The sequence below is a fragment of the Globicephala melas genome, chromosome 14, assembly GCF_963455315.2.
Source record: "Globicephala melas chromosome 14, mGloMel1.2, whole genome shotgun sequence".
Taxonomy (NCBI): domain Eukaryota; kingdom Metazoa; phylum Chordata; class Mammalia; order Artiodactyla; family Delphinidae; genus Globicephala; species Globicephala melas.
This window is the reverse complement of record NC_083327.1, coordinates 29,385,113-29,457,201: the sequence shown is the minus strand read 5'-3', so window position 1 is coordinate 29,457,201 and position 72,089 is coordinate 29,385,113.

Below are 72,089 nucleotides of genomic sequence, written 5' to 3'. Positions count from 1 at the left end.
AGAATCATAAGTATACTCATACAGTATGAGGAGCAAATTTTTCACCTCATCCTTCAGTTTTTTTCTTACTTCATATATTGCAACTCAAAGTATAAAAGAGAGGCAATAATGAAATAATGGAGTTGTTCCCCAGAGTTGAGTTCTCATCTCTGATTAGTTGACTTGACCTCTTCATATTCTTCTCTGAACTGGATAATATCCGATAATATCCAATCTTCTTGCCTCACAGTATTCATTAGGATATCAAAATGAAGAAATGAAAATATTTTGAAAATTTGAAAATATGAGAATATTTAAAATATTATAATTTTTAATTGTATCACTTGGTGTGTTTAGCAGGGGTCACACTACCTAAAATATTAATAGGTAAAATATAGGTATTGCTCATATTTAGCTTTTCTAAAATTACTTAGGAGATAGCATCAATACTCTGCTTATTGTTGACATTATTTTTTAAATGTATACACCCTAAAATGTAACAATTTATCTCGTGTGAGTATTCTTTATATGGAAAAGAATATAACTCCTGTTTATCTCATCCACTAAAAATTGTATTAATTTTTAAAGAATCATACAAAAGAAGTGATTTTGAATAAAAATCCAGGTAGATTTGAATAAGGAGCCTGAATTATGAGAGTTGCCAATTGTGTTATTTAGCTGAGATTTCTGCCATTACAACATGAGCCAGTCCCATAAAGATCATGTCACTCTGGTGTCACTATCTTAGAGGACTGAGACAGACAGAATGATTTAAATCAATATAATTACTGAACTAGGGTTCAATGAAAGCACGTCTTGTGCCTCTCAGGACATTTTTACTCAGTGCATATTTGAGGAGGAGATGGAGTATGGTCAGCCTTGCTGACAGGCTTGCCTTAGGTTGGCCCTATAACCACTAGTTTTGTTTTGCATTTTCTTTAATTGGTTTAGGGAGGGAGAGAGGAAGGAAGGGGATAAAAACCTTTTTGTTCTTCTTGTCAACAACTGGATTAAGAAGAATTTAAGTAGGAATAATATTTTATGATTAACTTTATTCCATATGATTTTATGGATAAATATATATCTGTATACACTTATATATACAAATATATATCTGTATACACTTGAATAAAAGCCTCCCAGGAAAATCTGCATTCTACTTTCTTCTGCCTTCCACATTCTCTTCCTTTTTTCCCACCCAAATCAATGTTAATGGTAGCATCATGTGGTGGGGACAGCACTGCCCATTGACCTAGAAATGTTTGGATCTAAGTTCCAGTATTACCATTTAATAGATGTGTGATCTTGGGTAAGTCATTTATCCTGTCCAGGTGGTAGAAAAACCACGTTACGTGTGTCAATGTCAAAGATCACTTCTGGTTTTAAACAGAATTAGCTTATTGCTTTTTAATTCATCAACAAGTTGTTATGATTCTCTTCTGTGAATACTGACTTCCCTCTCTTTGTGTCAGTTAACACTCCTTATGTTAAAGTTTTTGTGTGTCTTAGGAAATACATTTAAAATACACCTGAGTGCCCAAGGAAGGCTTAACTAAAAAAAAATTTGAAAATTCAATATTCATAGGGAAAAACACTTACTACTGTCATTTAAATTGACACTAAAAATCAGTTTATTGAGATGGAAAATTTGTTGTCTTTTTCAAATATTAAATGTGAATGTATCTGATCAGTGATTTGTTATCAAAAAGCTAAGGCTCAATGGATATAATAATATCTCATAATAAATAAAACTTTAGAGACCATAATAAGTCAACAAACCCAACACATCATATATTCTAGAATCCCAACATTATCTCACAGATTAATAGTTTCTGGAATTTAGCTCAACAAGCAGATTTGTGAAGTATCAAGGAGACTTCTGATGTTCCAGGTCAAGGAATCCTCTTAAGGTAGAGATTTTCTGGGATGTGAAAGCTCTCTATGTGGCTCATTTATAGATTATAGGGCTTTTCTACAGGTTAAAGGTATGTAGTTACCCTGGTAGATGCAAAAGTAGAACATCACATATCACAGTAAAATACTCCAGGTGCCTTGTCATTGTCTCCTGGTTGCCTTTGCCCTGCTTTCCCTTTAGTTATCACTGGGATTCTAGAGCTTTTGAACTTGAAAAAAGGTTAGACAGCACACTGCTGGAGCAGTTTGTGAGCATCAGCAGATTCAGCTTGTAATTTCATTGATCTATATGGGCTCACTGTTTGCAAACCAGCTGCTGCACTGTTTCCCCACAGCTACTGATTTCAGTAGCATTGATTTTTTTCCCCCTTACATTAACATAGCATTACTTCTTTAATGGGCAATAAATGACTGGATGTAAACACAATCAGGGCAGCAACAACAAAAGGAAAATGTCAAACCCATTTTTATTTAAGGAATCCTTTCTATTAATTTTTGCCATAAAAATTATAACACAAATTATTGACAAAAGTAATGCAATTTTGATTTTAGTGCATTTTGTTTGTTTGTAGATATGTGGTGTCTGCCAAGTGGTCTTCTTTTCCTAATGCATTAGGCAAAGCAATACAATAACGGTGCTTTTATGGATATTGTAAATTTGCACCATTACCTTAGTACAACTAAATTCTATTCATGAAAGAAAGCAGAAGGCAGTACACCGGTTTCCGCTTAACTCCACAGAGATTGAAAATGAAGGTATTTTAGATTGTGTCAGATGACTAAAGGACTCCTTTAAAATATTGCTTAATTTCAATAAAAATAGAAAAAAGACTAATCTTCGATATTAAATAACTCAGTCAATATAAAGATATAACCCTTACACATCTTCCTGATGCACATTTAATGTGTGTATCTGTGTGTGTGTGTGTGCACATGCGTGTGCACAGGGTAAGCAGTATTTAGAAATTATTTCTCAGAGATCCTTTATAAGAGTTAAAATCTGTAAACGATAATTGTGGCAGAGGATATAAAAAGCATGCATTTTAAAGTTCATTATGCATAGATATGTTTTAGGTGGTGAAAGACATGAAAAGAACTTAAAAACAGGCTTTCACTTTTTGGTTGTCAATTTAGTTACTTTAAAGAAGCCAAAAAAATAAAAAAAAAAAATAAAGAAGCCAACTGCCATTAAGTCCAACCAATAATTTCAATTTGGAAAAAACAAAGTCAACAATGTGTTTTATTTCATAAATTTTAGAATTTCCACTGATTTCCGTTTCTACTGAATATATACAGCCAATCTCTCACATCAAACAGTATCTATTACCAAGCCTATTGTTTTCTTTTTTGTTTGTTTGTTTTGAGATGAGCAAAAATCTTCTGGCAGCAACTTCCTCAGATGCCTTATGCCAGAACTCTAACAAATATGGTTTTGAATTTTAAAGAAAATGGTACTGAATCTAAAGTCTAAAAAAATCGCCTATTTTTAGCTATGCCTTTAAAATATCTCTATTTGCTTTCTCGATAGTTTTCCAGCAGTTTCCAAACTTCACTGAGGTTCAGGGACCATTATATTTCAAATAAGTTGAAATAACTATGTTCAGCAATAATTTTTGTTGGTATTTTGTACATCAGTTTTCTTTTTTTTTAATTCTGTGTTGTAGACAGGTGACAAAAGTATCGAACTGAAGTAAGATTCACCAGAATCAATCATAGAGATGGCAAAAATATCTACAGCAACATCTATAGTACATTCTAGTGTAACCCTTCCATTTTAATGGTTTTATTATTGTTTTATTGTTGTCACTGTTACTTACAAAAACATTTACTCATTTCTTCCACTCTATTATCTTCTTTCAAAATTATGTCATTGTCTATAATTCTCATCGGTGGTCTGAGTCATCCCCAAGCCTGAGGCCTATAAATGAATTTAGCATGAAAAGTACTTTATCCTGACGGTATTGTCCAAAATCTCACTGTCAAACAGTGAACCGCTGCTGAGTCTGTCATTTTGTCTTGGATGATTCTTCTACCCGGTCACCAAGCTACCATATCCACTTCCTGCAATACTTATCTGTTCTGCTACACCTCTTGTGCTAATAAATTTTAAAATATTTATTTACTTTTTTTGTAAATGAACTAAATTCTTCTCATTTCTCTCTTGACCACCAGAAGAAAATTAGGAGAGTGGAGCTTCTTATCTTTCAGTTCTAAAATTCCAGATTTAGGAAGGAAAGGAATACTTAGAAAAATGAAATCATTTTCAGATATTTTTTGGAGGCAAGGAGTAGATAAATCTTTTTATACAGATACTCTTAGATTCCTTTTTTAGAATTTTATATAATCCATATTTATTTATATTATCTTTAAGCAAATTCCAGCCCAAGGAGTAAGGTCATAATTTATGTGGTCCAGTAAAATGTCTAAAACTTTTCTAATGTTTCAACTACAGTAAGCTATATTGATTCTATTATTCAACTAATGTGTAAAGGTATTCAAGATCACACTGAATTCTTTCTTTTACAACTTGCTTTGTCTTTAATACTAGACAGACTTATTTCCAAACTGAAATGCCATAAATATAAAATTATACAGAATCTACCAGGGTTTCTCGATTTATTTACTTAACAAAATTACTATTTAGGGCTTCCCTGGTGTCACAATGGTTGAGAGTCCGCCTGCCGATGCAGGGGACACGGGTTCGTGCCCCGGTCCAGGAGGATCCCACGTGTCGTGGAAAGGCTGGGCCCGTGAGCTATGGCCGCTGGGCCTGTGCGTCCGGAGCCTGTGCTCCGCAATGGGAGAGGCCACAGTGGCGAGAGGCCCGCGTACCACAAAAAACCAAACCAAAACAAAACAAAAAACCTACTATTTACCTTAAACTATTTACTGAGCACTAGCTGGAAGTAAGAAATGACCAAGTCATGTCCCCAGGCTCAGAGAGCTTACAATCCAGCAGAGATTACATAAGGATACATAATTCACCCTATTTTTGTATAAAACTTCCTAGAACTGGTAAGACACTTCTTTCACTGTCTACTGTAGCAGAGACAATGGTCTATGGTCCGCACACTGTGGATACACAGGAAGACTACATCTCCTAGGTGCACTGTAGCCGGGGATATGGCCAATAGAATGTAGATGAAAAAGATGAATTTCATTTCCAGGCATGACCCCTAAAATATCTCACATGATCCTTTTCTTTTATGTACTGATTGAACAAATGAAGTGAATCCATCAGAGAATTCCAAGGATATCCCAGAGTGTGATGGAGCCAAGAGAAAGGAGTCTGAGTGAAGAACTTCCCAGGTGAACTTTCTGACTTACAATGGCTTGTGACAGGAGTGGAAAACAAACTTTTATTGTGTTTAGCCTTAGAGATGTCAGGTTTGTGTGTTAACTTCTCTTAATAATTCTCTATGATCACTATCTCCCTTATTGCCCCATGTTGTAATGCAAAGGCATACAAAAGCATTAGCAAGGAATGTAGGGTTTGGGGTACTCATACTAAAAGAGACTCAATTCTTGCCTTTATAAAGTAGCTTATTTCTTCTTGTGGATTTTTCTGACCATGTTTTCCTACTAGGTGATCTCAAGGGTCTCATCCTTCATTGAAAATCATATAACTGTCTCCGACTTTAATTTTGAGTGGTCTCAAAAATGAGATAATCAAGCTTAAAACTTTTAGCTACCATTTATGAAACACTTACCAAGTACCAGACAAAATCTTAATCACTTGCAAACTTCATTAAAACCCTTTAAGGTAGATACTGTCATCCATTTTATATATGAGGAGATGGAAACTTACAGAACTGAAATAAATTACCAAGTTAGTAAATTCTAGCACAAGTATTTGACCCTAAGTCTATGAATGCTCAAACTATTAATTCTTTTAACCTAGTTAAATAGCATCTTTTATTAGAATGCCTCAAATAATAATATGTGTCAGTATACTATCTTATGATAGTCATATTGACTTCTGAGGGACCCCTTTTTCGTGAGTATGTTTTATTTTTTGACTATGTTCTTTTTTTCCATACATTCACTTTTATTTTATTTACTGTTTTCTTTATGAGGTAACACTGGTTTATAACATTATACAGGTTTCATGTGTATAGCATTATAATTCAACCTCTGTATATACTACATACAGTGTGTTCACCACCAAAAGTCTGGTTTCCATCCATCACCATACAGTTGACCCCCTTTACTTATTTTTGCCCTCTCCCTACTCTGCTTCCCCTCTGGTAACCACCAATCTGTTCTTTGTATTTGTGTGTTTGTTTTTGTTTTGTTCTGTTTGTTCATTTGTTTTAATTTTGTTTTATAATCCACATAGGAGTGAAATCATAAGGTATTTGTCTTTCTCTGTCTGACTTATTTCACTTAGCATAGTAACCTCAAGGTCCATTCATCTGTTGCAAATGACTAGGTTTTATCTTCTTTATGGTTGAGTAGTATTCCATTATACATATGCACCACATCTTTTATATCCATTCATCTGTCAACAGGCACTTAGGTTGTTTCCATATCTTGGCAATTGTAAATAATGCTACAATAAACATAGGGGTGCATATATCTTTTTGAATAAGTGTTTTTACATTTTTCACATAAATATCCAGAAGTGGAACAGCTGGATCATATGGCAGTTCTATTGTTAGTTTTTTGAGGAATTTCCACACTGTTTTCCATAGTGGCTACACCAACTTATACTGGTGAATAAGGGTTCACCAGTGAATACGCGTTCCCTTTTCTCCATATCCTCTCCAGCACTTGTTATTTCTTGTATTTTGATGATACTCATTCTAAGGAGCATGAAATGATATCTCATTGTAGTTTTCATGTGCATTTCCCTAATAATTAGTGATGTTGAACATCTTCTCCTATGTCTGTTGGCCATCTGTATGTCTTCCTTGGGAAAATGTCTAGTCAGATCTTTTCCCCATTTTTAAATTGAGTTGTTTGTTTTGTTGCTGTTGAGCTGTATGAGTTCTTTATATTTTTCGGATATTTACTCCTCCCTGGATAAATTATTTGTGAATATTTTCTCCCATTCCATAGGTTGTCTTTTCGTTTTGTTGATGGTTTCCTTTGCTGTGGACAAGCTTTTGAGTTGATGTAGTTCCACTTGTTTATTCTTGTTTTTGTTCCCCTTGCCTGAGGGGACAAGGGAATATCCAGAAAGATGCTGTTAAGACCAACATCAAAGAGTGTACTGCCTATGTTTTCTTCCAGGAGTTTTACGATTTCAAGTCTTACATTCAAGTCTACAATCCATTTTGAGTTAATTTTGTGGTATAAAACATTGGTCTAATTTCATTCTTTTGCATGTAGCTGTCCAGTTTTCACAACACCATTTATTGAAGAGACTATACTTTCTCCATTGTATGTTCTTTGTTCCTTTGTCATAAATTAATTATTCATGTACATGTGGGTTTATTTCTGGGCTCTCAGTTTTGTTCCATTGATCTGTGTGTCTCTTTTTCTGCCAACACCATGCTGTTTTGATAGCTATATTACTATAGTTTTGTTTTGTTTTTGTGGTACGCAGGCCTCTCACTGTTGTGGCCTCTCCTGCTGTGGAGCACAGGCTCTAGACGTGCAGGCTCAGCGGCCATGGCCCACGGGCCCAGCCACTCCGCAGCATGTGAGATCCTCCCGGACTGGGGCATGAACCCGCGTCCCCTGCGTCGGCAGGCGGACTCCCAACTACTGCGCCACCAGGGAAGCCCTCATTACTACAGTTTTGTAGTATAATTTAAAATCAGGGATTATGATAACTCCGGCTTTGTTCTTTTTTCTCAGGATTGCTTTGGCTATTCAGGACCTTTTGTGGTTCCATACAAATGTTAGGATTTTCTGTTCTATTTGTGTGAAAAATATCATTGGGATTTTGATAGGGATTGCATTGAATCTATAGATTGCTTTACGTAGTCTGGACATTTTTAATATGTTTATTCTTCCAATCCATGAGCATAGAATATCTTTTCATTTCTTTGTGTCCTCGATTTCTTTCAACATCTTATAGTTTTCTGCATACAGATCTTTCACCTCCTTGGTTAAATTTATTCCTAGGTATCTCATTCTTTCTACTGCAATTGTAAATGAGATTGTTTTCTTAATTTCTATTTCTACTAGTTTGTTGTTAGCTTACAGAAACCCAACAGATTTTTGTATATTGATTTTGTACCCTGTAACTGTACTGTATTTTATTCTAACCTTTTTTTGGTGGAGTATTTAGGGTTTTCTATACATAAAATTATGTCATCCACAAATAGTGACAATTTTACTTCTTTCTTTCCAATTTGAATAACTTTTATTTCTTTTTCTTGCCTAACTGCTATAGCTAGGAATTCCAATTCTATGTTGAATAAGAGTAACAAAAGTTGGCATCCTTGTCTTGTCCCTGATATTAGAGGAATAGCTTTCAGTTTTTCACCATTGAGTATTATGTTAGCTATGGGTCTGTCACACATGGCCTTTATTATGTTGCTGTACATTCATTGTATACCTATTTTATTGAGCATTTTTATCATAAATGGGTGTTGAATCTTGCCAAATGCTTTTTCTACATCTATTGTGATGATATGCCTTTATGTTTCATTTTATTAATGTGTTATATCACTTTGATTGATTTGCAGATGTTGAACTATCTTTGCATTCATGGAATAAATCCCAATGGATCATGGTGTATGATTCCTTTAAAGTACTGTTGTATACAGTTTGCTAATATATTGTTAAAAAGTTTTACATCTATGTTCATCAGAGATATTGGTCTGTAATTTTCTTTTTTGTGTTGTCTTTGTCTGGTTTTGGTATAAGGGTAATGTTGATGTAATCATAAGATGAGTCAGGAAGCATTCTCGCCTCTTCAATTTTTTGGAAGAGTTTGAGAAGGATAGGCACTAAATCTTCCTTGATTGTTTGTTATAATTCAGCTTGAAAGCCATCTCATTCCGGACTTTTGTTTTTTGGCAGGTTTTTGATTACTGTTTAAATCTCCTTACTAGTGATCAGTCTATTCAGATTTTCTATTTCTTCATGATTCAGTCTTGGAAGGTTGTATGATTCTAAGAATTTATCCATTTCTTCTAGGTTATCTAATTTGTTCATAGTATCTCTTATAATTCTTTGATTTTTGTGTTATCCATTGTAATTTTTCTTCTTTTGTTTCTAATTTTATTTATCTCAATCTTCATTTTATTTATCTCAATCTTCTCTTTTTTTCTTAGTAGTCTAGCTAAAAGTTGTCAATCTTGTTTTTCTTTTCAAAGAGCTAGCTGTTAGCTTCATTGATCTTCTCTATTGTCTTTTTAGTCTCTGTTTCACTTATTTCCACTCTGGTTTTTATTATATCCTTCCTTTCACTGATTTTGGGCTTCATTTGCTCTTCTTTTTCTAGTTTCTTTCAGTATAGTGTTAGATTGTTTAGTTGAGATTTTTCCTGTTTCTTGAGGAAGACCTCTATTGTTATAACCTTCCCTCTTAGTACTAATTTTGCTGCATCCCATAGATTTTGGCATGTCATATTTTAATTCTCATTTGTCTTCTCTATTTTTTATGTCTCTTTTGACTTCTCCTTGACCGAATAGTTGTTCAGTAGCATGATGTTTAGTCTTCTCATATTTGTGATTTTTCCCAGCTTTCTTCTTATAGTTGATTTCTAGTTTCATGCCATTGTAGTTGAAAAAGATGTTTGATATTATTTCAATCTTCTTAAATTTACTGAGACTGGTTTTGTGTCCCAACATATGGTCTATCATTGAGACTGTTCCTTTTGCATTGAGAAGAATGTGTAGTCTGCTGCATTTGGATGGAGTGTTCTTCATAAATTTATTATTTCAATCTGGTCTAATGTTTGATTTAAGACTGATGTTTCCTTATTGACTTTCTGTCTGGATGATCTATTCATTAATATAAGTGAGGTGTTAAAGTCCCTACTATTATTGTTTTGATGTTAATTTCTCTTTTAAGTCCGTTAATACTTACTTTATATATTTTGATGCTCCTATGTTAGGTGCACATATATTAATAAGTGTTATGTCTTTTTGATTGATTATTCCCTTTATCAATATATAATGTCCATCTTTGTCTCTTGTTACCTTTTTTGGCTTGAAGTCTATTTTGTTTAATATAAGTATGGCAACCCTTGTTTTCTTTTGTCTGCCATTTGCTGCGAGTATCATGTCCCGTCCCTTCTTTCTTCACTTTTAAAATGAAGATTCTATTTAAATAATTTCTAGATTTCTACCTTTAAGCTTGCTGATTCTCTCTGATTTTATATGGTCTGCACCATTTTCAATGCTTTCTATAGCATTCTTCATCTCATCTATTGATTTCTTCAGCTCTAGTATTTCTGTTTGATTCTTTCTTAGAGTTTCAACCGCTTTGGTAACATATCACTTTTGTTCATTAATTTTATTCCTGAGCTCATTGAACTGCCTTTCTGAGTTTCCTCATAGCTTGTCGAATTCCTTCATGACAGTTAATTTGAATTCTCTAAGTGTTAGATCACAGACTTGGCTTCTGGAGAATTGTATTTTTTTTTTCTTTTTGTGATACCATGTTACCATGGTTTTTCATGGTGCTTAATGATTTATTCCTCTGGTGGCTCATTTGAAATAGTGAACACATTTCTTATTTAGGTAAAACTTTTTTTTACTTTGATTCTAGTTCAACAGGTTGGTACTTAGAGGCTTTTCTTTTGTTTTTCAGTAGGTGGCACTATAGCACAGTTTTTGGTTTCTCTTACCTGAGCTGCCTCTGGCTACACTTGAGAAGTGTCACTTTCCAACCTCCACCACCTCTGCCAGAGGTGTCACTGGTGGTGCCCTTGTTGTCTCTGTTTGTGCCTCACAGTTATCTTGCTGCTACCAGGGTCACTGCTGACACGAGTATCACTGCTGGGGACAGTGAGATGGACTATGCTGCATCCAAGTTCTCCTTGGTTGTGGGCACTGCTACTACAGTGGGGTGATGGGGATAATGGGGGGGGGGTTCAGGATCAAAGGTGTCTCCACTGCTTCTAGAGTTGTCAGGTTTGTGGGCACCACCACCACTAGCAGGGGCCAGAGTCACAGGAGTGCCAAGGCTGGAGGGACCAGGGTCTTGGACCCTGTTGCTGCTGCTGCCCAGTTCTCTGTGGGCACAGGTGACAGAATCATAGGCTCTGCCTCCACTGTTCCTTCATTCTGCCTTCTCTGAAGTCCACCCACCTTCAGATGTATAGACATGCAAATCTCTCTGTTGTCCTGGTGTACTGGGCAGGGGAACCTTTGTTGAGTTATAGATGTCTTACTAGTTGTAGATTGAAAGAGTGAAGGAAAGGAAGCTTCTCACACCACCATGATGCTGACATCACTCTCCTTGACCATGTTCTAGATAGATGAGTTTCCCATACAGCTAAATTCCAGAAAGGTGAGATGTATTTTCTTATAATAGATTAAAAATAATCTCTTACCTAATATATGTGGATATAACTTTTTATACTTAAAACATTTTTATTATAGAAAATTTTAAATATAAACAAAAGTAAAGAATATACTTGACTTCCCATACACCTATCATACAGCTTTAGCAATATTTAAATCATGGTCAATCTTGATTCATATACCCCTCATACCCTCCAGATTTATGCTTAAGCAAATCAGAAACTTCAAATTATTTCATATGTAAATGGGAGAATAGATAATATCTTTTAGATATCTCTAAAAGACAATAAAGCTTAAATACATATATACATATATATATAAAATTGTGATACTATTATCATACTTTAAAAAGATTAAAATAATTTGGGTAAGAATTCTCAAAAGAGAATTCATGTATTTGCTAAATAACATATATTGAGTATATATCATGTTCCAGGCCTACCTGAACATCTTTAAGCCTCAACCAATAAATTTTTTGTGCATGTGTGAAGAAATTTCTCTGTAGTAATAATTGGCAGAAGTGGGATTTCATGATTTCAAAGTTATCCAGTTACAGACACAAGCAAAGGATGCCCTTTAGAAAAGATAAGTCTCCTAGCTGGAATTCACTTTGAGTCTCTGAAACCTCTGACATGGTTAGGGTCTATCCCATAAATTTAAACACCTATAATTCTACATCCAAATTACATAACTATTTCTTTTTTTTTTCTTTCTAGCAGCCTCTAAGCTGGCTGTTATTTTAAAGGTTTTTTTAAAATTTGTGTTAATTGTTGTGAACTTTATATCTGTGCCATTAAACATTTACACTTCAAATTATTATCAATAACATTCCTATTATTGCAGTTATTTACAACTTGCTTGTTTACAATCTCTGTATTATCCAGGATGCAACAGAATTAACCTACTCCAAGTTATTAAATTTTTCCTTCTTATCAATGTTAACGTTCTAGGACTGAAAACAAGGACTTAGAAGATAGCTACTACTTGCCAGGATTCAATCCTCAAGTATGTTAATAATTCCTAGAAAGTATGGTCTGGCTTATGAACTGGAAGTCAGGTTGTGATCTGCTTCTGGCACCCTGACTCTGTCTTGTATATCATTTACTGCATATGTGCCTCACTATCCTTGTTGTTAGAAGGGGGGTAACAAGATAATAATACACATCCTTGTGTTCCACACAAAAATACTGTAAGAATTAATACTCAGAAAGAACTTCTGAGCTTAGTGAGAAAAGGCACTTTAGAATATAAACACCATTCAATTATTCTTACCACTGTGAGCTAGAAAAATGCTAGGAAGAAATAGCATGATTATTGTGGCATGCATTAAGCCAAATAAGAGAGCAGACTAGTGGGGAATCCCATCAAAGATAAAAATTACTTTGACCAATCCTTCCTTCCCTCTAGCCACTGAAAGAAATTATTTTTATAGCCATGTTTAAATGATACCCTAACTTCCTTTCATTTTGCTTAAAATCTGTGATACAGGAATTGTGCTTAAATGAAATTTCCATCAGCTTTTACATATTAAAAAAAGCAAATACATTTTAATGCACATGTTGAACATTAAATCATTTTCTGCTGCAGTTATTGCAAGTAAATAGTAATTGTAAAAGAGATTCTTTTTGATGAAACAAAATGAAAGTAGACTGCTAATGTTCACCTCAGATTTTCTCATCATTTCATTAACTGTTCAACTAGGAAAGATATTTTTATAATGATGGGCAAGAAAATCATACTCATCAATATGTATCCATATTCATATGTTGGTACACTAACTCTGGAACCTTAAGATAAGAGCACAGAAATATGTGAAATGCATATGCCCCTTCAAATGATTTGTGAGAACTATTTTATTTGTTCAACAACTGTCTCTTCATTCACAGTATTCAGACACCAAATTCATTAAGAAATATAACAAAATTTAAATAAGAATTAGTTTGCTTTTCCACAGACTTCTCTTTTCAGAAAACAGGAATTTGACAGACAAAAATTAGTGGAGTAGATTAGACTCCTTGTGTACTAGCTACAAACTTCTGTTCTACTTTTGTATCAACTGTAAACTCAAACCCTGTCCCTCCCCATTTACTCTTTGTATCTTTATAAAATATTTTTCTTTATATTCAACTCTTTTACTTTTCTACATATGGCTTGCCCCAAACCTTAAAGTAATTATGCAGTTTAAGACATTGTGAAACTGTAAAGATTCAGCCTGTTTTAAGCAAGAATAATAAAGCAGCAAAGCTTTGAAAAGACAGGGAGCTGAGAATGCTACTGCTGAGCTTGCATTGCCCCCTATGGTTGCTCTCTGACAGCTACGGAGGAAGAGAAGCAACATGCTCTGTCCTCTCGGTGTACAGCAGCATCTGGGTACTACACTTTGAGCTTCAGCTCAGTTCTGAATAAACAACTTATAGCATGAGATCATCGATCCAGATGCTAATATTTTGGAAATGTATATGCTTTATTTCAACTCTTATTAATGCAGTAAATTAACAACATTTCACTGACTTAGTCACTTTAGTACACATTGTCAACATTACACAAATTTTCAAATTATGGTAGTGAAAATTCTTTCATATAACAAACATTTTGATAGTTACTTTCAAGTATGTAGCTCTCTAAGGAAGACACTTCTTTTTTTCTGAACTCCAATTTTACGTCTTGTCAGTTTGGTACCATCTAGCACTGAGTCTCAAGTTTAAGTTGTGCACACATCTATATTTTTACTTCCAAACTAGATGGTGAGTTCAGTGAAAGCAGGGGCTGTGCCCCATGTCATTGTATACCCACACAGTGATAGCAGAGTGCTGATATCAAGAAAAGCTGCTCCACTCCCTAAAACCATACACAAAAATAAGCTCAAAATGGATTGAAGACCTAAATGTAAGGCCAGAAACTATAAAACTCTTAGAGGAAAACATAGGCAGAACACTCTATGACATAAACCACAGCAAGATTCTTTTTGACCCACCTCCTAGAGAAATGGAAATAAAAACAAAAATAAACAAATGGGGCCTAATGAAACTTCAAAGCTTTTGCACAGCAAAGGCAACCATAAACAAGACCAAAAAGACAACCCTCAGAATGGGAGAAAATATTTGCAAATGAAGCAACTGACAAAGGATTAATCTCCAAAATTTTTAAGCAGCTCATGCAGCTCAATAACAAACAACCCAATCCAAAAATGGGCAGAAGACCTAAATAGACATTTCTCGAAAGAAGATATACAGACTGCCAACAAACACATGAAAGAATGCTCAACATCATTAATCATTAGAGAAATGCAAATCAAAACTACAATGAGATATCATCTCACACCAGTCAGAATGGCCATCATCAAAAAATCTAGAAACAATAAATTCTGGAGAGGGTGTGGAGAAAAGGAAACACTCTTGCACTGCTGGTGGGAATATGAATTGGTACAGCCACTATGGAGAACAGTATGGAGGTTCCTTAAAAAACTACAAATAGAACTACCATATGACCCAGCAATCCCACTACTGGGCATATACCCTGAGAAAACCATAATTCAAAAAGAGTCATGTACCAAAATGTTCATTGCGGCTCTATTTACAATAGCCTGGAGATGGAAACAACCTAAGTGTCCATCATCGGATGAATGGATAAAGAAGATGTGGCACATATATACAATGGAATATTACTCAGCCATAAAAAGAAACGAAATTGAGCTCTTTGTAATGAGGTGGATAGACCTAGAGTCTGTCATACAGAGTGAAGTAAGTCAGAAAGAGAAAGACAAATACCGTATGCTAACATATATATATTGAATTTAAGAAAAAAAAATGTCATGAAGAACCTAGGGGTAAGACAGGAATAAAGACACAGACCTACTAGAGAATGGACTTGAGGATATGGGGAGGGGGAAGGGTAAGCTGGGACGAAGTGAGAGAGAGGCATGGACATATTTACACTACCAAACGTAAAATAGGTAGCTAGTGGGAAGCAGCCACATAGCACAGGGAGATCAGCTCGGTACTTTGTGACCGCCTGGAGGGGTGGGATAGGGAGGGTGGGAGGGAGGGAGATGCAAGAGGGAAGAGATATGGGAACATATGTATAACTGATTCACTTTGTTATAAAGCAGAAACTAACACACCATTGTAAAGCAATTATACTCTAATAAAGATGTAAAAAAAAAAAAAAAAAAAAAGCAGATCACAACCTTCCATGGGAGTTTGCTCCCAGTTATTCAGCTGTAATTAGGAGAAAACGGTTTGATTTACCCACAATCATCTTCTCTCATTCTCCTTGTTCTAGTTCCTAGAGAATAGACAGGACAGAGTTTCCTCTAAATTACATCCTTTGGATTTGCATTCCTGCTTGTACCAAAATAAACACCATGCTATGGGAAAATTAATTTAAAAAAGCTGCTCTATCAAGTGAAGATTATTGATATGTTTGTTTGAATTTATTTTATTACTAATTTAATTGTCTTAGGTCTAGTTCCCTAGAAACAGAGCGTAAGAAAGTAAATTGGATGCACGAGTTGTACTAAGGGCATGATTTTTAGGCAAAGCTTGCAAAGGAGGGAGAAAAACAAGAGAAGAAAAAACTGAGCAAAGATGTGGTCTCAGGTAAAATCTAGCCTTGGCCTGATCCTCAACATGGGTGGAATGGGAGCCTGAAGCATAAATTGCACTGCAAAGATGCTCCTCCTTGAGACAAGAGAGCCAGCCTTTTGTTCCCCTTAATTTTGGGGCCATTAGCTGTGGCCACCCCTGGATAGTGGCAGGTGTGTAACCTGCTGGGTGAGGCAGTAACCTCAACTGAGGGCAACTCTCCAGAGAAAGGGGCAGCTGTGAGCTGTGAGTGGCTAATACTCCTTGCAAATGGGGGACAATACAAGGGCCAGTAAAGGGAATCTGGGCTGAGCATCTACAGCATCCATTTCATTGCTCTTCTTTCTTACATAAGATTTACTCCCATCCAGGCACAGATTCTCCAGGATTCTGTGGTCACAATTCTTGAGGAAACTTAGTAGCTGCTGCAGTTGGTCTTATAGCAAAAACTAGTACTCATCTCCCTCTTCTATCACCCTTTCTATATTCCTCTCTCTCTCTAGCATTTCCACTGGACTTGGTAGCTTACCTAGTGGAGTAACACAGAGCCTCATCCCTGAGGGTTGAACCCCTGTTACAAGGACATCATAAGGAAGGTCGTGGTTGCTGTACTTGCCCATTCACAGTTACAAATGAGCATGAGACGACCTAGATACCTCCCTACCCCACCCTAGGGAATCAAATAAGTGCCAAACACGTTCTTTCCTGCTCCTAGATATCCTGACTCCCAAAGAAGACAAGGGTCAATTACTCTTGCTCTGTGTTTACTGGTCTACTGCCACTAGGTGCCCAAAACAACCAGGTAGCAGTTGTACCTTTCCATTTACTAGGAATCTTACTGTGTCGACAGGTGAAGGACCCCATCTGAAAAGCCAGCTCCTCTAGACATACAGAGCTTAAGGTTTCAGGGTCAAGAAGCACAAATTCCCCAAGCAGGTCAATGGGAATGATAGTGAGTGGGACCACTCCTTCTTTCACCCCTTAGTTCCCAAAGCCATATGTATTAGTTTTCTAGGACAACAGTTTCTGGATGGTACAGTAGGTGATTAGATCAATCGTTCCCATGGTCATGTGCCCACTTCTCTACCTTCTTTGCAAAAAAAAAAAAAAAAAACTCTTAGTGTGAGATGTTATTACCCAGGACTTCATGCCAGTAAATCAAACACTCCATGAGCAACTGGAGTATGATATTGGTCAAAGTCCTATGGACAAGAAATGTGAACCCATACAAGTCAGTCCTGGTCAGGATAAAGTCTGCCTCTTTCAAGATAGAAAGAGTCCCATTAAAAAATGGCAGCCAGGGCTTCCCTGGTGGCGCAGTGGTTGAGAGTCCGCCTGCCGATGCAGGGGACATGGGTTCGTGCCCCGGTCCGGGAAGATCCCACATGCTGCAGAGCGGCTAGGCCTGTGAGCCATGGCCGCTGAGCCTGCGTGACCGGAGCCTGTGCTCCACAACAGGAGAGGCCACAACAGTGAGAGGCCTGCGTACCGCAAAAAAAAAAAAAAAAGGCAGCCAGTAGCTGACTGGTCTCCTTACAGGATGGTATCATATGACACATTCAGCACTAATCTCTGTTGTTGACAGCTCAGGCATTCAGGAGCAGCAATTGGCTAGACAGATCTTGGTGAGACAGAGAACATGTTCTTGGGCATATACATAGATTCCATCTCTGCCACCATGGGCCCTCTATTCACATGCTCATGATGCCATCATTGTCATGGTCAGGGAAAGAGGCTGACTGATGGCCAAGTCATCCTGTCCACTTGGTTATTTAGTGATTCTTCTATAAAGGTTCCACACTGGTGTACAATAAAAAGAGCTTCCTGTTTCCTTTCCGCTCCATCTACATATCTCCTTCCAGACATCTTTATTTAACCTTGATCTCACACTATTGCTCCTTCTAGATCCCTTGGCTAACCATCTAAATTATTTATCACTGTCTATGAATTGATGAATATTATTACTTCAAACCATATCTCTCTTTACACAATAACTAGGATCTCTGCCCAAAGCCCTTCCCCTGGTAGGTTTCCCTTCCTTCATCATTGTCTTTCAAAGCCACTCTTGAGTGGAAGTATAATGCATCAGCTATTCATTTTAGGGTTGCACCAACATATTGACTTATCTGTGAACCAAGCTCAGATTTTGTATTCCCCTCTGTCACCTACTCACCGGAAACTCCTATGAGGTCTGTCACAGGATGTCTTCCCATAGACGTAGACTCAGTTCTAGTATTTAGAATACTGGATGTTTTGTTAGAGTCCCCTTGAGATCAACACCTATGAAAGGGAGAAGAAGAAAGCAGGATTGGAAAGAAGTCAAGTTCTAAAGCAGCCTTTGCCAACTCCATGGAGATGTCTGGATAAATACCTCTCACAGATACCTAAAATGACCCTTCAGAATTAGCCTGAGTTAGGCCAAAGTGACCACACCTTTATATCTGCATTGATTGGTAAGAGACATGACCATGAGGGAGGCAGCTTTATGCAGCTGAAGCAATCCCTGGAAGATATGAGAGCTGAAGAGTATCTTTTCACAGCACCCCTGCAAGATGGGGCATTGAGCCCTCCATTGAAGAGGGTTCTGAGAAGTTCATCACAGTGTCCATCAAAAAGCCATTGGTAATGAGCTGAGGCAAGGTTGCTGACACAACAGTGATAGGTAACAGGGAGTTCTGGCTACCTTGTTTGTGTAGCTCTCAGGAGCCCTCTGGACCTGCTTGAGCTTACATATCCTGGATATGTCACTCCCATCTTATAATGGGTTGATGCTGGGTGTGCCAACCCTACCCAATCTTATGTCTTGGTAGTCTGACATAACCCAGCTCATGATGAAAAATTCTTGCTGCATGGTCACTTGAGATCCCACTGTTAGATGCTTCATCTCTAGGAGGGCCCACTAGCATGCCAGTATCTGTCTGTAGAATGGTATATAGTTCTTTGCTGCATATAGCATGTCCTTGCTCCAGAAATTCAGGAGTCGAAGTTGCAGCTCTTCTATTAGGGCTTGACAGAATCTCCATATAGCATGATTTTCTACCATAAAATGGTATTTACGGAGTAGGTATGAAGTATACATGAGGTCTTCCTGGCTATGTGGCTAGTAGCGGGCTACTTGAACAACGGCTGGACCACTTGCCAAGTCATTTTTTGCTCTAGGCCTTTTTAAAATCTAGCAGCTTCTAGGTCATATGAGGCATGGGTTATAGCAATATTCCCAATTGAAGAATATGCTGCCTGAAGAGGTCTGCCAAGAGATATGATTCTTAGTAGAAGGAGATGCCAGGTGCAATAACTTGTCCTTTATCTGGGAGGGGATGTCCTGCCATAACCTTGACCATAGGACCACTCCCCGACCAAAAAAACCAAAAACTGTACCACTAAGGCAGCTTCTGAATATTAGTAGAGTCTATCTTCCACCCTGTGTTACTTTGGAGATGTGCCTGCATGTCCTAGGCCACTGAACCCCCGCCCCTCTGAATCACACCATTGCTAAGTATTTGTGAGGTTTATCCTCCACCCTCTGGAGCACACGTTTTACCAAGGAACCAATAATTATCGCCACTTCTGGTTCAACAATATATTGAACCAACATGATATTCTGTGGGATATCCATTCTTGATCTCATATATGATATTCTGTGGGATATCCAGATGACCCACGCCCAAATGAAATATAAGACAAATTCAATATACGAAATATATTATGCGACATTTAACACAGCTCCAAGGACAGTAAGTGTATATTGTCTGTCCCAAGTCAGTGTTAACTGCTTCTGATCTTCTTTTATATGCATGGAAAAGAATGTATGCCAAATCTCAATAGCCACATATCCAAAACTGTGTTAATCTGCTCAACTAAAGATATCGTATCTGACATAGCTGTCACAATTGGGATTGCCACTGGTTAACTTTATGGTTAATTCACTGTCATCTTTTATGATACATCTGATTTTACATGGATCAGACAGATGAATTAAATTAACATATAATGGTACCACAATCCTTACAACTTTAAGGCTTTGAGAATAGATCTAATCTCTTCCATTTCCCTGTGGATACAATATTATTTTTGATTATTTATATTGGCTGAGATGGGGTTAGTGGGGCAGTTTCATGGACTTTCACTTTCACTGAAGTTGTTCCTACTAAACTACTCACAGAACTATAAGAGAGTTCTGCCAACTGCTAAGTATGTCCATTATGATTATATGATTATATACATCCTAGGCTGAGATTAAGCTTTACTCTTGAGTTCTGTGACTCATAATTAAGTCCTATGCTTGGTCTTCAATCTGTCTGCCCTCCAGCTGCAAGAGTTGAAGTTCTTTTAAAAGCTGCCAAAGAGGTTCTCTCACTCTCATACTTGGCTTTAAATTAGTGACTGATTGCCTTGGGCCTGTTATTTCATCTCTTCAAAGCACCACTGGTATTCAGAAATAGCCTCCCAATTCCACAGTCTTTATAATTTATATTTCTCTTGTACCTCTGAAATGCCAGAGATATTGCACAAGCCAGTTCATCTCCTTCTTCCCATATCCTATCCCAGTTGACCTCAGTGACAGCTGTAGCAATTGCACTGTGTTACATGCCAGAGCTATGCAAACTCCATCCACCTACCACCAGTGATGAGGTATTTGTTACAAGCCAGACTTCATGATTCTAATTCCAGAATCTCATTCTTAGAGTCTGCTTCCTTAGACCACCTTTGGCACCATCTTTGGTCAGTTTCCTTGATAATAGAGCCCAATCCAGAGTTTCAGATGGAAGAGGAAGATCTCTTCAAGAATAGTTATAAGATGCTGGGCATATACTCAGAGAAAACCATAATTCAAAAAGACACATGCACCCCAATGTTCATTGCAGCACTATTTACAATAGCCAGGTCATGGAAGCAACCCAAATGCCCATCAACAGAAGAATGGATAAAGAAGATATGGTACATATATAAAATGGACTATTACTCAGCCATAAAAAGGAACGAAACTGGGTCATTTGTAGAGACGTGGATGCATCTAGAGACTGTCATACAGAGTGAAGTAAGTCAGAAAGAGAAAAACAAATATCACATATTAACGCATATATGTGGAACCTAGAAAATGGTACAGATGAGCCAGTTTGCAGAGCAGAAATTGAGACACTGAAGTAGAGAAAAAAACTATGGACACCAAGGGGGGAAAGCGTCGGGGGGAGTGGTGGTGTGATTAATTGGGAGATTGTGATTGACATGTATACACTGATGTGTATAAAACGGATGACTAATAAGAACCTGTTGTATAAAAAAATAAATAATATTAAATGAAAAAACAAAATAGGAATAGGTATAAGGGTGGGAGTGAAGCAGTAAAAGGAAGGAGAAAGAGCTCATCAGGAATGTGGTCTCAGCATTGGCATCAGTAATATTTTTTGGATATGTCTATTCAGACAAGGAAAACAAAAGCAAAAGTAAACAAATGGGACTACATCAAACTTTTTTAAAAAGCTTTTGCACAGCAAAGGAACTTCTAAACAAAATGAAAAGGCCACCTACTGAATAGGAGAAGGTATTTTCAAACGATATATCCAATAAAGGGTTACTATCCAAAATATCACACTTATCAGAATAAATATCATCCAAAAGACAACAAATAACAAGTGTTGGTGAGGATGTGGAGAAAAGGTAACCCTTTATACACTAGATGAGAATATAAAGCAGTGCAGCCACTATGGAAAGCAGTATGGATATTCCTCAAAAAAATTAAAAATAGAACTACCATATGATCCAGCACTTTCACTTCTGGGTATTTATCCGAAGAAAACAAAAACACCAATTTGAAAAGATATGTGCACCGCTATGTTCATTGCAGCATTATTTATAATAGCCAAGATATGGTAACAGTCTAACTGTTCATCAATAGAAAAATGGATAAAGAAGATATGGTATATACATGTATATATAAAGTAATATTAGCCATAAAAAGATAATGAAATCTTGCCATTTCCAACAACATGGATGGACCTAGAAGTGAAATTAGCGATTATGTGAAATAAGCCAGACAGAGAAAGACAAATGCTGTATGATCTCACTTACTGTGGAATCCTAAAAAAAAACCAAAAAAACAAATGAATAAACATAGCAAAACAGAAACAGAGTTATAGATACAGAGAACAAACAGTTGTCAGAAGGGAGGGAAGTGGGGGAGGAAAGAAATAGGTGAGGGAGATTAAGAGGTACAAACTTCCAGTTGCAAAATAAATGAGTCAAGAATATGAAATGTACAGTGTGGGGAATATAGTCAATAAGTATGTAATACCTTTGTATGGTGACAGATCGTAACTAGGCTTATTGTGATGATCATTTTGAAATGTATAGAAATATTGAATCACTATGAGTTAGAGCAAAAGGAACTAACATAGTGCTGTAGATCAATTATACTTCAAAAACAGACAAACAAACTCAGAAGAAGAAACCAGACTTGTTACCAGAGAGGGCATGAGGGAGGGAGAATTGGACGAATGCAGTCAAAAGGTACAAACTTCCAGTTATAAGATAAATAAGTTCTAGGGATGTAATGTACAAATGATAAATATAATTAACACTGCTGTGAGTTATATATGAAAGTTTTCAAGAGAGCAACTCCTAAGAGTTCTCATCACCAGGAAATTGTTTTTCTATTTTTTTAAATTTTGTATCTATATGAGATGATAGATGTTCACTAAACTTATGACAATCATGTCATGATGTATGTAAGTAAAATCATTATGCTGTATACCTTAAATGTATACAGTGCTGCATGTCAATTATATCTCAATAAAACTGAAAGAAAAAAAAAAAAGAATGTGGTCTCAGGTAAAGTCTAGCCTTGGGCTGATACAGGCAGATTGCAAGGAGTCTGAAATATAAATCTCACCACAGTGTTGTCTCCCTTTGAGTCAATGAAGCTAGACTTCTGTACTCCTGTATCAGTCAGACATAGTCTAAATGCCATTCCTGAAGTGGGGTAAGGAGTGTCACAGCCCACTGGCTAGACTGCTTCCATCAGCCAAGGGCATTTTGTAATAGGGAAGAACAAATCTGACTCCATATTGGATCTGTTTCTTTTACTTTAACCTTTGTATTCTATTGCTTTTGCTATAAGTTAATCACTAAAGGGATGTTGCCTATAGCTTAAAGTATACATAATGGCCCATCTCCAGGAACCTTGCCTCCCAGGCCTGAGCTGTAAGTTAAAATAACTTTGTTTAGCTCACAGAAAACATCCTGACCAGGCCCATCTGTGAATGGCTGCAGGAAAGAAGAAATTAACACATCCCCTTTGGAGTCTGGCCAGAATCAGGAAATATTTGCAACAACTTACTGCCTTTTTTTCCCCTTTACCTCCTTATCTCTCCCTCTATTCTATGAAAGAAACTAGCACCCAAACCCAGGTGAGAAGGTTCTTTTAGACACTAGCCCACCATCTTCTCGGTCTTCAGGCTTTTTAAATAAATTTACTATTCCTTGCCCCAACAACTCATCTCTTGATTTATTGGTCTGTCGTGCAGCAGGCAGTATGAGCTAGGACTAGATAACAATTTCTCAGGGTACAGGAGGTAGGGGATGGGGGCTAATCAAAGATTCATGAAGAAGTTTCATAAGATCACACTGAGGAATCAGAATATTTGCTTGGAGTAACTTATAAGATAACATCAAACTGAGGGCTAGAAGTTGGCATCACATAGCACTCAGCTGGAGAGGACATTCAGAACAAATTCATTCGGCTGCCAGCACAGCTCCCTTCTTGTCTCCTTCAGGAGTTGCTGCCAGCCAGCAGCAGCTCAAACTCTATCCGAGTCTAGGTGAGGAACTTATAAGGTAACCAATTCAGAAAGTCAGTGCTTAAAAAATTAATTATAACATTACTGGCTTCATCCTGATGACAGATAAAGAAGAGCTTCTCTTGAATCTATCAATAAATTGTTAGTATCTAAAAAACCAAAATTCTATCTAAAATATATCCTAAAAAGCAAAAATCACAATTCTATCCACAGAGTAAAGAGCAATAATCACATTTCTACCCACACGGCAATTCAACTACTGAATCTGTTCTTCACAAAACTGAAGTCAAGAAAGCAAGTTTCCTGTATATATATAAAGTAGGATATAGAGTATCCTACTCTAGATGAACACAGCCGTTTAGCATTCCTTTGGCATGACCAAAAAAAAAAATCAATGGCTCCCATTAGCCAATCCATTCCTAACAAGGACATTAAATATTTTCATCTCCTCCCTCCCCATTAAAACTTAAAGAAAAAATGTCTCATATTATAATGATTTTAGTCTGTGCCTTCCCTATAAAATTCCACTGACATGATGAAAAATAGAAAAGCAAATTTTAAAAAAGAACTTAACATTGCTAAAATGCAGAAGCCATCAACGATCAAGAAACATTAATTTTTTTCCAGAAGTTGTGAAGAAGAATGACTAGACTAAAGGAAAGGTTGATCGACGTTGATTACCCTGTTATTCAACATTAGAAAGGAAAAGAACTCAGCCTATTAAGTGAGTGCTTAGCTTTCTCCAACAGGATGCAGGAAATACCCAAGTTTCACACAGCAGGGTATAAAGCAAAGACCTTTAGATTAAGTCTGTCTCCCAGAAGGACTGGCCACTGCTTTATTTTTTTTTTACTACAGCTGGTGGGCAGCCTGTACTAAGTGAAGTTTGTATTTTACTATGGTGTTCTTCAACAAAGACAGTGAGTAAAAGAGGGGATAGGGGTTTGCAACATCTCTAACTTTAAACCATCTCAACAAGTCCAAAATGAAAAAAAAAAGACTAAGTTGAACTGTGAACTCCTATAACACACTAACCATCATTATTGCCCTCTTTTCTTCTTTCCTACTGGCAACTGCAGCTTTGAACTTTGTTGCGCAGCCCTAAGTTCCTGCCAATAGGAATTGGAGAAGAGAGTGCCAGTAAGGAGCAAATCGAAGGATTTGGAAACTCAGCTAAAGGTCACAGGAAAGTGAGTCCCAGTTTTCTACCCCAGGCTTCACAGGGGTCAGAGAGTCTTAGAATATTTCAGAGTTAAAGCTGCTTCACTGGATCCTTGAGCTGCCTACTGATGGATCTCACCTACTGGACTGTCCTCTATGGTGAACTCCCCCGCCCATCAAAGTCCACTCACTATACCAGCACAGAGTCCACCACCAATATCGGAGCAATGTTTATAAAATAGTAACATAGACATTTCTTGAAGACTATCAATAAACAATCGTTCAAATAAGGAATACTGAGGAGTTGTTAAAAGAGATGAGTTAGAGCCAAATTAACTAAGATAAAAAAATTGCCAAGACATTAAGGAAAAAAATAGGTATGAAAGAGTCTTTACAGCATGGTTACATTTTTATTTGAAAATTTTAAGCATGTTTAAGTACATGCAATGTATTATATGGACATAGAACATAATGCAAGCATAGAATAATAGCTGAAATAAAATGTAACAAAATGTGCATTGTGATTGCATATGAGTATTAATATTATAGGCAATATTTTTACTTTTTATATTTTTATTGTTTAAATATTTACTTTTTAATCAGAAAAAAATCAGTACAGATTTTTCCATTTATGGTGGTAGCTTATCATATGGAACTGATAAAGTTTGATAGTCTATGGCTGTGCATGTGTATCCTCTCTTGAATATGTGTTCTTTTTCTTTTATCTTAACAATATCTTATGTAGAAGTTGAGAATCCAATAGAAAGAAATTCTGACCACTAGGCAAGACAGAAAATCTTGCTTCACTCTTGAAAGAAATGGCTCCCCATTCAGGCTATATATTGGTATAGCTCTGGCAAAAGTACAACATTAAAGGACAACTTTAGCGTTATGGTCCTACTTCTTTTATGTGACTGTGTTAACAGCAATTTACATCTGTGAAATTTGGTTATTTGGTTATTTCCATAGCATAACCTTCAGACATCTATTTCTGGTAATAGTGGATTAAGTAACTCCTCCTAACACTCCTGCTAAATACACTAGAAAACCTGAATAAACATCAGAAAAAGTAGATAAATATTATTTGAATGTATTAGAAAGCAAACAAGGGATTGAAGGCCAAGAATGGGGAGAAGCTGAAACCTAGACAGGTAAGCCTGGCAATTAGGGCCACTTTTCTCCTAGGGACATCTGCTGTTTCTGAAAATTTGGTTAGGAGTCAGAGTCAACTACAAGTAGCTCTCTCAGGGACTGATGCCCAACTTTAAATCATCTTGATCCTTGAGCTTGGGTTAAGATTATCCCAGATTGCTAGTTTTTCTGACTGCCTGACAGAAGCAAAAGTAAATCCTCCCTGTAGAAAGACAGTCTTATCCTGAGCTTCAGGAAACTTTTATAAATTTTCATCTGAGATTATTTTCATTTTGCCTGATGGGCATTTGGTATTTTTTGTAATATGAATCTACTGATGATGAAGGCCTGCTTGATTAAAAATAACTTCATTTCATTTTTATTATGGAAGGATATTTTTTCCTTGGAATAGAATTCTAGGCTGTTAGTAATTTTCTCTCAGTGTCTTAAAGATATAATCCCTGTCTCTTTGTTTCCATTGTTTCCATTGTTTATAATGCAGTATCACCAATGCTCAAAATTCAAGGTAGCTTGAACTCCAAAAGCCATCCCAGTATTCTCAGTAAGTCAATAATAAATGGACTAGGTAGACTTCTACAATAGGTCTCCATTCAATATCTCCACTTCCCTAACATCCACTCACTCATCAGTCCACTGCAGTGTGGTTTCTATCCCCAATACTATTCTGGAATTATTCTCATTAAAAACAATAGTATCTGTCTTACATGCCAAAGAACATTCAGTAATATTATTGTTCCTCAGAAGCATTGCCCACAGTCAGTAACATTTTCTTTTATGCTAGATTCTCGTACAAACACACTCTCTTGGTTCTCTTCATCTCTGGGCATTTCTTCTTCCTCAGCTTTTCAAACTCCTCTTCCCTTTACAGCCTATATTTTGGCCATATTGACAAGTCTTTTGCTTCCTCAATGCCACACAATCTTCTGGTTCCTTGTGCTAGTATCTCTCTGCCTAAAAAAGCCACTCCTCCTATCCTGGCAAATTTTTTGTCACGTTAAGTATTTTCATCTTGGTTCTCAATTTAAATTTCCTCTGGAAAAATTTTTTTTCTATATTCCCAACACTAGGTTAGGAGCTCCCATTTTTTGCTACCAAGCATTGGTTGTAGTACTTGTATTTACCATTGATTATTTGTTTAATTATATTATTTCTTGCTAGGATATCAGCTCTAAGAGGATAAGGCCATCTACTTGTTCACTACTGAGTCTCCAAAGTCCAACACATTGCTAGCCTCTATAAGGTGATGAATAAATATTTACTGAGTGAATAAATCTGCTCTGGTCTTTCCATGTCTCCATGTACCATGGCAGTTCCCCTAATCAGCTTTCATTACTGAATTTCTACAAAGGCCTCCAAACATATGTCCATAGCTTTCTCCGGCTCACTTATATCCTAACCTACACATTGCTTTCAGATTAATGCACTCCATTTGGCCTTTAAATATGAGTAAATATTATTATCCCCCTTCCCTTTCTACCAGTCCTGGGCAATCTCATCTATCTATTCATACACACACACACACACACACACACACACACACACACACACACAAACACGGACACCTTCAAATGTAATATGTTACAGTCACATATTTATTAAATATTGAGGTACTCACAGGCTTGAAGATAACATGTGGTTACTTAGAAAAATGGATGATACTGAGTTAAATTGTGGAAAACATCTTATAGTTACCTATTTGTAACATAAATGTGCATTTGTTATAATTTCAACATTTGTTACATAAACAAATTATAAGATAATGCCCACAACATAACTTATTATCTTCCATATTTCTAAGTGCTCACCTGTCATCTTCAAAGCCAGGAGTCTCAATTTCCTCATTATTAAAATATGAGTAATGATATCACTTTCCATCATTTTAGTCCCTTTCTTTCCTTTCTATTTAAATATTCCACAGACAATCTTGGTTACTCTGTCAAACACAAAATTCGTTAACTCGATCACATCACCAAACTTTCACCCTGTTTTTTATAAATTGCATCATTGTTATGGAGTAAATTGTGTTCCTCCTCCCAGACTCTTAGGCTGAAGCCCTAACCCCCATTGTGACTGTATTTGGAAACAGAGCCTTTAAAGAGGTTATTAAGGTTAAATGAGGTCATAAGGGTGGAGATCTAATCCATAGGACTTTATAAGAACAGGTGTCTTTATAAGAAGAGGAAGAGACACAAGGGATGCACACGCCCAGAGAAAAGACGATGTGAGGACACAGTGAGAAGCCAGCTGTCTGCAAGCCAAGGAGAGAGGCCTCAGGAGAAATCAACCTTGCTCGTATCTTGATCTCTACTTCCAGGCTCCAGAACTCTAAGGAAATAAATTACTGTTATCTAAACCACCCAGTATGTGGTATTTTGTTATGGTACTTTTAGTAGACTAATGCAATCAATCGCTATGTCACCAAGTCAAACCATCTCATATAATCCGGGAAAGGTCCTTCTCCCTTTACCTTGGTATACAGATTTATTTAAGATTCTTATCAATATCTTCCTTCTAAATATGGCTTGATTTTGCATTTTTGTCTTTATCCCCACTTTATCTACATAGGTCCAAATTTCTTCATCTGCCTGAACTATAGCCCACTCCTAACTGTTCTCTTTCACCTCCAGTGTTGGTGCTCTTTATTCTGTACTCTACCTGCTACCTAGATCACCTTTCTACAGGACGACAAAGGTGGTTGACTTACTTCCCTCTCTTGAGCCTCTAATCTCCATGAGCTACAGGACAAGGGACAAATGCCTTATTTTGGAATATGTGGTCCTTTGAAATTGGACCCAACTGAACTGTGTAGTCTTTCTCCATTACTATTTCTGCAGACTCCAGCCACATGAAAAAGGTCATAGCCTAGCCAGCCTTCCTATATTGGACTCCAATGTTTGCTTATTTTTCTCTTGACTCAGTGAAGCATTTCCAACATACCTGAACAGAAAAGGCTGTTCACTTCACTATGTGGTCATCACTGTTTATTCTTTTATAAATACCTCTGTTATACATTCATAGAATGCAGTGAGTACATTTACATGGCTATCTCACTAAACTATGAATCTTTGAGAACAAGAACAGTATGTAATTCATAATCATATTTTGTGTATTTAGCATTTGGGCCTGACCATAGTATTTGACAAAGAAGTGTTTCACAAATTAATATATAAAATATTAATTAATGGTATTAAACCATAACTCATTTTTTTGAGTTCAAAAGTCTTTAAAAGGGGGAAGGGTAAGCTGTGACAAAGTGAGAGAGTGGCATGGACATATATACACTAGCAAATGTAAAATAGATAGCTAGTAGGAAGCAGCTGCATATCACAGGGAGATGAGCTCGGTGCTTTGTGACCACCTAGAGGGGTGGGATAGGGAGGGTGGGAGGGAGGGAGATGCAAGAGGGAAGAGATATGGGAACATATGTATATGTATAACTCATTCACTTTGTTATAAAGCAGAAACTAACACACCATTGTAAAGCACTTATACTCCAATAAAGATGTAAAAGAAATAAAAATAATAAAAAATTAAAACAAAACAAACAAACAAACAAAAGTCTTTAAAAAAATTCTATTGGTATGGAATGAAGATTGGGCTTCTCATTCGAGTATTCAAGACACGCTCCAGTGGACAAGAACTATGTTTTTCTATCTTTATGCCTCTGTTTACAGTGTTCCCACAGTTCAAATATTACCTCCCACAAGCTAGAAATAACTACATTTTTTAAACATCTTTATTGGAGAATAATTGCTTTACAATGGTGTGTTAGCTTCTGCTGTATAACAAAGTGAATCAGCTATACATATACATATATCCCCATATCTCCTCCTTCTTGTTTCTCCCTCCCACACTCCCTATTCCACCCCTCTAGGTGGACACAAAGCACCGAGCTGACCTCCCTGTTACTATGCAGCTGCTTCCCACTAGCTATCTGTTTTACATTTGGTAGTGTATATATGTCCATGCCACTCTCTCACTTCATCCCAGCTTACCCTTCCCCCTCCCCGTGTCCTCAAGTCCATTCTCTACATCTGTCTTTACTCCTGTCCTGCCCCTAGGTTCGTCAGAACCACTTTTTTTTTTTTTAGATTCCATATATATTTGTTAGCATATGGTATTTTTCTCTTTCTGACATACTACACTCTGAAAGACAGTCTCTAGGTCTATCCACCTCACTACAAATAAGTCAATTTCATTTCTTTTTATGACTGAGTAATACTCCATTGTATATATGTGCAAATCTTCATTTTTTTTTTTTTGAGGCTTCTTCCATAGATTTTATTTATTTATTTATTTTAACATCTTTATTGGAGTATAATTGCTTTACAATGGTGTGTTAGTTTCTGCTTTATAACAAAGTGAATCAGCTATACATATACATATATATTCCCATATCTCTTCCCTCTTGCATCTACCCCCCTTCCACCCTCCCGATTCCACCCCTCTATGTGGTCAAAAACCACCGAGTTGATCTCCCTGTGCTATGTGCCACATCTTCTTTATCCATTCAGCTGTCCATGGACACTTACGTTGCTTCCATGTCCTGGCTATTGTAAACAGTGCTGCAATGAACACTGTGGTACATGATTCTTTTTGAATTATGGTTTTCTCAGGGTATGTGCCCAGTAGTGGGATTGCTGGGTCATATGGTAGTTCTACTTTTAGGTTTTGAGGAACCTCCATACTGTTCTCCAGAAGTGGCTGTATCAATTTATATTCCCACCAACAGTGCAAGAGGGTTCCCTTTTCTCCACACCCTCCCCAGCATTTATTGTTTGTAGATTTTTTGATGATGACCCGTCTAACCAGTGTGAGGTGATATCTCATTGTAGTTTTCATTTGCATTTCTCTAATGATTAGTGATGTTGAACATCCTTTCATGTGTTTGTTGGCAGTCTGTATACCTTCTTTGGAGAAATGTTTATTTAGGTCTTCTTCCCATTTTTGGATTGGATTGTTTGTTTTCTTGATATTGACCTGCATGAGCTACTTGTATATTTTGGAGATTAATCCTTTGTCAGTTGCTTCATTTGCAAATATTTTCCCCATTCTCAGGGTTGTCTTTTGATCTTGTTTATTGTTTCCTTTGCTGTGCAAAAGCTTTTAAGTTTCATTAGGTCCCATTTGTTTATTTTTGTTTTTATTTCCATTTCTTTAAGAGGTGGGTCAAAAAGGAACTTACTGTGATTTATGTCATGGAGTGTTCTGCCTATGTTTTCCTCTAAGAGTTTTATAGTGTCTGGCCTTACATTTAGGTCTTTAATCCATTTTGAGTTTATTTTTGTGTATGGTGTTAGGGAGTGTTCTAATTTCATTCTTTTACATGTAGCTGTCCAGTTTGCCTGGCACCACTTATTGAAGAGGCTGTCTTTTCTCCATTGTATATTCTTGCCTCCTTAATCAAAGACAAGTTGACCATATTGTGTGGGTTTATCTCTGGGCTTTCTATCCTGTTCCACTGATCTACCTTTCTGGTTTGGTGCCAGTACCATACTGTCTTGATTACTGTAGCTTTGTAGTATAGTCTGAAGTCCCAGCAGCCTGATTCCTCCAGCTCCGTTTTTCTTTCTCAAGATTGCTTTGGCTATTCGAGGTCTTTTGTGTTTCCATAAAACTTGTGAAATTTTTTGTTCTAGTTCTGTGAAAAATGCCATTGGTAGTTTGATAGGGATTGCATTGAATCTGTAGATTGCTTTGGGTAGCATCGTCATTTTCACAATGTTGATTCTTCCAATCCAAGAACATGGTATATCTCTCCATCTGTTTGTATCATCTTTAATTTCTTTCATCAGTGTCTTATGGTTTTTTGCATACAGGCCTTTTGTCTCTTTAGGTAGGTTTATTCCTAGGTATTTTATTCTTTATGTTGCAATGGTAAATGGGAGTGGTTCCTTAATTTCTCTTTCAGATTTTTCATCATTAGTGTTTAGGAAAGCAAGAGATTTCTGTGCATTAATTTTGTATCCTGCTACTTTACCAAATTCACTCATTAGCTCTAGTAGTTTTCTGGTAGCATCTTTAGGATACTCTATGTATAGTATCATGTCATCTGCAAACAGTGACAGTTTTACTTCTTCTTTTCAGATTTGGATTCCTTTTAATTCTTTTTCTTCTCTGATCTGTGTGGCTAAAACTTCCAAAACTATGTTGAATAATAGTGGTTAGAGTGGAAAACCTTGTCTTGTACCTGATCTTAGTGGAAATGGCTTCAGTTTTTCACCATTGAGAAGGATGTTGGCTGTGCGTTTGTTGTGTATGGCCTTTATTATATTGAGGTAAGCTCCCTCTATGTCTACTTTCTGGAGGGTTTTTATCATAAACTAGTGTTGAATTTTGTCGAAAGCTTTTTCTGCATCTATTGAGATGATCATATGGTTTTTCTCCTTCAAATTTTTAATATGGTTTATCACATTGATTGATCTGTGTATATTGAAGAATCCTTGCATTCCTGGGATAAACCCCATTTGATCGTGGTGTATGATCCTTTTAATGTGCTGTTGGATTCTGTTTGCTAGTATTTTGTTGAGGATTTTTGCATCTATGTTCATCAGTGATATTGGCCTGTAGTTTTCTTTTTTTGTGGCATCTTTGTCTGGTTTTGGTATCAGGGTGATGGTGGTCTCATAGAATGAGTTAGGGAGTGTTCCTCCCTCTGCTATATTTTGGGAGAGTTTGAGGATAGTTGTTAACTCTTCTCTAAAAGTTTGATAGAATTCACATGTGAAGCCATCTGGTCTTGGGCTTTTGTTTGTTGGAAGATTTTTAATCACAGTTTCAATTTCAGTGCTTGTGATTGGTCTGTTCATATTTTCTATTTCTTCCTGATTCAGTCTTGGCAGTTGTGCATTTCTAAGAATTTGTCCATTTCTTCCAGGTTGTCCATTTAATTGGCATATAGTTGCTTGTAGTAATCTCTCATGGACCTTTGTATTTCTGCAGTGTCAGTTGTTACTTCTCCTTTTTCATTTCCAATTCTATTGATTTGGGACTTCTCCCTTTTTTTCTTGATGAGTCTGGCTAATGGTTTATCAAGTTTGTTTATCTTCCCAAAGAACCAGCTTTTAGTTTTACTGACCTTTGCTATCATTTCCTTCATTTCTTTTTCCTTTATTTCTGATCTTATCTTTATGACTTCTTTCCTTCTGCTAACTTTGGGGTTTTTTTGTTCTTCTTTCTCTAATTGCTTTACGTGGAAGGTTAGGTTGTTTATTTGAGATGTTTCTTGTTTCTTGAGGTAGGATTATATTGCTATAAACTTCCCTCTTAGAACTGCTTTTGCTGTATCCCATATGTTTTGAGCTGCCATGTTTTCATTGTCATTTATTTCTAGGTATTTTTGATTTCCCCTTTGATTTCTTGAGTGATATCTTGGTTAATTAGTAGTGTATTGTTTATTCTCCATGTGTTTGAATGTTTTACAGATTTTTTTCCTGTAATTCATATCTAGTCTCATAGCTTTGTGGTCAGAAAAGATACTTGATATGATTTCAATTTCCTTAAATTTACTGAGGCTTGATTTGTGACCCAAGATATGATCTATCCCGGAGAAAGTTCCATGGGCACTTGGGAAGAAAGTGTATTCTGTTGTTTTTGGATGGAATGTCCTATATTTATCAATTAAGTCCATCTTATTTAATGTATCAGTTAAAGTTTGTGTTTCCTTATTTAATTTCATTTTCAATGATGTGTCCATTGGTGAAACTGGGGTGTTAAAGTCACCTACTGTTATTGTGTTCCTGTCGATTTCCCCTTTTCTGGCTGTTACCATTTGCCTTATGTATTGAGGTGCTCCTATCTTGGGTGCATAAATATTTACAATTGTTATATCTTCTTCTTGGATTGATCCCTTGATGATTATGTAGTGTCCTTCTTTGTCTCTTGTAATAGTCTTTGTTTTAAAGTCTGTTTTGTCTGATATGAGAAGTGCTACTCCAGCTTTCTTCTGATTTCCATTTGCACGGAATATCTTTTTCCATCCCCTCACTTTCAGTCTGTATGTGTCCCTAGGTCTGAAGTGGGTCTCTTGTAGACGGCATATGTACAGGTCTTCTTTTTGTATCCATTCAGCCAGTCTATGTCTTTGGTGAGAGCATTTAATCCATTTATATTTAAGGTAGTTATTGACATGTATGTTCCTATTGCCATTTTCTTGATTGTTTTGGGTTTTTTATTGTAAGTCTTTTCCTTGTGTTTCCTGCCTAGAGAAGTTCCTTTAGCATTTGTTGTAGAGCTGGGTTGGGGGTGCTGAATTCCCTTAGCTTTTGCTTGTCTCTAGAGGTTTTAATTTCTCCATCGAATCTGAATGAGATCCTTGCTGGGTAGAGTAATCTTGGTTGTAGGTTTTTCCCTTTCATCACTTTAAATATATCCTGCCACTCCCTGTGGCTTGCAGAGTTTCTGCTGAAAGATCAGCTGTTTACCTTATGGGGATTCCTTTGTATGTTAATTGTTGCTTTTCCCTTGCTGCTTTTAGTATTTTTTTCTTTGTATTTAATTTTTGATAGTTTGATAAATATTTGTTTTGGCATGTTTCTCCTTGGATTTATCCTGTATGGGACTCTCTGAGCTTCCTGGACTTGATTGACTATACCCATACCCATATTAGGGAAGTTTTCAACTATAATCTCTTGAAATATTTTATCAGTCCTGTTTTTTTTTTCTCTTCTTCTTCTGGGACCCCTATAATTCGAATGTTGGTGTGTTTAATGTTCTCCCAGAGGTCTCCTAGATTGTCCTCAATTCTTTTCATTCTTTTTTCTTTATTCTGCTCTGTGGTTGCTATTTCCTCTATTTTATCTTCCAGGTCACTTATCTGTTCCTCTGCATCAGTTATTCTGCTATTGATTCCTTCTAGAGAATTTTTAATTTCACTTATTGTGTGGTTCATGATTGTTTGTTTGCTCTTTAGTTCTTCTAGGTCCTTGTTAAATGTTTCTTGTATTTTCTCCATTCTATTTCCAAGATTTTGGATCATCTTTACTACGATTACTTAGAATTCTTTTTCAGCTAGACTGCCTATTTCCTCCTCATTTGTTTGGTCTGGTGGGTTTTTGCCTTGCTCCTTCATCTGCTATGTATTTCTCTGTCTTCTCATTTTGTTTAACTTACTGTGTTTGGGGTCTCCATTTCGCAGGCTGCAGGTTCGTAGTTCCCGCTGTTTTTGGTGTCTGCTCCTGGGGGTAAGGTTGGTTCATTGGATTGTGTAGGCTCCCTGGTGGAGGGGACTGGTGCCTGTGTTCTGGTGGATGAGGCTGTATCTTGTCTTCCTGGTGGGCAGGACCCCATCCGGTGGTGTGTATTGGGGTGTCTGTGACCTTATTATGATTTGAGGCAGCGTTTCTGCTAATGGGTGAGGTTGTGTTCCTGTCTTGCTAGTTATTTGGCATAGGGTATCCAGCACTGTAGCTTGCTGGTCGTTGAGTGGAGCTGGGTCTTGGCATTGAGATGGAGATGTCTGCGACAGCTTTCACCGTTTGATATTATGTGGAGCCAGGAGGTCTCTGGTGGACCAATGTCCTGAAGTCGGCTTTCTCACCTCAGAGGCTCAGGCCTGACACCCGGCAACCATCAAGACCCTGCCAGCCACACAGCTCGAAGAAAAGGGAGAAAAAGGAAGGGAGGAAGGAAGGAAGGAAGGAAGAAAGGAAGGAAGGAAGGAAGGAAGGAAGGAAGGAAGGAAGGAAGGAAGGAAGGAAGGAAGGAAAGAAAGAAAGAAAGAAAGAAGGAAAGAGAAAGGAAGGAAAGAAGAAGGAGAAATAAAGAAAGAAAGAAAGGAAGAAAAAATAAAATAAAGTTTTTAAAATAGAAGACAAGTTTTAAAAAGAAAAAAATTAATTAAAAAAAAGAGTGAAAGAAAGAATAGAGCAACCAAACCAAAAAGCAAATCTACCAATGGTAACAAGCAGTAAAAACTATACTAAAAAAATAAAACCAAACAAAACGGACAGTCAGAACCCTAGGACAAATGTCAAAAGCAAAGCTATACAGACAAAATCACACAAGGAAGCATACACATACACTCTCACAAAAAGAGAAAAAGGGAAAAAAAAAGAAAAAAATATGAAATAAAAAAAGGAAGACAGCAACCAAATCAATAAACAAATCTACCAACGATAATAACTCTAAGTACTAACTTAGGTAAACATAAAATCAGAAACAAATTCGATGCAGAAAGCAAACCCCAAGTCTACAGTTGCTCCCAAAGTCCACTGCCTCAGTTTTGGGATGATTCCTTGTCTATTCAGGTATTACACAGATGCAGGGTACATCAAGTTGATTGTGGAGATTTAACCTGCTGCTCCTGAGGCTGCTGGGAGAAATTTCCCTTTCTCTTCTTTGTTCACACAGCTCCTGGGGTTCAGCTTTGGATTTGGCCCCGCCTCTGTGTGTAGGTCTCTTGAGGGCATCTGTTCTTTGCTCAGAGAGGACTGGGTTAAAGTAGCAGCTGATTAGGGGGCTCTGGCTCACTCAGGCTTGGGGGAGGGAGGGGTATGGAATGCGGGGCATGCCTGCAGTGGCAGAGTCCAGTGTGACATTGCAAAGGCCTGAGGCGTGCCATGTGTTCTCCCTGGGAAGCTGTCTCTGGATCATGGAACCCTGGCAGTGGCAGGCTGCATAGGCTCCTGGGAGGGGAGGTGTGGAGAGTGACTTGTGCTTACACACAGGCTTCTTGGTGGCGGCAGCAGCAGCCTTAGCGTCTCATGCCCATTTCTGCTGTCCGCGCTGGTAGCTACGGCTCATGCCCGTCGCTGGAGCTTGTTTAGGCGGTACTCTGAGTCCCCTCTACTCGCACACCCCAAAACAATGGTCTCTTGCCTCTTAGGCAGGTCCTGAGTTCTTCCCGGACTCCCTCCCGGCTAGCTGTGACGCACTATCCCCCTTCAGGCTGTGTTCACACAGCCAACCCCAGTCTTCTCGCTGGGGTCTGAACCTAAAACCCAAGCCTCAGCTCCCAGCCCCCACCCGCCCCAGTGGGTGCGCAGACAAGCCTCTCAGGCTGGTGAGTGCTGGTCGGCACCGGTCCTCTGTGCGGGAATCTCTCCGCTTTGCCCTCCGCACCTCTGTTGCTGCGCTCTCCTCCATGGCTCCGAAACTTCTCCCCTCCACCACCCGCCATGTCCACCATTGAAGGGGCTTCCTAGTATGTGGAAACTTTTCCTCCTTCACAGCTCCCTCCCCAAGGTGCAGGTCCCGCCACTATTCTTTTGTCCTTGTTTTTCCTTTGCCCTACCCAAGTATGTGAGGAGTTTCTTGCCTTTTGGGAAGTCTGAGGTCTTCTGCCAGCGTTCAGTAGGTGTTCTGTAGGAGTTGTTCCACTTGTAGATGTAGTTTTGATGTATTTGTGGGGAGGAAGATGATCTCCATGTCGTACTCCTCTACCATCTTGAAGGCTCAAAATAACTATTCTTAATTTTGCCTTCTTAATAGAATCTATTTCCATCTAATAATATAGTTATTTATTAGTGTGTGCTAATACCTCTGTTCGACTTTAAGATTTTTAATGTAAAAATCCATATCTGATTCATCTTCAATGAATTAATGCCTAGTCCTGTTCATTTACCAGAAACTCAGTAAAAACATTGTGACATCCACTTTATGAGTATTTGTTGAGTATATCAGTCTCTTTCAAACATTTTGATCATGTCTTCTCATAAAAAAATGTGTTGTGCATACACCCATATTATATATTTAATTATTTGGAAATGAAAACATGTATTAATAGACTAATACATTATATGGATTATAATACAATCAGAAAAATGTTAAAAAAATTAAAGATAAAAAATAAATATAAATGGAAGTCCTTAAATTTTTTCCTGTATCCCATTACTTTATGCTTATGTATGTTTTGTGGGGTAAGCCCTTCTTTGGAGATCACTAACACATTATTCCCATTATATTATAACACAAGAATTATTAACAACCTGCACTAGTACTGCTTTAATCATCCAGTGTTGTTGAGAAATGAGCATTCTGCATAGTTTACTTCCTATGTAATGGACGTTTAACCCATAACAGGAAAGGAATCTGGCCAGCTGCCAAGTTGCTCATTGAATGCCTACCACATGTCAAGCACTGTGATACATCCTTTGTGTCCATAATCTCATTTGATTCTAAGAACAATCCTGCAAAGTTTAAGTCCACCTTACAGATAAGAAAACAGATTTTCAGAACATTAAAATATTCATGACTGTCACAGATGAGACATAGGATCTGAATCCACATTTGTCTAAACTTATACCCTAATATACCCAGTATAAATTCTTCCTAACACACCTAGTCACAGCAACTTTTAAACTCATAGGTTTAACCTCTCTTTTAAACACATATGTTTAACCTCTCTTGACATTGTCCTCAACCTGGCCCTCTGGCCTGTGCTGTGGCAGTCCACACAGGCATGGAGGCTGAGGAAGGAAAGAAGCCCTAGCTCACAGACACTGATCCCCAACACTATAAGAGTATCCTAATGCCCTTTGCATTGATGAAATTTCATGTTGTCCACTCACTTTCACATAATCTGTCTCACCGTCTTATAGGTAAAATAATGCATGTGCAGATGCAACACTTCCTTTTTGCAAAATTAATTTCTGAATCAAAAATTAAAGCAGAAAAAAATCAAATAACCTTACCATCTTGAAAATTATATTGCTGTAATTTTTCTTATCAATGTCTATTGAGCTTTGAGCATCAGTTAAAATGGGTTTAGTTTTTGCCTATATAAACTAATAAAAATAGTCATCTTTTTCACTTTCACTTCCTCTAGGCTACTTACTTCAGATAACATGATGGAACACTTGACCATGATTGCAAAAATCTAGCACAATATTTTAAAGAACTTTATCATTAGAACATAGTACTTCAGAAAATGTAAGTCACAATTTTCTTCAAATTATACTTTTCAGCACAATTTTAGGCAGAAGCAGCATTAACTTTATATGCAAATCTTAAGAACTACAATGATATTTAAAAGCTAATAAGAATTTCTCAAGAAATATGTTCTGAAAAATATCCTAGGACAAAATTTATAAATATTACCTCACATTAGCAGAATTGTACAAATATTTAGCAGAAGAATATCATGGCTGTTCTTAGATGGGTTTATGATAATAAAATGATTTTTCCACTGAGAATAACAGTGTAGGAGTAGAAAGAAAAAGTTAGTATTATATATTTGGAAGAGCTTGTTCCTGACATTTTATTTAAATGGTGAATTTAGCCCATATAAACAATACTCTGTTCAGACTTCGGACATTTGATTCTCTATTACTTGCCATGATAAATTTTGGCAAATAATGGCGAATCAGGTGAGTTTCAACATTATGGAACAATTGTTTAAAAAATTCACTGCAATTTCAAAAATTAATTTATAGCTTTTTAATTTCCTATCTCCTATACTCATATTTCTCTATTGTTCATGCTACATATCAAGTGCTAATTAGAAATTCCAGAGAGTTTACTTACATTTTTGTTTAAAATGTTTTGCTTTTTAAGTAGTACTTGGAAGAGACTGTTAACATATTGTTTCCTCACATATATTCTTCCCTCTCCTAGGAAGAAACCCTCAAGTTTGAGATGAGCACACACACTTCCTGGCTGTGTCCACAAGGGATTGGGGGTGCCATATACCTTCTTTTTTTCTCACTACTACGTGGAGTGCAGAAAAGGCAGTGAGCCATGTGTAAGAGGGACACAAGTGAGGTGGCAGACGGAAGGAGCTTCGGGTCTTGGCGCTGTGAGATTTCATTCTGGCCCTCGACCAACTCTTTTTCTTAAATGAGATAAACCTCATTCTGCTCAAGCCACTCTACTGGGGGTTTCCTATTACAGAATCTTTTTTTTTTTTTTTTGTCCTTAAAATTACTGGCAGAGATAGAAGCAGATTTTTCAACTGAAAACCAGTTTTACTAGAACACAAGCTCACAGCAGGTAAGAGTTAAATAGATTTTTCTTACTTTAGAATATAAAACAAAAGGAAGAAAAATGAAAAACTATGTTCATACATGCATTCCAAAATTTGCTAATTAAACACATGCTTATTTGGTATTAAAAATGTCACGTTTCCTGCCATGAGTTGCAATGTAGAGATGAATAAAGCATAGTCCCTGTCCTTAAGCATATTATCGTCTAGCTGAGAGGACACACAAATTGTCAAGCATTAACTATTCATTTATTCACTTTTTCACTCATTCCAATGGTAGTGTGAGCACAGAAGTACAGAGTAAAAGTGGCCCAATTCACTCTGGTAGGTGGAAAAGGATATTCTTTTAGAATATAGTGCCTGGAGTGAATTTTAGAATATGAGAAAGAATTACTCAGGAACGAATGTCGAGGAGGCACAGCAAAGAGAATTTGGGAGAGGAATCATGGCCATTTGAATTTCATCTGGATAGTTATCAGCTTCTAATTGATGACTCAAGTAAGCTAAGGACTGGAAAGTCTTAAGTACATTGGGAAATTAAGTGGAGTGCGTGAAGGTGGGGGAAGATCACCAGGGCAAGTGGGAGGGCATCACAAAGCCAGATTGCCATAGGTTGTTGTCTGAGGAGTAGATGGACACAAAAATAAAGAATAGACTATTTCAGGATGCTTGGTTGTGGAGAACTCACACTTGTGCCATTCAAACTTTCAATGAAATTAGTTTGGTATTCTCATCAGTGGATGGGCTTTGTAACACAGCTTAGGTCAGCTGTTATGAATAACATCAGAACTCCAACTGGAAACTGCAATTCTTTCTTTGCAATTTTGTATTATGGCTCATTGTGGCATTATGAAGAATCTCTTCCATACTGGCAGACATGCCTCTAGAATGGTGCTACCAGAATGTAGTAATAATCTAGAAGGCTACTGACTTAGGATAACCTGGCTTGACTTTTCATTGCTGAGTTGTGCTAGTGTAGTGTGTAAATAGCACAGCACCTGGATGCTTAATAGATAGCTAAATCTGCTAACGGTTATATATAGAATAGATAAACAACAAGGTCCTACTGTATAGCACAGGGAACTATATTCAGTATCCTGTGATAAACCATAATGTAAAAGAATATAAAAAAGAATGTATATACATGTATAACAATCACTTTGCTATACAGCAGAAATTAACACAACATTGTAAATCACCTATACTTCAATAAAAAAAAAGAGAGAAAGAGAGAGAGAGCGCTAAATCTGAATGGCTACTTCCTATTTGACTCCTCTTTTCCCTTTACTTTCTACAACTGTCAGTCTGCAAGTGAAATCCAACCTACGGCCTGTTTTTGTATGACTCTAAGCTGAGAAAGGTTTTTACATTTTTAAAGGACTGGAACAACAACAAAAATATGCCACAGAGATTTATGTGGTCCACAAGCCAGAAATATTTACTATCTGGTCATTTGCAGAAAAAGTCTATCAACTTGTGCCCTAGAAAATGATATAGAGTTATCCTACTACCTCTGCTTTCTGTCCTTTCCTTTCACAATCTCGTCTGATTTTAAGAGGGCTTATTGTTTAATAGTCTCTAAGACTATTCTCCATTTCTAATCTGTCACTTTATTGACTGCTACTCAATTCTTCTTGTTTTTCCTATATCATTTACCTTCCATCTTCTTTCCCTCTTGTGTCTCCTAAAATCCTTGACCTCAATATAGGGGAGCTGGGCACATAATAACCCTACACAAAAAAGTATTTCTTGTTGGTGACTAATTACAAAGTATCAGAAATGTAATCTTCAAGTATTCATCTTACTTTTTACTGATTCTTCAGGTCAAAAAACCAACAAACAAGAGAAAGTTGAAAAAAATTTCACGCCTTCCTTCTTTATCTAGCTACTTCCCTCACTCCTTTTTCTTAATTTCACTCCTTTTATCTTTGACTATCATTATCCTAATTAGCTCTAGTCCACTCACTGGTTATCAATTATTTCAACTCCATGTAATTGAAGAAATTCTTATTTTTTTTTACTTGAGTTTCTGTGCATGTGTGTTTGAAATGTCAAATGTCACCTTTTTAAAGGTGAATTGAAGCTACAGAAAAGTGACCTGGGCATTTTCCAATATGGGTTTTCTACTCTTTTCAGAGAGTAGGCTTGGTAATTGCCAATGATCAACATAAAAAGGAGCTACCACAACAGTTTTCACATTACAAATACTTCCCTTAAAAATATTTAGTGGTATCTACTTCAACTTTTTTTTTTTTTACTTGTTAATGCTCAAAAAATATGTGTTTTTCTCAGACCTTTCCATTGCCACAGTCTTGTATAAATGACAGGGCAATGTAGTCCTAAAAGTCCAACACTATAAGTGTTATGAAAAAAAGTTTGTTGTGCAATGTTCTAACTTCCACTTACTCCATAAAGACAAAGACAAGTTCTCTCATTATTGAAGTAATATAGAATATATTCTGGTTATGCAAAAATAAGAACTTCAAGCCTGAATGGCAACAACATTTCTATGTAATGAGCCTGTTTACACACACCAAATTTAAATGTCTTAGGTTTTTTACTGGTATCTTTTAGAGGCTAAATCAAACCCTAAGGATGTAATCAAATTAAAAGGATTAGTACTCATTAATAAGCTGGCAGTAATATTTCATCAAAAGTTTGCTAATTCTCTCTCTGCAAAACCAATAGATAAAAGCAGGCAGTGCATAAAAGTGTCTGTCTACTGCATTAAAACATGACGAAAATAATATTTCTTAACATTGCCAAAGAACCATCTATTTCTGAAGATCATACCAGTTCCCACTGCATAGGCCAGTAAGGGTCATTAAACACCAATGGGTCTCTGAGTCCTTCTTCAGAGTCAATGACATTGTAGACTTCACTCGGGATCTCATTTTCTTCCACACAAGGTCTGCAGGGCAAAGAAGGCAAATGAACTATGAAAAACATAATCACTGCTTTTACTGTTGCTTTTTTTGTCATAAAAATTCCATTTATTTAAATTCCATTAAAAAGCACATTTGGCTGCCAAGAGTATAAATATATACTTTTATTATACTTAGCATTTTTCATTTTCAAAAAAAATTCTGACATTTGTTTGGATAAAAATGCTAAAGTATTTTCAAACTACCTGCTTTAGCTAACCACTTTCTACGTGTTTGTTGCATATAATAAATGCTGGAAAAACAAGTGATTTAGAATGCAGTTCAAAAACTGTATATATTTCCCATTATAAGTTATCAGCTTACACTGATCATTATCCTTACTATGTCATGTGCCTTCCACTATGACTTTTCCCAAAATACAGCTCTTAAGGGAGTGATTTAAATTACTTGAGCTGTAGTGGAAAACATTTTTTAAAAATCTCATTTATCTAATTGCTGTGAAGTATTTAATAAATCATTAACCGAGCAAGTGACAGTATTAGAAATTCAGAAAGGCTCTTTAACACAACGTTCTCCGTAAGACAAAACTATAACTCAGTCATTCACATTTGCCTGTGCAATTTGGAAGAGTACCAAAACCAAATATTGGGGGAAATAATTAAGCAATGACATTGACAATACCGTCTTAGAAATAAATTTAAATTTAGTAAAATTAAAGGAAAAATTAAACTATCAAATACTAGAGTCATTCTTATTTAGGAATATATACAAGATTAAACCAAGATTATAAATTTATTAAAAATAGAAAGTATATCTAATTTCATTATTGTCCCAACACTGTGCACATGAGGTGTTTGGGAATTATTTGCCAATTTATTTCCAGAGTATTGAAATGGAATAGCCAAGTAGCAGCATTTACATAAGATGTCTAGGAATGCTCTCTACAACATCATTTGCAAAAATAATAAGCTGGAAACAACTTAAATGTCCATCAATATGAAATTGTTCAAAAATCATGTTATATTCACATAATGAAATACTATTTAGCAGTGAAAAGAAACTTGATCTATAGATATCAACTGGATCCATTTGGATAAATTTCAAGAATTGTAAGGAGAGGACAGAAGAATACATATGCTATGCTATCATTTATATAAAGTTTTAAATCATCCCAAAACAAGTTTTAAAATCATTTTAAATTACATATATATATATATATATATATATATAAAAAAAATACACACACACATATATATAGTATTTGAATCTAAACATATTTAGGAGACTCCTCTGAAGAGGGCAAGGAGGGGACTAGCTTTAAGGGAGGGGCACACGAGGAATTAAACTCTAGTGATTTACTTCTTTAAAAAACCTGGAGCAATTATGACAAAATTATGAGTTTAACAAATATAGATGGTGTGTATCTGTTATACATTATATTGGTGTGCATATCTTATGTGTATTTGGAATATGTTATAATGAAACAAAACACACATACACAAACAAAATTAGTGAGACCTAGCTGTTACATTAATGAGCCAAAAAATGGCTTCTGTACATTGGCCCTATGTTGTCTATTTCTTCACAGCAGCTCGGCACTGTAGCTCCAAAGCCCACCGAAAAATCCCAAATTTTTACACATCCAGTTGCTTTAAATGTAGCCCAAATAAGCAGGTTTTAGCTTTTTAGAGCCTTCCTGCTTTGCATACCACACAAAACTGCACCCAAGATCTGTTAACCATAGATCAGATAAACTCTGTGGCTATAAAAGAAAGACCCCAAACTGCTGCTGCCCTTCAGAGTTCTCTGACCCAGAGACTCTCCATCATGCTGCTCAGCAACATCATCTAGACAGGTAATCCCCTTCCTGATCCTTCTCTGATTTCCCTTGCCCTCCTCCTCTTCTAGGTATAGTCCCCCAGCCATTGCCTCTGGAAGGTCTCCTGCTGTGAGGGACATTTCCCCAAGTGCAAGCCTGTCAAAGCACTGCCCAAATAAAACTCATTGTGTGCTACTGCCACCTCATGGTCATATCTGTTTCTTTGATCAACCCCCAGATCCCTCGAACTCGATACACCAGGGAAAAGAACTAGAAAATATATCAGGATAATTCTAGATTCTATCCTCCAACTTGACCCTTTCAGTAGTTAGAAGGGTTCAAATAACATTAAGGTAGCTAAACATGTTCAGTCTTTGATAAGAAGAGGATCATTATTTCTCCAGGAATAGTTTTTAGCTGTGAGGTTTTAGAAACTTTTTGGATGGCTATTTAAGGGACTGAAAGATTGTAGCACGGAGCATGGTGTTCAAAGGGCCGCATGGCATCTTCTCAGCCTGCCCTGCTGCTTGCACTGTGAAGCCCTCCACCCTATGTCATTGCGATGACCACAAGGCCTGTCAAGCATCAAAGCGACAGCATTTGAAACTTATGTAATAACAAATTTAAGTAGGAGAAGAGAAAAGGAAGTTTTATCAAAGGTAAGAACTTAAAAATACTAAAGCAATGACAATAAAAGTGGAATAAAAGAAAGCATAAAGCAGTAAAGTAATAAAAATTAATAAATGGAAGTTAAAATTACAGTACTTAGCATAGAAAAATATGTTTATCATAATTTCATTTTCTCTTTCACTTGTATGTTCATATAAGCATTCATGGACGAACACTTAAGAAAATGTGAAACTGGGAAAGGGATCAAGAAAATCTCTTTATGACCCTCTGTACCCTTTGAATTTATTTTATACCAAGTGCATGTACAACCTTTACATTAACAAAAATTTTAAGACAAAACAAACATCAAAATCTCCTAGATTTTCAATGGAATTTTAGAATCTATATTTTAATAAAATTTCTAGTTTTTTAAAAGCTATTTATATCCAATAGAAAGTCAGTGGGCTGTATGTATCCCAATGTCCAAAATTTTGACCTCTGCTCTGTATCTTCAAAATTCTACTGCATATAATTGGAATTCAGAAGTGTAGGAATCCTATATCTTGAGACAACAAATAATAAGAATAAAATAGGTTACTTCCTCCCAAGATCTGATATAAATTAACATTATAATGCATTGAATCTGAAAATACCCTTGTTTCGTTTAGCTCAAAATAAAGTGGGTCTTTTTTTCAGAAAATTATATTTTAATGTATATACTTCTATCTTCATATCCCATTCAATTACTTTCTCAGGATTAACACTGAGAGGAAATCTAAATATTTGGAATCTAAACAGCTTAGCCTTTCAAAATATTTTTCTCTATACTTATATTTTAGCACTTTGTTAAATTGCAACATTTTCATATCCCTCTTCCTGACTCCTGAACACACTGACCTGCACTGAGTCTGTGTGGGTGACGCTGAGATGCAATGAACAACAGGTACCTTCCCCATCTTGAATGTCCCCGAAGAGCACCTGCTGTCTTCAAAAATGATTTAAGTGACCCAGGTTTGAGGCATCCCATTGCAATGATTATATTTCTTATAACTGAAGAAAACTGTGTGAAAGCTACATCTTCTCTGTTGGATCCAAATTCACAGAACTGCATAGCTGAGATTCAGAGCCCTAAATAGGATGTCATATAGGAAAATGCCAAACTGGCTCCAAGTGACGATTCCTTTTCAATTTTTGAAAACAGTAATGTTAACCATTGCATCATTATCTATTATCCTTCTGCTAGATGTTTTATAGAAAAGCTCTATTTTGGAACTCAGTACACTATTTCACAATTCTACTAGTTTTCGTTAATCATACATGCGTATACTCAAGCACACACACATACGTACACAGCTATTTAACAACCAAATGAAGATACAAAAAAATTTAAAAATAACTTAGCACATATACTCTTTTTATTTCTTAACAAGTTTCCTTTACTTTTTTTTAGGGAAGTAAATGTGACAGATTAAAAAAAAAAAAAAAATTGGCCCAGAGACTATCTTTGAGACAGCCATGGGAATAATCTGCTATAGAGAATGAAGCCACAGCCATGATACAGTTAGAGGTTTGGGAGCCTCGCCAAGAACAAGCTGATAGGGCCTGCAGACTAACCTCAGTTTGTGCAGTTTTCAGGCAGATAATAGCTGCATGATTAGAAACCACTTCACTGACTCACCTGAACCTTATTTCCAGTTTTCCTTTTCTGCCAATCTCACAGCATGGTTTAGAAAATATTTTTTCTTTGAAGAGATACCAACTTATTAACTATCCACCTGACAGTGTACACAAATTTGCATCTAAGCAGGATGTCCTTCTACAGGAAATTGTTAAGACTTTAAAAATTTTTAGGCAATAATGCAAATATACTTCACTGAAAAAAATTTGTCTGAAATAATAAATATTTTTATTCTTCCCCTTTATTACATACTACAAAAAACAATCAAACAAAAGACTTGTGTATTCCTTTACAAATTAGTAAATCCATGTGCTAGAACAGGGGTCAATAAACTTTTTCTGTAAAGAACCAGAGAGTAAATAACTTAGACATTATGGGCCTTTATAGTCTCTATAACAACATTCAACTCGACCATAGTAGCCAGAAAGCAGCTATAGACAATGTATAAATAATGGCCTGAATTCCAGTAAAGTTTTATTTACAAAAACAGGTGCAGGCAGGATTTGACCTTTGGCCTTTGGACCATAGTTTGTCGAACTCAGTGCTGTTCTATAGTATGATTTTATCAATGATACAGCTGATAACTATAAAAAGGAACATCTATAAATAAGTATAAAGGAAAAAATATCGATTTCCTACTGAGGTATTTGTGTAATTTGATCTTAAACTATGGCATTAAATTCCAGAGATAAGGTTTCTGAAAAATGACAAGAATTAAACAAATACACTTCTTTTTAGTTCTTCTGCTTTTGGTCTTTCTGTTTACTCTTCAAAGTTTTTGTTGTGTTTAAAAAATAGTAACCGACCATACAACTAGAAAGAGGGAAAACTAACATTTCAAAGGTCAGCACTGCTGACAATTGAGTTCTCTGCCAGGTGAAATGGGCATTGACTCATCACAAGAAAACAGAAGTGGATGTTTCCAATGAATGCCCTAGAAAGTGTGTTTTTAATGAAAGATTAGTCAATAAATGCAAAATGTACTTCTTCCAAAACTTAAGGTTCAAAGTAGAAGCTTTCTAGAAGAGATTTCTAGAATGCATCAGATATTTGTTTAGCTCCACAAACCCATAGCACTGCCTTTATTCACCATCCATGAAGCATTCTCACAGCCAAAATGCAGTGCTTAGTAAGCATCTTACCCCAGATGGCTTGAAGATGTACAGTAGCACTGAAATTACAATATGCACCATGACTTGTTTGGTCATCCAACTTTGGGAATGGAGCACCCTTGTCTCTATAATGAGCAGTCTGATGTCCCATGAAGTTTACCTGTGGTAAACAGGAGTAAACATAACTAACCAAATGTTGGCATATTAGTGAGATGAAAACAGAAATATTTTTCTTTTTTCAAGAGGCTTTAAGCAACGAGTAGTCACCATACATAATTTACTCACATTTGTACTTTCATGCAGAATAGTATGCATTTAAAATTTCTCAGCATAAATTAGAATTTACTCCAGGGCAATAGTTTCTCAAACTCAACATCTTACTAAAAAAGCCAAAGAGTATAAGTCCAAGAACAAGATTTGTTTCACTTTTGCTTTTCTAATTACCAAAAATATCTCTTCCCTCAACTTTGTTTCCTCTAATTCTAATGATTCTAAATCAACCAAATAAATATTGGAGTTTGGGTTTTTCACATAAAAAACCAGGGGTATTTACACAAATCCAAGCATTTTTTCATGCAACCATGTGAAATTACTATTAAAAGCACTTACAAATGTCTTACCATTGTATGTCTCCATGCAAATAGAAATAACATGATTAAACAGTCTCTGTATGTATATATGTATTATATGGCAAGATACAATTGAAATCAGGTGAAAGGAAAACTTTTAGGTAATTTCTTTAGAAAAGTCCCTTTTCCTATGTTGCAGTTGTATATTATTCCCATCTTTGTTTTGCCCCTAATACTCTGTATTTGATAGAAAATGAAAGGGAGGCAGGCACACTGACATTCCTCTTCACGTTTCAGGGGCTTCTGCCTCTATTATGAGTGTCCAATTTGGTTGTAATATTCATTTTTAGAGATTATTATTCAAACTTTGGATTCCTAAAACTATCTCTAAAGTCTGATAAAATATGCTTCCCTTACTTTCTAAAAGAATATGACATATATACACTACCAAATGTAAAATAGATAGCTAGTGGGAAGCAGCCACATAGCACAGGGAGATCAGCTCAGTGCTTTGTGACCACCTAGAGGGGTGGGATAGGGAGGGTGGGAGGGAGATGCAAGAGGGAGAAGGTATGGGGATATATGTATATGTATAGCTGATTCACTTTGTTATAAAGCAGAAACTAACACACCATTGTAAAGCACTTATACTCCAATAAAGATGTTAAAAAAAAAAAAAAAACCAAAAAGAAAACCAAAAAAAGAATATGAAAGAAAGGTCCAACAAGTACCAGTGCCACTTTTTCAGACCTTCAGATTATTCTGGGAAAAAACCCTGTGTTGCTAATTAGAAAACATTTTCTTTCTCAAAATTAGTTTAAAACAAAATTCCTTTTTCTGGTTCTCTAAGAAAATAATAAAAAGCACAATGTTGAAAAAACAAAACACTTGGGCAAAGGCAAACCTCATAGACTACATCCAGAGTCTACTTTACATGATGCACACAATGTCCACAAATGTTGAGGCTTTTTTGAAAAGCATGTTTTTCTTTCATATAAAGATAAAAAGAAAAGCTTTTAGGTCATGGGCTATGGGGGGAAGAGATAATGTCTCTAGTGCTTTGATGTTACAAGTAGCTCTTCATTACAGAAGATTTCTGGTGGCATAATAAAGGTCCTGATAAACTGAGCTTGAATATTTAATAACCAGCTTCTACATGGAAGCTTTGTGACTTTCCTGTCCTTTGCACAGCAGAGCAACCATATATGTATTATGAACAAATAACAAAGCTTTATCATTTTAGTGTAGAGATTTTAGTATTTAAAGATACGATGTTACTAAAAGGGAGAACATTATTTCTATATTTCTTAGGAAGATTTCTGTATAGAAATGCTTCTAAAGTACCAATTGACAAGAAATTAGGATAAAATAACCCACTTATAGTTAAATGCAACATATAAAATCAGTTTCAAACTTTTATGCATTGTATGTAAACAGAAATTATAGCCAATTGAATGACACTCAAAACTGATGCGTCACCCTGTGTTAGTTTTGAAGTAAAAGGTAAATCTAGGTGAAGTTTTACAACTTACATGTAAACAAGTTGCCTGAGTTTTAAACGTTGGCATTCTAGACAAAAGAATTATTTAAAGAAAAAAATTGTCAGGTCTCTTTTAGGAAAATAATACTTTTGATAAAATTCTATATACATGAAAAATCAAAAAGCTAATAGAACTAAAAATGAGAGATTATAATATCCATATAAGAGGTACCACCACAAATCACCACTGTTTGGCAAACTCCCTTCAAGACCTCTCTCTGTGCATAGATAAGATGTGGGCATGTATAGATCAAGTATATATAGATACGGGTATAGATAAATTGGGCATACGTACATAGGGGAATATATAGGCATATATAGATATAGGCATATACAGATCAATATAAACATCTCCTAATTAAAGTCATATCAGTATACACAGTACTATGTGACTTGCTCTTTTTCTTACTAGGAAAAATGTCATCTTTCCAAGTCAATAAAAATACATTTTTAACAGTTGATACAGCATTCATTTATACCAAGACTTGCTTTTGCAGTTTCTTGGTGGTGGACACTTACTAATCATCTTTTTGTAGCACAATAATAAAATGTTATTTATGTACTGGTTGATTTATAGTGCATCTCTTTCCAAAAAGAATTTATGGTGGCTTACAGTAAAAATATAAGTAAATAAAGAAAATATGATTTAGCACCAAACAAACCAAAAATAAACAAATAAAACAGGAACAAACAAATGAAAACAAGAGAAAAATATGATTCTCCTGGTAAGTGAAGTTTTGAATAAAAGTCCTTACTTCAGGGTATCAAAATTTATCACTAAAATACCTATAAAAAATACAAAAGGAAACTAAATACTAAAAATAAGAATCAACAGCCCATTGTCCAAATCTAGGAAGAATCTCTACTAACTTCAAAAGTAACCGAATTAGATCATGAAAAACAATGGCTCACAATTATCACAAGTGACACAAGAAGCACAGATATTCTGACCATAAAGAAGAGAAAACAACATGTTAGTTTTTGCAATAGAATATCTCTGCAAAGAAACACAGCAAACTGGTACAGTGATTGTCTTTAGCTGGGGCAAGTGGAGAACACTGGGAATCAAGAAGAAGGGCATTTACACTGATGCCCTTTCATGTCCTTTGTACTTCTACCACACACAGAAAAAGGTATTTTCTCATGAAAAAATAAGTTATAATGTCTAAAAATTATTAAGCCAAATACAGAAGAATTCAGGTTATAAAACTATAAGTAATTAATATCCCAAATTTAAGGAAAATAACTATATATGCATTTGAATGAGTGGATGATGGGTGGGATTATTATTTATTTTCTTCTTCCTCCTTTCTAGATTTTCTTCCACTCTTCTACCATAAACATATTATTGTTGTATAAGCAGAAAAATTCATACTTAAAAATAACAAAACTATGAAAAAATAACAAAAAAACCCCACTAAATGTAAAAACTTATTAATTCAATCAAAATTATATTCAAAGAGGGAATTCCCTGGTGGTCCAGTGGTTAGGGCTTGACACTTTCACTGCCATGGCCCTGGGTTCAATCCCTGGTCGGGGAACTAAGATCCTGCAAACCTAGCAACACGGCAAAAAAAAAAAAAAAGGGAGACATAAACTATAATTCATTCATTTTCATTATTTCTTTAAAAGAAAAGGTACAAAAATAAATGAAGTCAACTTGAAGAGTTAGCCAAAGAATTTAAAATACCAGTGTAAAACCAGGCAAAGGAAATAATATAATATATAAGAAGAAATTTTAAAAAGACAACCATTAAGGAAAAACTCTAAGATATCTTTTAAAACATTGCAAAAGCCCTTAACAATTATAATTAAGAAAAAAGTGAAACCTAAAAGAAAGGAGAAATATACAAAGAAAGTAAAATCTCTAATGGATCTTTGAATTCATCTCCCCTGTTTCCCCTTGTCCACTCCCCCATACTGGTTTCCTTGCTTTCTCACACATGCCAGGCACATGCTTGCATTCACACTTGATGTTCCCCCTACCTAAAATTCTTTCCCCAGACATAAGCACAATTCATGTCCTCAAGCACTTTAGGTCATTATTCAAATTCACCTTTCAGTGAGGCCTTGCCTATTAAAGATATATATTTATATTTATGTTTATGTTTATACATACACCACATAAACACACATATATTTTTGTATAGTTGAATAGAAAAGATAATATATTTGATATATAGATGTTTTTTAATCTGTGAGATTTTTAAAGGTGACATCACGTAAATACTCTTTCATACATACTCTTTTCCTTAACAATATATAAGAAAAACCTTTAGAAGACACTAAACATTTTTGTAAAATACTAATTTTTAACAACTGTGGTATCCAATCGATGGATATAACATAATACATTTAAAAATTAACAGTCTGGGGCTTCCCTGGTGGCGCAGTGGTTGAGAGTCCGCCTGCCGATGCAGGCGACGCGGGTTCGTGCCCCGGTCCGGGAGGATCCCGCATGCCGCGGAGTGGCTGGGCCCGTGAGCCATGGCCGCTGAGCCTGTGCGTCCGGAGCCTGTGCTCCGCACGGGAGAGGCCACAACAGTGAGAGGCCCGTGAACCGCCCCCCCCCAAAAAAAATTAAGTCTTAACTTTTATTAGTTTTCTATTTTTTATTGAAATAAAATATGAAGGAAACATTTTTATGAATTTATTTAAAATTTAGTGATTATCCATAATGAGCTAGAAACATTGCTTCAGCACAAAGGAGAAGAGGCAAGAACAAAGATGCAGTTCCTGCCTCAAAGAGCTTAAAATATATGTAAGAGGAGAAGATGGCAATGATGCAGATAAAGATTAAAAAAAACCCCATAATTATAACCGTGATATAGTGCATCATGGGAAGAACTGGGTAAGAGTATCAACCGCTACTGGATACTGAGGGAAAATCATGATGAGGAAGCAACATTTCAAGGGAGACCTGAAGGGTGCCCAATGAAGGAGAGTATTCTAGGCAAAGGATTTGTGTACCGAGCATTTCTGTGCATTGCATAAAATCTTCTTGCAAGTTTGTATTTCCTTAGGATAAATAACCAGACATTAAATCACCAGATCAATGGGCATGGCTATTTTTATAGTTTTTGATACATACAATCTAATTTCCCAACATTGAGTTTGTTTCAAGATATAACCCCACCAGCAGAGTATGAAACTATCTATTTTACTGTTCCCTCGCCAGCACTGGGTATTGTGTTTTAACCTTGATTTTTAAATTACACTATGAGAATATAATTATTTTTGAAAAATAATAAAATATGTAAAGTGTTAAAAATGACTAATGAGCTTACGGCTCTCAAATTTCCACCATCTAGTAATTACTACATTGAACATTTTACTGTATATTCAAGACACTCCTCTATATAGATATACACATTTGAAAGGTATTATTGCCCTTGTATTGTGGTGGGTTTCCACTTAAAATATTAGAAGCTTTTTCTAGAATTATAACTGTGCATCAACATTTTCAGCTTCATATGCTTACTACAGTAAGTTTAGCCAGTACCACATTGTTATTTTTCTGGAATTTTACTATTAAGTCTCTAAGTTTAGATTTTTAAAAAATACTTGTTTATCTTGCCTGTGGCTTTTCGAGGTTCTTAAATCAGTGGATCAATGTGTTTCAGTGGTTCTTAGACATTGTCGGTTATTGTCATTTCAAAATTGTCTCTGCATAATTTTCTCTCTCTTCTTCTGGGATACAGATTAAACGTGCTAAGTAAGTCCTCTTGTCAGGTTCTCTAGCTCTCATACTATTTTCTGAATTTTCTATATTTTTCTCTCTCTACATTTCATTCTGCATAGTTTCTAAGGACCTACCCTGAAGTTCAGAATATATCAAACATATATAATTTGCTTATAAACCCATTTTTTGAGTTCTTAACATCGACTCAGATTTTAGTTGTTATAATTTCAGGTGGGCTTTTTTGCATAATTATATCACTTTTTATAGTTTTAAGATTTTACTGAAATTTGTAAGCTTAGCCTTTATTTCCACTAACATGGAAAAAAAATAATTGTTTCATATTTCTAATATCTGGAATGCAGAGGTCTGTTTTTGTTCTTTGCTCTTTCTGTTGATTGTGGCTGATGCTGTCTCGATTCATTTTATACCTCATTATCTTTGGTTGTTTGCTAAATGTTTATTTGAAAACCTACATTTATAAGTAATTTGAGACCCAGGAAATTATATATTCCTTCAGAGGGAAACTTCATTTCCTTCTGCCAGTCATGTAAGGGTGGTAGCCATCTGAGACCGAGGCTTAAGGTTTTGGGACCATGTGGATAACCGCTCAGAGTACATTTCATGTTCCCTATTCCCAAGGGGACAGCCTGTCAGGGATCCAGGCCAGAGTAGGGGTAGTTCCCTTTGATAAGGACTGAACTTCAATATCTGCTTCACACTCTACCAAAATTCCAGCTTTACAACTTAGGTATAGTCAAAGACTAACTGGGACATACCTCTTTAAAATCTATTGTTTTCTCTGTTCTTTGTCTGGTATTTTCTTACCATCTTATTAACTACACGATCCATTTAGGAAGATGTTTTGCATTGCTTCCAGTTTTTGGTTTTTTTTTTAGGGTGAATTGGTCTACATTATCAATTCATCATTATGAGAAACGGAAGTCCCCTACACTTAATTCGAATTTGTTTGAAATTAATTTTATTTCTGTAACAGAGAACAAACCTGACTACTATTGAATCTATTCCTTTAGCTTTAAACTTCGTGTTCTGTTGCCTGTGGTTAGTCTTGCTGGCTCTGACCTTTTGTAAAAGAATGTTGCCTAGAGCCTGAAATATACAAGATAGCCCATACTCAAGGCTCTGACCTTTAAAGGTATAACACTTTTCCATTCATAAAAACATAAAAAGTTGCAGAACAGAGAATAACATTTGTCTTGTCGGAGGTTTATAGGAACACTGTGACCAGATCTAGCTGGACAGCTAGCTGCAAGAGCAAAGGATTCCTGGACCAAAAAGTCTGGCAAAAAAAACCAGCCACAAACCCCTTCCCTTTTGGTATAAAAGAGGTTTTATACCAAAAGGTTTAAAAGGAACACTATGACCAGATCTAGTTGGACAGCTAGCTGCAAGGGCAAAGGATTCCTGGACCAAGAAGTTTGGCAAAAAACCAGCCACAAACCCCTTCCCTTTTGGTACAAAAGAAGCCTGAAAAATACAACTAACAATGACATATGAGTATAACAAATTACTAGATTAAAAAAAAAAGAAGCCTGAATTCTAACTTGGGTAAGATGGTTCTTTGGGACACTAGTCCACTATCTTCTTGGTCTGCTGCCTTTCTGAATAAAGTCGCTATTCCTTGCCCCAAAAATTCATCTCTTGATTTTTTTGGCCTGTTGTGTGGCGATCAGTACAAGCTTGGACTCAGTAACGTTCCCACTTGTAGTTGTTGTTTTACTCTGCAAATGATGTCATCGTGAACATTGCTTTAATACACTTAGTGTTCCTCTGGGTATTTCTTTATATTTCTACAAATAAATTGTTGTGTTCAAATAGTATGCATTTTAAGGCTTTGACATGTATCACCAATTTACCCTCCAGAAAGAATATGTTTATTCTCTCTTTAGTTTTTCATCAGAAAGTCAATTCCTCCCAGCTCCCCTCTCCATCCCGCATTCACAGACATTTACACATATAAGCAGGTAATGATTTTTCATTTTTGGCAGCTTGATAGGTATATAAATATAAATATAAATGTATATTTTCTTTTGAAGTGTTTATTTATTATACTTCTAGTGAGACTAGCATATTTATTGAATATTTGTAGTTCTTCATTTGTGTATTACTTAATCAAGTTTTCTTAATCATACAAGGGTAGTCAAGAGACAATTTTATTCCTATTTGTACTATTACAGATTAGGAGATACAATTACAATGTAATTATATAAAAAGGTAAATTTTAAAGTAAATGTAGTCATAATGAATGATTCCAATGATATGACATTCTGGAAAAGGCAAAACTATGGGGACAACAGAAAGATCAGTGGTTGCCAGGGCCAGGGACTAAGAGGGAGGGAGGGACGAATAGGCAGAGCACAGAGGACTTTTAGGGCAGTAAAAATACTCTGTATGATAATAGTGGATACATGTCATTATACATTTGTCCAAACCCATAGAATGTACAACACCAAGAGTGAGCCCTCATGCAGACTATGGACTTTGGGTGATTATGATGTGTCAGTATAGGTTCATCAATTGTAACAAATGCACTGCTCTGGTGGGAGAAGTCAGTAACAGTGAAGGCTATGCATATGTGGGTGTAGATGGGAAATCACTATACCTTCCCCTCAATTTTGCTATGAATCGAAAACTGCTATAAAAAATAGTCTATTAAAAATAATAGGGCTTCCCTCGTGGTGCAGTGGTTGAGAGTCCACCTGCCGATGCAGGGGACACGGGTTCGTGCCCCGGTCCGGGAAGATCCCACATGCCGCAGAGTGGCTGGGCCCGTGAGCCATGGCCGCTGAGCCTGCGCATCCGGAGCCTGTGCCCCGCAACGGGAGAGGCCACAACAGTGAGAGGCCCGCGTACCGCAAAAAAAAAAAAAATAATAATAATAATAATAAAAAATAAAACTTAAAAAATAAAGTAAATGTAGTCAATAAAAGAAAAATAACATGAAAATCTGAGACTTTAAATAAAGCAAAGTAAGACCAGAATTAACTATTTAATGCAAGAATCAGCAAACTTGCAGCCTACTTTTATTAATAAATGCTGACTGGAATACAACCATACACATTCATTTATGTATTGTCAGTGTCTGATTTCACACTACAATGCCAGAGCTGAGAAGTTGCTACAGACACTGTACTGCCAGCAATGCCTAAATACATGAATCAAGAATGATTGGTCTTTGACAAGGGGTTAATATCTAAAATATACGAATAGCTTATACAACTCAATATCAAAAAAAACAAACAATCCAATCAAAAATGGGCAGAAGACCTAATAGACATTTCTACAAAGAAGACATACAGATGGACAACAGGCACAAAAAAAGATGCTCAACATCACTAGTTATTAGAGAAATTAAAATCAAAACTACAATGAGGTATCACCTCAAACCGGTCAGAATGGCTATCATCAAGATGCTTACAAATAATAAATGCTGGAGAGGCTGTGGAGAAAGGGGAACCCTCCTACACTGTTGGTGGGAATGTAAATTGGTCTAAATACTATGGAAAACAATATGGAGGTTCCTTAAAAAACTAAAAATAGAGCTACCATATGATCCAGCAATCCTACTCCTGGGCATATATGCAGAAGAGACGAAAACTCTAATTCAAAAAGATAAACACATCCCAATATTCACAGCAGCACTATTTACGATAGCCAAGACATGGAAGCAACCTAAATGTCCATTGACAGATGAATGGGTAAAGACAGTGTGGTATATATATGTACAATAGAACATTACTCAGCTGTAAAAAAGAATAAAATATTGCCATTTTCAGCAGCATGGATGGACCTACAGAATAGTAAGTCAGAGAGAGAAAGACAAATATTATATGATATCACTTACATGTGGAATCTAAAAAATAATCCAAATGAATTCATTTACGGAATAGAAACAGACTCACAGACATAGGAAACAAACTTATGGTTACCAAAAGGGAGGGGGGAGAGATAAATTAGGAGCATGGAATTAACAGATACACACTACTATATATATAAAATAGATAAACAACAAGAATTTACTGTACAGCACAGGGAACCCTAGTCAGTATCTTGTAATAACCTATAACAGAAAAGAATCTGAAAAAAATACATGTATATATAACTCAATCATTTTGCTGTATACCTGAAACTAACACAATATTGTAAGTCAACTATACTTCAATTAAAAAAAAAAAAAAGAGTGATTGGTCTAAATTCCTCCTAAATGTGAAACACTAGCAACAGGCATACTAAACTCCATCACAACCCTCACCATTAATATTATCATTAATCTGGACAGTATTTAACATTGCTCTATAATTACATATGAAAGGTAAGTAAGCAATATAACTGTTGAAGAGGAGGAGAACAACACTCTTGTTTGCATCAAATATGAAAACACAAGAGAAAATAAGAAAAAATGCTGAATTAGTAACATAATTCTGTCATTGAGTAGATATCTATATAAACAAAATCCCACAGCTTTCCTCTACTTTATCCTTAACCAGTTAGAAGATGAAAATGGGGAAATGCTCTTTTTAATAGCCATAAACACATAGGCTATTTTTCAAAAACACTCTAAGGAAATCTGTAGTTTCTTTACAAATAAAACTTCAAAATGAATAAAGAGACACACCAAGTTTTAGACTGTGGAAACCTTAATATCACCAAAACAGCAATTCTTTCTAAGAACACTGAGGTGTTAAAAACAATTTCAGATTTTTAAAAAATGATTTTTTAAAAAACATTTTATTACCTGACAGATGAATTTAAATTTTATCTGCACAAATGCACCGGTTTGAAAGCTAACAAAAAACTAAACTTTTAGTTTTCATCTTGCAATTACTTCCTTGAGACATATAGACATATAACATTTTTGCCAACATGATTTATTAGCACTGTTTGTTTAAAAAATATTCATAAGAGCCTAATATGTGTCAGACATTGCATTCAGTAAATTCACAAACTGTGTAATTTTGGCTATTTTTCATTAACTGCTGAGCTCGGTTAATCAACATTAAATATAAACATTTGTTCATTAAAAATAAAACATACTATATATAAAATAGCTAACTAATAAGAAACTACGGTATAGTGCAGGGAACTCTACTCAATACTCTATAATGGCCTATATGGGAAAAGAATCTAAAAAAGAGTGAATGGGGATTCCCTGGTGGAGCAGTGGTTGAGAGTCCGCCTGCCGATGCAGGGGACAGGGGTTCGTGCCCCGGTCCGGGAAGATCCCACATGCCGCAGAGCGGCTGGGCCCGTGAGCCATGGCCGATGAGCCTGCGCGTCCGGAGCCTGTGCTCCGCAACGGAAGAGGCCACAACAGTGAGAGGCCCGCGTACCAAAAAAAAAAAAAAAAAAAGAGTGAATGTATGTATATGTATAACTGATTCACTTTGCTGTACACCCAAAACTAACACAAGCTAACGCACATTTTAAATCAACTATACTCCAATAAAAATTTTAAAATAAAATAAAAAATAAGAAAAATTAGATGTGTCACAGTTAACATCTAGAAACTACTAGTTCTATAAAATTACGAGGAATTTTAAACAATGACTACTAAGTATTATCAGTTATTAATGGTGATAAATAATTATCATTAATTCCTAATTTTTAAGAAATAATCAAGTTTTAAATAAGTTAAATATCTCAGCTGAAACATATTTGAAGATTTCACTGAAATTAATAGGTTTCTTAATTTAACATATTCCCATTGCAGAATTATGTATTGTATAGGATGATGCACAGTATATATTTATTTTATTATCTCCTCATAAATCATCCCCTTCCCCCAGTTCCTTTTCAGTTGTTACTCTTTTCTGAACTGATTCCAATTTTCTGACGTCTTTCCAATACTGGACTTCCCAGAAATTTATGTGATGTTCCTGCTAGGTGCAGCTGTTCAGTGGCAAAATTTATACTAAGGCAGTCAGATCCACAAAACGTCAATTGAGTACAACAGTGTGGGCAAAGGTCCTGCAGTATGCCATACTGGCCAATTCTGGTAGGTCTAATTTCTTCTAAAGAGACCAACTACAGGAAGGAGGTTGAAGAGAAGGATTAGTGGAGAAAGGAAGCAGTTAGAGTGGGACATGGAAAAACAATAAAGAAAGCAAATTTCACTAATGACTAATGACATTTGAAGAATATTTTAATAATAAATGTTCTCTAGAATGTTTTCTTTCTAATCACTATTATTCTGCATACAAAATTACTTACATAGGATTTTTATAACTTTCAAAGATTATTATGTGGTCATTGGTTCATAGCTATTAAAAGTTGTTTTTTTCTTTTTGTTTTTACCTCCCTGTATTTTGGACCACCAATCATCTCCTCCCCAGTTGTCACCCTCTCCTTTTTTCACCTTTACAACACTAGAATTTTTGCAACAGCAATTGAATTTCTCTTTCTAGCCTGTTAGTCCCTGTACTGACACCACACAAGCACACACACACGTGTGCACACACATACATTCATGCACTTCCCTTGTTTGTCCAATCTCCTCCATTTACACTCCTAATGTCTGCAATCTCAGTTGCTCAGACCCATATTTACAAAGAAAATGCACATCTAAATCTATGCAGCCTCTTTTTTCAATAAAGAGAAACTTTATACGAGTTCACCTGTTATACTACAACAACTTTTCAAACATCAATTTTTCATCTTGTTATATAGTTGGACCTCCATTAGACATCTAATTGAGGAAGAGAAAAAAGTATTCCACAGAATATTCAATATCAGTAGAAATAAGCTAATACAGTTCCTGAAGAACAAGAACCATATCTGATTTTCCCCTTCAGTGCCTGACCAATGTTCAGTGTCTGATAAATGTTTGTTGAATAAGTGAATTTAAGAGATCTAAGGAAGTCAAGAAAAAAGTTATTGAGAAACAGGTTACCATAGTGGTTAAAAACAGACTCTGGGCCCTAGTAAAATCCCATCTACACACTTACCACCTCAAGTGAGTTTCTGAACCTCTCTGTGCCTCAGTTTCCTCATCTGTAAAATGGGGGTAGCAATAGTAACTACTTCATATGGTTATTTTGAGGAGTACATAAACTAATACATGTAAAGTATTTAGAACTTGGTATGTATCATATACATGTCATACTTTTCATAGAGTTTTCAATCTTCCCTTAATTAAAAAAACTGACTCTTCTATACAACTTATTTGCCTATCATTTCTGGAGGAAAATGGCTGGGTCTATAAAGGTCATTCTACCCTCACTTTCCTAACATTTTATGGAAACCACGTTTTTTTGAAATGAATTGTTCGCTCTGGGCTAAAATGGAGATACAAAGATGGCAAAATGTAGTGGTAAGTGAACTAATGGAGGAGCACATTTACTGAAGTAAGAGAGCAAATGGACCAGAAAATTATGTAAAGTGAATTACAAGATATTCTATTTAGCCTAGTGCATAAAACATGGGGTGAGGAGTTAGAAGATTTAGGTTTGAGGTCCAACCCCGATACTTAGTAACCCCTTTATTTTGCACAGGTTAACCTTTCTTAGTATCATTTTTTTCACATGTCATTATGCCACAAACCATGCCACAGGGTTCCTGTGGTAGTAAATAAAATAATTAAGTTAAAACATACATAAACCAAAAATTTAGTCTTATATACTAAATTCTGAATAGTTTATATAAGGTATACTGGTCTTTTTCTTTCAACTTTTCTATTTAATTGATTCCCCAACTAATCTTGAAACAATACCAAACCTATTTAAATATTGTTCCTAACTCTTTTTAGACATATTATTTGCCACAATACATTATGAATACTAGAGTTAATAGACTATGGACTGCAGTTCTGTGAATCCAATTGTTATATTTCTTTATATAAGTCATTCATTTTTAATTAAACCTCTGTTCTACAAACATATTTCTGCACTTCAAAACAGAATGATTTTAGTAGTGTCTGATTTTCTTTGTCATGCATTAAATTGTATCAACTCCTGATGAATAGCACAATCCAAGAGAAACAGGAAGGGCAATCTGTGAACACACTGTAGTGGCTCTGTTCAGGCATCCAACAATTGCACACCTATGAAGCGAAAGGCAAGGTACTAGGAGCAGGGGACCTAACATAGACAAGACCATCCTGGCCCTGACCTACACAGAGTGCAATCTAGTGAAGGAGATTTATAATTAAACAAGATATTATGAAAATCTGTAAGAATAAATGATATGATAAGGCAGTACAAATCATCTCTGGACGCCAAAAGAAACATAATTTGGAATAAAAAAATCAGGGAAGGTCTCCTGGAGGAAGAAACTTCATGCCAAGATCTGAAGACCATCAGCCAGGGGGAAATAAAGATTATATGGCACATTTAAAGAAGTAAAACATCCTGAATATTGGTAGCATAAAAAGTGATGGGGAAATGTCATAAATAGGAAAGCAGGAAATAGATTATAGAGCTCCTGCAGATCAGGCTCAGGAACAGTGGAAATCCATTTAAATATATTAAACAGGAGCATGGTCTGATCAGATCTGTGTTTTAGGAGGCTAGCTTTGGCTACTTTATAAAATATGGATTGGTTTATGAAAGCTTTCTAAAAGCAAGATGGTTTTGAGAGAGATCAACTGGGATTCTACTCCTGTATCCCAGGTGGGAAATGATAGTGGTTTTGACAAGGGTAATTGCAGTGGAAAGCATTATGATGGAAAAGTATCTGAGCTTGATGATTCCCTCACTGATTCATTCAGCCATTCATTTAACCAGTACTTATTAAAAGCCTACTCAGTCAGGCAATGAGCTACTGCTGTGAACACAGCCTTAGACAAGACATGGATGCCTTCATTTGTTTATAGTCGAACAGAATAATTAGGTAGGAACAACTAGCATATTGCCATCTGAGAAATAAAATGGTTCCTTCCCTTTCACCAAAGTATATTTCCATCCAAGTGGAGATGTCCAACAGGTCACTAGATAAGGGGGCCTAGAATTCAGGAGAGAGGTTTGGGACTGATACATAGAGTAGGGAGCCCTCAGCACATGGATGACAATAAAAGATGATTCCAAGAAGAGAGGGCACAGTGATGTGAGGAGAGGAAACAGGACAAAGGAGTAAGGAATGCCAATATTTAAGGGGGGGGCAGCCCTTAAAGAAATATGAGAAGCCATGGTCAAAAATGGAAAGAAAGTTAGGAGATTGTGGTGTCCTAGAAGCCAAGGAAAGAGAATTTCAAAAAGTAGACAGTGTTCAACAGTGTCAAATGCAACTGAGAAGTCAAAAGTGAGAATTTTCTAAGCATTGGATTCATTGCAACATAAGCCACTATGACCATGTGGAAAGTAGTTTCTATGAAATGGTAGATTGAACATGAAATTTTAGTGGACAGAAGTTAAGATCCTACATTTTGTAAATTAATATCATGTATGAATTTATAATATCAGAGAAATATTTGGCACAAACATCTTAACTACATGATTGTTTCCACAACTGCATTCCACCCTAGATTTGCTCTAGAGTGTCCATGCCCAGTATGAAGACTGGTACCTAGAAATGAATAGGATTCCAGTTATGACCTGACCTGCATGAAATAGGGTGGAGCCATCACTTCCTCAATCTATAAATTGTACTTTATTAGACATTGATATTACGAGAATTCTGATTAGTTTCTGTGGTAAGGACAGGCTGGTTCATGGGGAGTCAAGTCTCACTGGTAACTCATAAGAAGCTTGTTACCTTGTTATTGACTAAATCCTTTGTACGTTTATTATGCTCTTTCGCTATGACTCTTCATTTTTATGTTGTTATTTTACTCCTAATTAAATATTTTTATTACAGATTCAACCCATTGCTCAACTAGGATCTCTTTGGAGAAATAACATATTTACTTAACAAACACATTGTAGCTTTTACTATGCTAAGAAATGCTAAATTTTTTGTGGAGCTTCTTTCTGTTCTGCCTTCACATTACCTCTGAAAGTGATTAGCATGCAACTCATTGTCTTCCTCCAAATCATTAATGAAGATATTGACCAAGGGATGACCAAAGACAGAGCCCATAGCACACCATAAAAAATCATCCTTTTTACAGACATCAATCCATTAAGAAGCATATTTAGGATATAACCACTCAATCAATAAGTTACTAACTTGCCTGCCTATGCTATCACATAAGATACATGTCCCCAGACTGTTCAATAGTTTAGCATCAGACACTCTTAAATGCCTTGATGGACATTCATTACGTTACACCAATTCTACCATGTTTCTTTGACTGGCCTGTCTAGTGAACATAGCAAAAATAGTAATAACCATAATATTTTAGTAGAACTTGACCCAAGCTAGTTCATAGTGGTTATCACTTTATTTTCTGTCTATCCATGAATTATTTTAGATAATATGGAATGCCTTAAGGTAAAAACTGTAGGTCAAAAATGTAGGTCTACAGTTTCTAGAGTTGCCTTTCTTTCTAAGTTTGAAAAATATACAAAAAATTGGAACACCAATCTTCCATAGCTTCAGTTTTCTATGATAATATTGCCTGGAAATCCTATCAGTGTTCTGGGATTTAACTCATCTACATAAGGAAACATACATGTATTTAGATTACGTATTTGCTCACAAAAATATGTTTAATTTTCTTAGGCTTAAATATTTTCTAACTACACTATCTCCCATTTATTTCCAAAAAAGAGAAATGAACTTGATAGTCTTTCCACCTTCTCTCTGCTTTGGTACTTTATATTAGAGTTCCCTGGAAGTCCATACCATCTTTGTTGTGATGTTGAGGACTTCTCCCCCACAGTTTATTTAGAAAAATAGCAAAATTGTTTTACATTAATATGCACTTGAATTCAACTTTCAGATATTTTTCCTAAGTTGCTTCTGTTTCAGAACAGTTTTTATTATGTCAGGAATAACTTGAATATCCCTGATGGACTTATTGGGAAGACTGCATTATCTATTATTCAGTAGGCTTGCTTGAGCTTCTCAAAACCATTGCTCTGGATAATTAATAAATAAACCTGCCAATAAAATAATTCATGTGGAACCGACAACGAAGTAAATACATTTATTTGCCAAAATTTTCTAGCAGGAGCATTATTAAAGGAGGTGCTATTATTTTCTTTTTAGTTGGCTTAGGATCCAACTTACCTAGTTCATCAAATAAAATACTTCTTTTCTGTTAAAGTCATCATAAGAGGACAGAGTGTAGCATTATTAAAAAGTGGTTCATTGCTTGTTATGGCAATGCACCTTTGAAGGGCACAGAAATTATTTTAATTGGATAAATTAGATGTTCTTTGTGTCCATATGGAGTGTTGAATTTAATGATTTGGTTGAATGGATGTCAGTGTTTCTGTTCAATCTTTCAATTAAACTAATATTAATCTTACATTTTCTAAAGAAAGCTTAATAGCACAAGATAACTGTGATATCTCCAGGACATACAGTAAGGTCACTGGATATAAATGAGCCCACATTGTTTTTCTGAATAATTTTGTAGCGAAGAGGGAAGCTGTGGAAATTGTAGTTATGTTAGCTTTTCTCCCTTTCAGTCTCTTCAGAACAACACTAAAAGATTTATGTCTTTCTTTTGTTACATTGTTATACCTGGCACAGTTACCCTACTTCATAAAGATTATTTGTGAAGTCATCAGTTAATTTCTTGTTTTGTCTGTTTTAACTCACAAAAATCAAGATAGCCTTTCAACCAATGCTTTTTAAATTCTGGAAGGTCTATTAAAATTATAATCCCTTTCTTTGTTTTTCAAAACTAATTTGATGTGATTTGTACAATGTTTCAATCACATATCATCACGCTAGGAAACAGATTGGGCATGTGTTTTCTTTAAGAATTATATGAAAATATAAAGTTATAAAATACTGAAATAATTTTACATTGCTCATAAAATTGTAAAATTTTGAGAGTGCTTCAGTTTGAAAATGATTGGGGTTCTAAAAACATGACTCAAAGAAGTTGTAAAATTACAAGGACACTTCAGCACTCTGTGAGCATTTCTATCCAGAGGTGATCGACAGCACAACTTGCTGAGCAATTTGCCTGGTATTTGTAGGAAAGCCTTGTTCTTTCAAACTGAAAAACTCTTAAAAATACGAAGAAACTCCAAAAATTTTAAATTGCAGCATGTAACATACATGCCCCCAAATCCAATTCATTCTCTAAATAAAAACATTATTACTTTTAAACTATAAAAGGCCTAACCACAACAGAACAACAATCTATCTATCCCACCCAATTCGAATGCCAAGTCACTATAGCTGTTATGTCTCCCAATCTGGGATATTCTGACATGAGGAATTGTTCATCAAACAAGATTATGTAATTCTTTTAAACTCCTCTTGGGTTATTATTTTGAAATTATCTCTAAATATTTTGCTGAGGATCCTGGGACCTTTGGAAGCCATTCTGAATTTAGATAAATTATGTGTACTTGTATATAAAATACAAACTATGTCTTCTCAAAAGTTATATTTGTAAATAAAGCTAAATGTTCAAGGAATGTATTAATTCCTCTGAGTCTATTTATACATCTATAAAATAAGGATAATAATGTCTACTTTAAAAGTCCATTGTGGAGTTTTGATACATAAACAGCCTACTACATTGCCTGATATGTAGTAGATGTATAAAAAAATAGTTGCTATTTTGATATCATCATCATTATCATTATAATAATCATTGCAAACCTGAAGTTTCATGTTATATAGGAAATATTTGACTTCAATTGTAACTCTAATGCAAATTTTATCATCTTGAGCAGATTATTCACATTTTGGGGCCTTGTCATAAAATGTTAATAGTCGTTATTTATCCGGACCGTGGAATTTTTTTCTATTTATTTTTTTTCTTTTTCTCAACTGTATTATCTGCTTTTTATGTTAAATATGCATTACCTATACAAAATAAGAACAAATACCATGTACTATTTTGCCAAGCATACTTGGCACTTGTGTATTTACAAAACCACACTGACAGGCAACAGAGAGACAACTGTATGGTGTCTCTAAGGAAAATGAAAACAGAAGACAGCATCTAAAGAGATTCATAAGTTGCATGAGATACCAATGATAAATGAAGATTATGAAACATCTCATGAGTCACAAATCCCTTCTATACCCTCAGACAAATGTGAGTTGGGAGGAAGACTTCTCTTCTCTATGTTTTCCACTATTACATCTCCAGGGGCTAGAACAGAAGATACTGAGGTATAGACGGTGCTCAAACACTTTTGTTAAATGAACGGCCTGGATGAGGACTGGCATTCCAAGTCAGCTGGTGAGGCTCAGCTATGGAGAATGAGACTTGGGTCAAGATGTCTAAGCCAGGTCTTTTGATCCTAAGTCCCTTTTCTTTAAATCTTAAAGTCCATTTATCCCTAACAGCTGTATGGATAAGTAGCTGAAACTGAAAGAGAAAAAGGTGGTCCTGATGGGCCACCATTCAATAGAGGTGGAAGAGGTTACACAGAGAATTAGAATGAAGGAAACTGGCTTAAACCTCTTGACCTAAATTATGTTCACCAATCCAATTTTTCCGGTAGTGGGGATTATCAGGCACATGCACAGTAATTAATAAATTGTTCCTCATTAGACTACTGTTCTTTAACAGATCTTCTTTGAAAAGAAGCCTAGACAGAAGATGGAGTAACCGGCAGGACTTGAACTCCAACACATATTGTAAAAGCATCAAGGACAGGCATACAGTTTAGAGGTGAAATAATTATCCAGAAAGAATCTCTGGAATGAGTCAAGACAGAGTTTTAAAAGGTGAGTAGGAGTAATTAGGTAAAGAGAAAGGGAGACTTTCCTGCTAAAAGACACCTCGACAAAGTGACAGAGACAAAGCATCATGTGAATAGGGAAATGGACAAGCAGGTTTAGAATGCTAAAGAATAATTTACAAGACAGAGAGGGATAAGAAATAAAACCAGTGGTACAGGCCAAATCATGAAGAGCTTTGAATACCAAGCAAATGAACTTAGCCTCTACTCTATAAACAATGAAAAACCTTTAAAGAAATCTAAAAAAGAGAGAATACCAGCAGTTAGGTAGGAGAGAGATAAAGCTGAAACAGGAAATCAGTTTGGAGACTGTAATAGTCAAAGACAAAAAAAAAAAAGAAAACCTGACTAAATTTGACTATCAATATATAAAAAGTTGATGACTGTACCAATACATATTTAATCAAATTTTGACAATTTTGGAGTACCACTCTTGGAACCTTTGAATTTAATCCAAAGGGGAACTGAAAAGACATGATTCTAAACAACATATAGAACCACAGAAGAATGTGGATTTTATGAGTTCACTGGACTGCACTGTCATTGGCAGCATAGTCTGAGTTGGAGAAACTTTGGACCTGGGACTTTCTGCTCTACCAGAAACTAGGAATTCTACTGAGGTGTCAAGGCAAATGGCTGAAAACAGAGATGGGGTATCCAACACAACTGTGAAGGGATCTAATAACTGCTACTCCACACTTTCATCAAATGACAAATTATGATTGTCTAATTGGTGGCATAATGATGACATCATCTGACTTTTCCATGCATTATTTTATTCCTTTGTATGATATTTGAAATGTCTGTGAGCAATCATTGGCATGCTGGGGACCAATTTAAGAGCATGAACGTTTACATGAGGAATAGAAAACTTAAAAGAATCTATAATTATCTGGATTTTGTTTAGCAGATCTGAGGGCAAAACCCAGTTTAATTATTTATTTCGTCAGAGCAAATATTATATAAAACTGCTGGTATGCCTCTGAAGATCACAACCAATCTCCCATTTTTTCATGTCCCATGGATAGGTCTGGATGTGTTTGTGAATTTGTTTTGTTTTATTTTAACAAATCTTGTTCCAAATAAGAGCTGAGTCTATTGTCCTAGGCACACAGCGTAAACCTTACCTTTCTTAATAATATTTTATTATTTAAAAATTGGCTTAAAATTAAACATTCATAAATAGTTTGATTCATGAAAGTAAATTTGAGGTTTTTAAAAAAAATTATTAGAGTAAATTAACTGAATTTTTAGAAATTTTGTAACAATGTATACCATTTGAATTTCTGAATTTATCATAAAAGGCAAAGATTTGAGAAAATAATATAATTTCTTAAGGATAATGTGTTAGAATTCATACTTTGTGATAGAACAGGAAGTCCTAAGTCCAGAATTTCTCCAAGTTTTTATTAGTAGTTAAATTTAGAGTCTATATTTCTAAAATAGGTGGAATATTTTATACAATTACTAAATACAAAGCTGTATTAGAGATAGGATTACTATTTTATTCAAAATTCACAATCTCTAAAATTTCTAGTATCTCCTGCTTAAAAAGCAATACAAATTGTTTTAAGTACACATAAATTGGTTGCAAACTAATTAAGACTCTTAAAATAATTAAAATTAAAACTGACAGAAAACTCAAAATAATAAACATTTTATTTTTAGAAAATCCATTCCTGTTAGAAATACATATACATGATATTTTCTGCATTTCCATCTTCCTCTAATTCATCACTGTAAACCTTCACAGAAATTCTGATAGTCTGGTGTTCATTTACGACATTTCACATTTTCTTAAAACTCATTATCTCCACCATTATTTTAGCTGCTTACTGGAGAAAGCATGCAGACCCATCCCTGGGTATTTTCCTCATAAAGAAATAGAAATGTCTCAGATACTGAGAACAAAGCTGAAAACAGAGAAATAAAAGATTTCTCTGAAGATTCTGATTGTCTGTGATTTTTTTACATGTGATAGTAGTGTGACAGAATATGGTTTCCCTCTAAAATATCAGAGCCAAAAAGATCAAATGATTTATTTTAATTTTTCAAGATTATGTGGCACTTTTCTTCTCATACAAATGTGAAATCACAAATATCACAGCTAAATATATACCTAAAATAGTAATATCATCTAAACACATATTGTATATAGATGTTTTTCCCATGAAATCTAAGAATGCCACTCCCTATTCTGTAGACGTATTTGGAATTATTTCTCAAAAAAAAAGAAAGAGAAGAAAGCTTTTCTACACAAAGCTAATAAGCAAGAAATCTGTGTCATTTGTTTATAAATGCAACTGTGCATGATTTAACTCATCAAACAATCAATCATTCATGTTTATTGAACACCTAATATGTGTAAATCATTGTTTCATAACTGAGACTTGGGAATGCCTCAACCAAATCAATAATTCAACTGTGAAAAACAAAGCCCAGAGGTGTACCAATTCTTTCTAGTTTTCTATACCCTAGATTTACATTCATGCTATTAAATTGGCCCCTGGCGTTATGAGATTTAATTAATCCATTAATTCTAAAATCCCAATGAGATGTGTGTGTTACAAGGATATTTGCTAGGGTGGCTAGGGGTGCATCCACAGTGTTTCATTCGTTATCTAATCTTTAAGATCCTCTCACATCCACAATTAAGGGAACAGGTGCCCTGATCTTTCAGAGACAAGATACACTAGCAGTTGCTGGGCTCAATTGCTTTAGTCATTCTAGGTTTAAGGGTATCATGATTCCCATCTCTCTATGAACCACAATTCTTACTAAACTTACTTTTTTGATTCCTCTAGACTAATCACAAATATTTTACCTACTGCAGAGTAGCTTTTAGCCTAGCTTATTTAGTTTACAAATGGCCTATACCAATTCTCCTAAGATGACTCATGTGGTTTGACTCAATTAACCACACTGTTCACCAAGCACTATAAAAGTAAAAGAAGTCTGTTTATTTGCATACTGTAAACCAAAAAACTCAAAATATGGAAATAGCACCCAACTGATCACTCCCAAATGTCTTACACTTGACCCTATAGCAGAATGTTCCTATAATGTGCATTTATACCCTTGAGCCGGATATGGTTTATAATTAATGCAGTATAAACAGCAACTCTTGGATCATGATCCAGCTTCACAGGACCCTTATCTTCCTGTCCAGCAAAAGCTAGAAGAGAGTAAGGACAGAGGGCATTATCCAAGAAGGATATCTGTAAGATCCACTATAGCAGCTGTGATCTGAACAAGGTGTCTTCAGTTTACCCCAGTTCTTGACCCACACTGCTTATGGTGGTCCATCTCAGGAAGACTAGAGCAGTGTGTTATGAATATTGCAATGGGGAGGGAGAGTGGCTTATTTTCTCCTTAGTTCCAGCCTAAATATTATTAGCTCAATTGATCTATCTTACCTAAAGAGACAAGTTTTTACATAGAATTTTTGTCTCAGTCATATTGTCTACCCCCCAATACATCTGCTATCCTTACTCTCAGAAGATGGCCTATTTCTCTGAGATAATAGAAACAATTAGCAGAAACCTTCCATAGACTTCCACTACCAAATCAACTCACTCATTTGCATCTAGGTACAGATACTCTGCCTTCCCTCCTTTTATTATGGCTGTGTTTTTGATGTTATTTAATTCTAACACCTTCACCTATAGATCCTATCCCTCTTACCTTCTCAAAGCTATTATTCTAGAAATTCTCCTCTTTATCCTGCATTATCAGTTTTTTCTCTTCTGGTTTATCCCAACAGCACAGAAATATGCTGTTATTTCCTCTTTCTTTAAAAACAAACAAAACATATGGTCAACTAATGTTTGATGGGAAGCCAAGAATACTCAATGAGGAAAAGACAGTCTCTTCGATAAATGGTGCTGGGAAAATTGGATATTCACATGTAAAAGAATAAAAGTAGATCCCTATTTTATAACACTCCCAAAACTTAACTCTAAATGGTTTAAAAACTTAAATGTAAGACTGGAAACCATAAAACTCCTAGAAGAAAACATAGGAAAAAAAGCTCCCTGACATGAGTTTTGGCAATGATTATTTGGATATCACACCTCCAAAGCACAAGAAACAAAATAAAAAATAAGCAAATGGGACTACGTCAAACTAAAAAGCTTGCACAGCAAAAGAAATGATCAAAAAAATGAAAACAAAACCTAAGGAATGAGAGAAAATACTTGCAAACCACATATCTGATAATGGGTTAATATCCAAAATATATAAAAACTCACACAACTGAATAGCCAAAAAACAAATAATCCAATTAAATATGGGCAAAGGACCTGAACAGACATTTTCCCAAAGGAGATATATGAATTGCCAACAGGTACATGAAAAAGTACTCAAGATCATTAATCATAAGGGAAATGTAAATCAAACTACAATGAGATTTCACCTCACACCTGTTAGAATGGCCGTCATCAAAAAGATAAGAGATAACAAATGCTGGCAAAGACGTAAAGAA